At 37.8% G+C, this 51,370-nt stretch overlaps 3 protein-coding genes and 1 long non-coding RNA gene across 7 annotated transcripts; 1 reads left to right on the top strand and 3 right to left on the bottom strand.

Annotated features, from left to right (window-relative positions):
* Positions 1-272: 272 nt before the first annotated feature.
* sfpq (splicing factor proline/glutamine-rich) lies at positions 273-20,802 on the bottom strand. Of its 2 annotated transcripts, XR_003936712.1 has the most exons (12): positions 19,820-20,802; positions 19,057-19,239; positions 18,659-18,960; positions 18,359-18,454; positions 17,748-17,944; positions 17,536-17,620; positions 17,268-17,379; positions 17,100-17,148; positions 16,727-16,833; positions 810-857; positions 481-560; positions 273-385 (listed from the first exon to the last, which is right to left on the bottom strand). XR_003936712.1 is itself a non-coding variant. In XM_030148248.1 (10 exons), exons 1-10 carry the CDS (start codon positions 20,681-20,683, stop codon positions 12,820-12,822), a joined length of 2,106 nt encoding a protein of 701 aa, XP_030004108.1. In that variant the 5' UTR covers positions 20,684-20,801; the 3' UTR covers positions 11,447-12,819. The 2 variants fall into 2 exon arrangements, 1 of the variants encoding a protein (XP_030004108.1); XM_030148248.1 differs by lacking the exons at positions 273-385; positions 481-560; positions 810-857 and adding an exon at positions 11,447-12,930 and having other exon boundaries at positions 19,820-20,801.
* A 1,070-nt stretch (positions 20,803-21,872) lies between these two features.
* Positions 21,873-42,416, bottom strand: lypla2 (lysophospholipase 2). 3 transcript variants are annotated; one of them, XM_030148258.1, is made up of 12 exons: positions 42,407-42,416; positions 39,600-39,606; positions 34,003-34,014; positions 33,662-33,755; positions 30,954-30,985; positions 29,850-29,915; positions 29,512-29,559; positions 29,282-29,352; positions 26,871-26,944; positions 26,662-26,763; positions 24,193-24,363; positions 21,873-23,726 (listed from the first exon to the last, which is right to left on the bottom strand). In XM_030148258.1, exons 4-12 carry the CDS (start codon positions 33,737-33,739, stop codon positions 23,676-23,678), a joined length of 693 nt encoding a protein of 230 aa, XP_030004118.1. In that variant the 5' UTR covers positions 33,740-33,755; positions 34,003-34,014; positions 39,600-39,606; positions 42,407-42,416; the 3' UTR covers positions 21,873-23,675. The 3 variants fall into 3 exon arrangements, with proteins under 3 accessions (XP_030004118.1, XP_030004117.1, XP_030004119.1); XM_030148257.1 differs by lacking the exons at positions 34,003-34,014; positions 39,600-39,606; positions 42,407-42,416 and adding an exon at positions 40,163-40,250; XM_030148259.1 differs by lacking the exons at positions 34,003-34,014; positions 39,600-39,606; positions 42,407-42,416 and adding an exon at positions 40,034-40,057.
* Positions 26,069-40,788, top strand: LOC115428982 (uncharacterized). Its single transcript, XR_003936713.1, has 4 exons — positions 26,069-26,079; positions 28,415-28,425; positions 33,249-33,251; positions 40,686-40,788. It is a non-coding gene; the product is annotated as an uncharacterized LOC115428982 (long non-coding RNA).
* On the bottom strand, positions 42,297-50,675 carry pithd1 (PITH (C-terminal proteasome-interacting domain of thioredoxin-like) domain containing 1). Its single transcript, XM_030148260.1, has 6 exons — positions 50,362-50,675; positions 47,577-47,620; positions 47,152-47,229; positions 45,487-45,591; positions 43,834-43,942; positions 42,297-42,820 (listed from the first exon to the last, which is right to left on the bottom strand). Exons 1-6 carry the CDS (start codon positions 50,551-50,553, stop codon positions 42,719-42,721), a joined length of 630 nt encoding a protein of 209 aa, XP_030004120.1. The 5' UTR covers positions 50,554-50,675; the 3' UTR covers positions 42,297-42,718.
* Positions 50,676-51,370: the final 695 nt, after the last annotated feature.

Genomic DNA, 51,370 nt, shown 5'->3' with positions numbered 1-51,370 from the left:
TAGCCTTATTTATAACAGCACTGATCTCAAGGAGCTGCAGGGGCAGTGAGGCAGGTACTTTAGTGCACAGTTAAAGCATCACTATGGCCTTTAATGCCTTGAGGATTTTCCAATACACTTTTCATTTTGGTGCTTTATACCCCTTTGATCCTAAACTGGACATATGCCAAACTACATGAACTGCTCTACTGCAATTCTATTCATAATAAGCACATGAGGACGTGGCATTTAGATGTGATTAAAAAAAAAAAAAACAGACACAAACACAGAAGTCACGTCTAAATTCTTTATTTTTAAACCTGAAAGACAGAGACAGAAGGGTCGGTCCTCTGGACTGCTCGTCCTCTGCTGGATGTCTCCAGGTACTGCAACACCACCTGCAGCTCTGACAGACAGAACAACAATACTGCATCACAACATCGCTATATGAAAACAACTCCAAACAAACACATTTCAATAACAAACTGCGGTCCAACTCACATGTCCGTCATCCTGGCATCACCACAGTACATGCACGGTCTCCTGCAGCGCTGGCATTTTTAAATCAGACTTCATTTTACCTTAAAACAAAACAAAAAAAAAAAACAGTTATTTACCATTCGCACTGAGTCTTAATGGCAGGAACATCTGGCAGGTTGTGAAAGTGAAAAGGACACAAGATAGGTGATTTGCAAAGGACTCATGAGGACATTTTTAAACAGAAAACACAAATATACAAAGGCAAACAGCACTCCATTTGATTTACAAAGTTTAGAGCCCTAAGTGGGTGGGGGGCACCATAACAGGTTAAACAACCACTGAAATCTTACCGTAGCAAAATGCTGTGGACCTTATCCTCCTTCGATCACTCGAGGTTCCTGTGGCAAGAAACAGACAATGAGACTCCAGTAGTTGAATAGCTTAGTCTGCTTTGAATTACTTTTTCCTAAATATTCCATTCTGAAATTTGTGATGGCATCTTTAAAATGACAAAACACCTATGTATTTCAGTGTGTGTGAGCTTTGTGTTTACTGTGTTTGGATTGTGTTCTAGTGTTGTAAACAGATCTTCATGAGAATGTCAAGATGACTTATGTGGAAATGACTGCTTGGAGAAGTACAGCTATGTAGTGTGAGATGTAATACATGTTTTAGAGGCATCTCAACGCCCTGAAGTAGGTAGATTTGTTTGAAACTGCAGAGAGGACGAGACAAATGCAGGACAGGACATTCAAATCTGCAGTCCTCAGAGGGATACTGCTGTTACAAAGCCATGTGAACTTGACTTTGTACTGAAACAAACGGAGCTGAGAGCTGCACCATCGGTAACCTCGTACAGAAGTACACCTTCAGTCATTTGTAGAGTCAGTCTGGCAGACTTTGGGCAGCACCCTTTCAGCTGAGGCCATAAGAGGCCAAAAGGGTAATTCTGGCATCACACTCAGATTATAACATAGAAAGAGTTTCACCAATCAGGATTTAGGTTTTAGAAAATGGATCACAGTGCAGACAGATACATACTTGACAGCCCTGAAGGCTTGAATCACTGCATTGGCTGAACAAAGTGCAGTTTCCTCTTTAGGTCCAACAGAGTTTGTGACAAAAGGTAACGCTTCAGTCCTTTACAGCTACAGAACTCTGAAGTACAAACAACAAAAACAAACTGCCACAGTTGTGTTGTTCTGTACATTACAAAACATGTGGCTGGTCACTGGAATGACAAGGAGAAAGTAAAATGCAGAGTGACAAAAATACGACACCGAGTACTGAGAAGAGAGGACAGAAAGGTTACAGTTGGTTTTAGGTTATCACTACTACTGCTGCTGCAGCAACATGTTGATAGGAAAATACAAACCCCCCTCCCAACAACACACTCAGGATAGGATATAACAAACATGAGTTAATGCATTTTCCTCATGTATACATAATTTTACATTCTGTCAACAAATAAGACAATAACATCTGAAGTTACTAATGACGTTTAACTGACTGCATCACAACTACAGTTGTTTGTGTTCTGTAAATGATGTGCCCCTGAATGCATTAGGCGATTACAGTATTGTTTCAGTGAAAATATTCTTCAACTCAGAGGGGTGATGTGCAAATGGGGGGAAGAAGCTACCAAATATGAAACCACCGAGGAAAGTCCTGGCTATTGGTTTAGATGTTAAAATCATCTGAAACATTAAATAAAAAAAAAAAAAAAAAACACAAAGTCAATTCTATCATCAAACTGTACTTTAAAGTGGTATGGACTACTAAAAAATAGTCTGCCATCTAGCCCAGAGAAACCCAACAGTACAAATATGATGTGATTCACTGCAAGCACATCCCAACCCCAGCACTTAAGTTCACAGGTCAAACCCAGAGTCATTGAGAGTAGATAAGACAGATGGTGCAGGTTTACAATTCGTGAAAGTGCTAAGAACTGAAACATCTTAGAACATTTCATGTTCAGATGAGTAACTATGGTTTGTTCTGTAATCTAGGAGAAACTAAAATCAACTTGAATATAAAGTGTGCTTAGTTGTCTCTGAAAGAAAAAAAAAAGTATTTAAAATGTCAACAAGTGCAAGTAACCACAAAAGAATGACCATTTCAGCTTCTTGGAGATTCTGGTGATTTGACAGTTTACATGTGAACCCCGGAGAATCAGGAATACTATGTCCACCATAGGAGGTTTTCCTTAGACAGATTTTCAGAGAAGGCCATGCAGCGAACCAGGGCCAATACACAATCAAGTAGAGCCCGACTGATTAATCAACACCGGTCAATATGTAACCAATGTATTAACTTTTTTGCTGCGCAGAGATTCTGTCGCTCTGCTCTTGTGTGTCTGTGCTGCCTGGAGTGTTAGAGGAATAGTAAAGCGTGTTCAGTTTCACCCCCCCCCCCAACAATTTTTATGTCACTTATAAAATATACACTCACATCTTTTCCCAAAAGTCTGCTCTCCCCAGCATAACAACTACCAAATCTACAACCCGTGGTTCCCCATGGGTCACATACTAGTCAAATATAAGACTATGCAACTGTAAATTCACATGTCCACCATTTTCTAATAGGAGAGTATTCTATCAATTATTGATTTAGAGAACTGTATCCTGTGTGTATCAATGTTCTTTCATATATCATCCCATATATCAGTCATCAGCCAATATATCAGATATAGGCTATTTTTTTTTAGCCCCTAATATCAGTATCGGCCCCAAAAATCTCATATCGGCCGGGTCTACAAAAAAGCACCTATAAGCTCCAAAAACTTATGCTGGTTCTACTACATCATTTACTTGAATTTAGAGGAAAAAATATTGTAATGCAATACCAAATTAGATACTAACCTTTTAGATACCAGAGTTTATTTTATTTTTTTAAATATTCAGTTTTGATATCAAGATCTCAAACTGCTGTCTGCTTCAGTTACAAGTGAAGCTCGTCACAATATTGTGACTTCGGCACTTAAAGGTCAGAGAGTAGGAAAAAGGTGTTTCATTTTTTACAAACAGTTTCAACAACAAGATTATGTTGACAGTGGCTGAAGGCAAACTTCAAAAGGAATTAATGACTTTGAGGAATAACGGTCAAAAGAAAAATTGCTTCCATCTTGATTTAGAGCTAGTTTAATGTTCAGTGACTAAATTTTGACTTGTTTATTGAAACCGTTATCCAGTTTCTAATAAAGCAGCATGGTTCATTTCAGATATGCATTATCCGTTTTCAGTGTATACAGTTTTGGGGAGGAGTGATAAAGTTAAAATTAGTTACTGGGTTTTCAACGCTGCAAACTATAATGATTAATTCTGCCTTTAATCCATGACAGAAGATGTTGGCAATATGGCCGGCTCTTGGTCTTTTGATCAGACAGCACTGTTTGACGCACAAGAGGTGTAGCACATCTACCACACAACTTTCCATCATTGCATTTGGTCCAAAGCTTTCGGTCACTGCCATACTGAAGGCGAGATCTACAAAACACCTCTCAAATATGTCAAAGAACGTTTGTCATGAAAACCAACAGAGGGTGAATATGAACAAAGTTAGATTTTTTTCTTCACTGCAAACCATGAGTATCAATCTGAACTGTTGAACCAGTGACTCAGCTGTCCATAAACATTTCTTTACATACATACACGTATATAAGAGGCCAGGTAGTACAACCACACACACAATGCACGGCTGTAATGCTTTGCCACATCCACACACAAAAGGAGAGAACAGAGATCTGCACTGTGATGCCATTCTTCATAAGTGTGATGCCAGAAGCCCTGTAAACGCCACCTCTGAGCAATGACGTGTTAAATGAGGACAAAGAGGAAAGTTATTTGACAACTGTGCATCTTGTATTATAAACATGGGAGTGTACACTTACCTTATGTGTTCGGCTGATCTGTGTAAGCATACCTCTGGCTGCAGTGCAAACAAGTCCAGGCTTTACTGTCCACTGACTTCTGCAGAACTACTCATCGTCAATGTAACCCAATTGCAGAGAAGAGCCTCTACTGTAGACTGGGGCAGCCTGTCTTTGACAAGCTGGCTGACAGCAGCTAACGCACCTCTCATTTACTCAAAGACATGAAACACACACCAACACACCACAAGCACAGCACGCCACTCTCTCCACAGTAAAGTGCTGGGATTTTCTATCTCAATTGTGAATAGGAATCAATCAGATCTACTTCTGTGTTTTTGCCAACAACTAAAGGGGCCCTAAGGCTTTTCTTAAAAGATAAATAAAGAGGGAGGTTGGATCTAGGATTACAAAATGGCATAAGGCCACTTCTAAGCTTCACTTGAAACTTAACTGTCAGTGTCAATTTACTGTGATAAACTGGCATTTCCTGTTCAAAAAGCTCTGTAATAAAAAGCTCTGTAATAGACTTTTATGAAGGCTGCCTATAAACAAATTCTGACAACCAATTTATTACGTATGTATAAGAAACAAATTTATTTTACTTGACTAATTCAAAGCCAATGTGTTGCCAATAACAGATACATATTCTAAAAATCTGGAATAGTTAAAATAGTCTTATGACTAGTGATAGCCAAAAAGGCTTTTTTGTTATTTGCTTAGAAGGTTTTTAAAAAGAAATCATTTGTGAGTATACAAGTTCTAGCCACAATACATGCCAGCTGAATTCAACATAAGTTGTGGAAAGGTACCTCAGTACTTCCTCTCCTCTCCTTAAATCGTTTATGAAAGGAGAGGACATAATGCCATCCCACAAATCCTTGTGGCGGCAAGATCAAACATACAGCATTACTGACATTCCTGTAAATAAATATAACTGACAAGTCACGGTGAGTATGAGCAACCTTTGTAAACCATGTCATTATACTTTCGTGGCTGGGGCACTATAATTCTTTATTTCAATTCCAATCCTTTCAACGAAGTTAAATTTTTCACTTTTATATCTTGTGAAACAAAGTGAAAAAAAAAAGACGGTCTGAAATATCCAAGGCCAGCTTTTAACAGTCTGTCTTGAAACTACCACCATTGTATGATCATGTAATAATTTTTTTTAAAAATTTTTTTGGACTATTAAACCCCAGCCTTCAACTGCAAAATCCTTGGAAATCCGTGGTCCAAACTTGTATGGTTACTGGCTATTCCATTTAGCGTGGATGGCAGTCTGTTTAATCATGTGCACTTATGAGATAAAGGTAATGTCAAAGCTTCCATCTTTCAAATGTCACTGGGAAAGTGCAACAATAGCACCATTATGTATCATCACCAATAATGGATAATGTTCAAAATAGGTGCTACTGATCAACAACAGTGATGTCTTTTCACTTTCAACAGAACCACTCTGACAGATGCGGCGTACGGCCTTAGCTGGGATTAAATTCTGTGGTTACCACTGACTTTGAATATCTTGGTTTGGAAAGTTCCTTCCATCACGTTTAAAGATGGTCAAACCTGTTAAAGAAAAACAAATTGTACACAAAACCAACACAGACATAACATTACAGTTTTAAATTTATCCTTAGGTCCAATAATACGATCAAATCTGACTTTCTATGTGTAGAAGTTATTTGCATGATGTTCAAGTGTGTGAAGAGGGAAGTTATTTCAAGTAACATTTAACAATGCCCTAATTTTAGATTATATTTTTGGATTAAGGATTCAGATATTATCAATTCAGTATTAATGATCACATCCATTTTTAAAAGTTTGATTCAAGATGATTTTAAGTGTAAGAATGTTATCTGAAAACTTAAGGTCTAAAATGCTATGATGAATAACTATGTATGCAAGTATTAGAAGTTGTTTGTGCGTTTCCTCTTCCCCTCTTTTTAGCCGAGTAACATTTAATTCAGGGCCAACACTTCATTCAGTTGAAATCCAAATGTTGACCAGTCAGCCAGGAACTGAAATCTCTACAGTGGGTACAACACAGCAATTACAACGTGACTCTCGCTTGATAAAGTCAGAGAAAATACAGCCACATTTGAAGCATCTAAGCATTTATATCCTTAAATTCTAATTACCTTGCAGGTTATTTTATAAACAAAAAGGTGCATCCATAAAATAATTGTAAGAATTAGTAACCTTATGGTTCTACTTGGGCATAAATGAACTTAGTAAAGTTTTGTCCATTTTGCTGTGTGGCTTGAAAAACCAGTCCATCAACTCTGGTCTACTGCACAGAGGGTATAAACTGGATCCAGAAGTTATCTGGCCATTATCCGATTTCACAGCCGTAAAACAATCCACTGTTGTGGACTAGTTTGACTCTTATCACAAATACTTCTATTTCCATAAACCAAATCATCTAATTAGAGTATTCCTGCAAACATATCAAGTTAATGGTGGCATCAGCATATTTAATTGTGGTTGGTTATAATTTGCTGATTCCTTTTCTCCCCATTCATGCTACATGTAGGACTACATTTTTGTTAAAGTTCAAAGATTTTTAGTGCAGCATTTTAAGTAGTTGTAGTTTTAAATCTGAAGGGTCTTCAAGAATTCCACGAATATAATCAGTCGTGTTTCCATAAGTGTATTTTTTTTGCATATTTTTTAGAATATCATACTAGAAAATGTTTGTCAAAATTCAGAAAGAGCTTTATTTTGTAGATAAATTTTTAAACTGACTTGAAGCCATTTTTTGAGAAAAAAATAAATAAAACAGCACAACTTGGTAGTTTTTATGTCACCTGGGAAAGATCTTCAATAACCTTTGATTATATTGTAATTCAACTGGTCTGAGAGGAATCAAGACTTCTAGATCTACTTCTGCATTTTCAGGCTGTAGAAAACCTGCTATGTATGAGAAGTTTTGCTTGTCAAATATGGAACTGAGGGTTTAAATACATGACTGACAACTGTAATTACTGATCAGGTTCCATCAAGTACAATCTTGACAAGATGCAACTGCTCTTCTCCATGTGTCAACATGCCTAAACACAGCCTAAAATGATAATGGATTTATCTTTGTCTACAATCCATGTTTATATGTGGTCTTCAATTTGGACCAACAGGAGAGAACTGCAGAGGAAAGGTCTGAATTTTCGAATTTCCCCCAATTTCAATACGTGCAGATTTCATGCATTATAACATTCACATTAAGCATTTAATATTTACAGCATTTCCACAACATATTTGCAGGCATTTCCATATAGCCTTAAACATGGCTCATAGTTGCAACTGATAGTGTGGAGAGATAAGGGGATAAATCTTTAGCTCCTTTTCCTCCATGAAACATATTTCAGTCATTTTGGAATAGTATCAGTAACAAATTCACACCATCATTAAACAGGTTTTGTTTGATTACCAGCCTCTACAGTTTATTGCAGCCATATGTAATGTAGCTCATAGCGCCAACTTCTGATGACACTACATATCTTAAAGTACTTGTTCCAAATCTGTTTATAGAAATGCACATATTTTGCACCCTCTCCCTATTAAAAAAAAACAAACAAAAGTTTGGAAATTTGCTTTGAACTCACTTCACATTTTATGGAAACACGGCTACAGCTCATCTATCCATGAATACCAGCGAAAAGTCAAGGTTTTTTGTTTGTACCTACATGTGCCTGTAACATCTGTAACATCACTGTGCATTATTCTAATATGAAATATTTCATATGCACAGTATTTCACAGGACAGTGTTTAGAGTTTTTTCTCAAGCATTCCCGAGTCCGTACTAAACAGCCACAAAGCCCGTCATAATCCTTATCTTTAAAGCCGGTCATACCTGTTAAAGGAAAAATGTACAAAACACAAACACACGTAACATTTCATCTGTACACTCCATAACATCTAAGTGGGTTACCATATTCATCCAGTTCATCCATATTATTTCTTATTGTCATGTCAGAACTGCAGGGCTGTCAAAGCTATTTGACAAATTGGACAAAAATGCCACTAGCAGCATTGAAGTTAAATATTCAAATACTTTCCAGTCTAAGGTTGCACCGATCTGATATTAGAATCAGATATCACCCTGATATCAAAATGTTAGCTGGATTGGGGATCGGTAAAAGCAACCAATCCTAAAGACCAATCCTTCGCCTTAATAAGCAGGGGGGTTCATACGGGGTGGTGCGGAAGTGAAAGTGAAACTTAACAGTGTTACCAATTACTCTACATCTCCTGTTGTTGTGAAGCTCACCTTTTTCCTACCTCCTGAATCTTCGCAATCTTTCATTTGAGAAGGTAGAATGCTTGACCTGGCCTATTGTATACTATACAAATGTATAATAGGTCTAATGCGACTGTGATGATTTTTTTTTTCGTGTGGCGGCAAGGATTTTCCCGTGGCGCTGTGCCACTGCAAAACCTTACCAGCAGAAACGCATGGTATTATGATTGTTATTTTAAACGTCACAGTTAATTAACAGTCAAAGCTGCCAATAATCATCTCATCAAGTACAGTAGATTAAGAGCGGAACCAAAAACACACAAATATGAGCTTCCTGCACGGAATAAAAGCTACGTTACAGAAGCACTGCATTAAACACTCCACGAGTGAAAATGACAGAGAAGGAACAAGCTGTTCAGAAATTCAGACCATAAATATATTTTCGATGCAGGCTCACTTTCATTTCCATACAGCTTGCGTTCGCTACAGTCATCTACACAGCTTCAGGCTACCATTGCGCAACCCATTCACAACAATCTGGCTGCATAGCTTTCATACAGTAAGGCCGTTATTCTCCAGCAGCTCAAACTGTCATACAAACTTTGGGATGGTTAAGTTGTGAATTGATGTAGTAAACACGCTCTGTATGATCACAAGGCAAACTGCATAAAATAGTCTGATGCTTCACAACAGCGGGTGGTGGAGAGGAATTAGTAACACACATTTCATTTCACTTCCATGGGGGTGCGGTCCCCCCCGCAAAACAGTCGTAGTAATTGTGAAACCGAGATCATTTCTCTGACGATAATTGTAGCACCAAAATCTCTAATCGTTACATCCCTAATGTCATGCATGCCGAATGTAATTCTAAAAGTAACACGACGGACTTGTATGTGAAGGACATGGTGGGTTATATAATTCTGTAAATAAAGCTGTGAGAAAGTGAGCTCCCCTCACCTTATCAATGACTACCTCATGGGGGGTTTGTGCTGGGTGATTTATACTGTATAACCGTAGTTGCGAACGCACCTGCATGCACGCACAATGTCGTCACTTGCAACAGTTGAGAACCTTTGCTCTAAATCAACAATATTGGATCAGTATCAGGTATTGACCAATACGCAAGGCCCCAGCATCGGTATCGGAACTGAAAAAGTCGGATCGGTGCATCCTTATTCCAGACAGACACTCACCATTTACAGTGAGCAAGTGACTCCAAAGGTTATGTTAGAAAATCACTTTTAAATGTGTGAAAACCCCAAAAGGAACGTTATGATCAAGGTTTAAGCACTGACAAAATGCATCAGGAGCTTTACTGGTATATGGTCATTTGGTTGACAACAGAAGGTCATCAACAGAATATTAAAGTCATAATGGCCTAAACATGTTGAACACTGGACAACACTACTTAATGTCTCAGCATGGTTTCATTTTAAATACACCCATCATTCTAGTCATCCCTTCACATAGATAAGACTCAAAGAGCTTTAGAATATATTAAAGATCTTACTTACACTTACTGTTTGTTTCATCTTCACCTACCACCCAAGTCTTGCACATGCAAGTCAGTGTGAGTGAAGGTAGGAGTCCATGTGATGCCACAGTAATGTCACAGTACTTTCAAAAAAAGTACTGACATCATTGATAGGGGTGTGAGCAGAGTTTCAATGGGAAAAGTCATGGGGGTGTTAAATTTTTCATGGCATGTCTTCAAAGGGACACAATTATACAAAAATACAATGATTCTGTGGTGTGAAAAATGCTGTGGACAGGCTTTAAGGTGAATGTTTTCTCCCTCTCTCTTTTTTTTTTTTTTTTTTTTTTTTTAAATCTAGTGTTACTCGGTCCACAATCAGATAGAATTAATGCCACTCTGAATGTGCGACAAACACAGTGGGCAGTAGTCATTTCAACATTATAAATGGTGTAAGATCGGTGTGTCAGATGCAGAGAAAGCTCAACAGCAACACACTGTACTATCTGTTGAGTCCACATCAGTTCAATGCCTCCAACATGCTTTCCCTCAACTCCAAATTAAAAAATTATGTTAAAATAAAACCAGTGGAAAATGTAAAAAAAGAAAAAAAAAATTTTTTTTCTCCAAGTCATCATTTTGCAAAAATGATTTAGCCAACAGCTGATCAGATTTCTTGCTTCTGTGTGGCATGATGCAAAACAAAGTTCACAAAATGGGCAAAGTTCAGTTCCTCTGACAAAAGGAAGAAAAACAGCAGGCACAAAAAGTGCAGACGATCTCCATTTTTTTTCAAATTCAAAGACAGTGACAGTGAGATGGTGGGTATGGAGACTGCTATAATCAACTTTTTGTTGTATTCAGTACTAGCTGTTGTGAAGACGTACATATTGAATATATACGCACGTATACATGAATAAATAAAGTTGGAAGTATCTGCAAGTTTAAATTTAAAAATGCATAAATGTTTGATCTCGGGTTTAGCATATGTTTACGGAAGTCCCTGTGGGGCTCCGACAGTCATATTCAGGGTGCTTGCTCTTTATCCAAATAAAAATTCCAGACTTTTTCAAAAACGCTACCTGTTGTATGCAGTAGAAAAGTTCATTTTAATAAATGCATGTATGAATTAATACATAGGCCTAATTCACATTATATGAAACATGAAAATCACAAAAGTGCAAAGATATCACACAAACCAGTTTCACTAGAATCATTCCAGTACCGAGCGGTTAGCCAAATCATAAAAATTTTTTATGCTTTCCTCATGTATTTATTATCTTATGAGATTATGTCCCTTTAACCGTACTCTAAAATTCAACTGTGAGATAAACTTGTTTCCAAACTTTACTAAGACTTTCACACAAAATATATTTTTTTAAGTTTCAAAATTCTATATTTTTCAAGACTTTCAAGACCTGCGCAAGCACCCTGCATACTGCGGTGGACTTTTGTTAAAAAAATCCTGTAATTAATGTGAACAATACAAGAAATTATAGATTCCAAAAAAGTACTCCACTTCTACAGTGATCTTTTCATATCACTGTCTGAGATGAACTCTCTTCAAAACTTAAAATTGGTATAAAGGTCTGTTTAAAACTCACTGGACCCATTTTTTGACTTATTAGTAATGATACACAAAGTTTAAAAATAGCATTATGATGCCAGGGTTAACTGTGGCACTACAAACCTTTTCTCACCAGTTATTGACCAAAAAAAAAAAATGTGTGTACATTGTGGCAACGCTGATGCAGCTTTACTAGTTCAAAGCATCCCTTGTGGCAATGATGTCAATAAACACCTAATGTTGCTTTGACATGTTTATTGCTGCTGCTACTTCTACTACCACTGATACTACTACTACTGATACTAGTACTATTACTACTAGCTACAGGTGGATGGTAAGGTGTCTACAATATAATTTCCATTTGCCTGGAAATTCACAACCAATTGCTAAACATAGCAGCCCTGCACAATGCCGTTTGGCTTGGGTCTAGTTCAGTTGCCAACAATCATAATGATACCATAGGCGTCTTAAAGGCTCCATGTGTGGTATTTCTGTTCTCCTGGTGCATGACTATACAAGTGTTGCTCAACCATTACAGATAAAGCAACAGTTATTTTGAACTATTTTGTCCCAAAATTCAAATGATTTTTTTACAATAAAAGTGTTCTCCAAGAAAATTATGCAAGGAAAAAAAATGAAGAAAAATTAAGAGCTTTCATGCAGCTTACACATTATATGGGACCAAAGTTTGCTGTGATTTATAGAGAACACTGAAAAAAGGGGTCAGGAAAGTGGCAGAAATAACACATAGACCCTTTAAGATCTGATGTGGCTGTTTGCCTGGGTTCAGTTGTTTTATATCAAATGCTTCAAATGATAAGACTAAAAGTTTAAGGTTTGTCTCGATAGAATCAATGAACCTTTATTATGGTACATGCCTCGACTCCAAATGTATGGCACAAAACATAGCCATAGAAAGTTGAGAAAAATGTTACAATTATCACTTCACGACGACTCACAGAGCATAATACATCTAGAAAAAGAAATTATACATGAGTGATATAGAAGTACTTATCACATGAAAGTGACCTATCTTTCAATACTACTGACAATACAAAATAAAAAAAGAAAATATTGACTGTCATAAAATGAGTTAACTGTCAGGCTAAAATGGGAGCAACACTTTAAACTTAAATACAAGAAATTCGACTCAACATGTGTGTTTCGAAGATTCTATACAAAGGGTGCTGCTAGGTGCATCAAAAAGCAGCGTTTAAAAACGGGGTTTCTTAGAAGGACCATCAAATTCCTCACGGACCCTGCCGTACCCTTGATTACCAGGACCCATCCCCCTAGGACCACCCTGCGCAAAGCGTTCGCTACGCTGTGGGGGTCAATATGCACGGGAGGCAGACAGAGGCAGGGAATACAGGAAGGGGTCAGTGTGCAAGCACAGTTCATGTCCATTCAAAAGTTTAGAAAAATGTATGTCAATGATGGTGGTTATTATTGTGAGCAGATTTATAACAATCAGCAGGAGACACATCCGAAGAAACCGTTCGTTCCAATATGAAGATCCACAGGTGCCACAGGTTACATACGGAGAAGGAAGAGAGGGTAATGCTTTCGTTAGTCAGTGCCTACCTAGTATAGCATCTCCAATGCATGCCAAGACAAGCCAATACTGCTTGACAGGTCTAGCATTTTGTAAATGCTGACAATATATGCAGGTCTTAATAATAATTAAATACAACAGGTTTAAGGCCAAACCTCTTCAATACATAATTGTATTTTTTTTTTTTTTTTTAGAAATTTAGAAAAATCTATCAGATACAAAACACTAAACATTTTACCAGCATCCAACCTGATGAAGTTGAGATGCAGTGCTTTCAGTAAGTTCACTATCAAAAATGCTTGAAATGATGAAATGAAGTAAGTCAACTTATTTCCAAATGCCATTAATATAGAGAAGAACAGTCAAAGTATCACAGATATTTGAATTATACTGGTCCTTGAGCACAACAAATATAAACATTGTACAATAGGGGTGTAACAGTGCACTCGTTTGTACCGAACCGCTTCGGTTCGGGGCCTTCAATACAATACAGAGGTGTACTGAAGGATTACATGTAGCCTATGTGAAGAATGCAAACATTCACCTAAAGTTTCCACACGAACCTTGAAGCGGAACGCACACAGTATGAGCAGGGTGGCCACAAGCGGCACCCATGTGCAATATTTGATATCCTAGACCAGGGGTGGCCAACCCTGGTCCTGGAGAGCCACTATCCTGCATGTTTTAGATGTTTCCCTCTTCAAGAGCACTTGATGGTCATTATCAGGGTTCTGCAAAGCTTGATGATAGGCTTATCATTAGAATCAGGTGTTGGAAGAGGGATACATGTAAAACATGCAGGGTAGTGGCTCTCCAGGACCAGGGTTGGCCACCCCTGTCCTAGAGGGACGACTAAGCGGTACATGCACCATACACATGCTGAAGGTGAACCAGCAAAGCAGCTCAGAGCAGCATCACAGGTACAAAGCCAAAGTTGGAAGACCCTCCATCTTCTCTAAGTTCTCCAATTTGGGAGCATTTCAAATTCCCTGTCAGTTATGTCAATGGAGAGAGACAAATCAAGAGTGGTGTGCTGCCATTGTTTCATGAAGACTGGATATATTTATTTTGCACTTTTACTTCAATAAAGTTTTTTTTTTTTTTTTTTTAATGAGATTGGTCTCTTTCACTGTTCTGAAAATGTATCAAACCAAAGACCTCTGTACCAAAAACGTGCCGAACCAAAATTTTTCTGTACTATTATACCCCTATTGTACAAGTACAATATTAAGCACAAATCCTTTTCCACACCATGTGCATCAGAAAAAGAGAATGTGTCCAGAGCCCAACATCTCAAGGAAGGAGGAAAGCCTCCATTTAAGAACAAAGCACAGTACTGGAACAATATAAATTAGTGTGAGCCAACTAGATTAAAGTTTTCTGAGCCTCACCTTAAGGTGTAAATATAAAAGCAGTGTTGAGGTGCATTCTTTATTCAACTTCATGGACCATGAATTAAGCACACTGTTGGTATCATGCAAGAAGGTTTTCCTGGCAGCAAAAGCCTTCAAACTATTACCAAATGGTTTGGAAATCTTAATAAAATCACTTAACAGGAATAAACATGTTTGATTTGTCAACAGCTACAAATCTGTAGCACAAATTTTCAAATAAAAAGTATAGTTTGATAAAAATGAAATATATGCAGAAAACATATGTCATTCATTTGTAAGCATATACTTGCAAGATGCTTGATAGTTAACACATCGTACAAGCAAACATCTGTAAATTATAGGAAATTTACCTATATATTTTTTCCAAGATCTAACAAGGTTCAAAAACATTTAGCACCCCTGTTGTCCACAGTAACAAAACAAAGCCAATACTACTATGATCCTCTCACAGGATCTCACATTGCACCGGATATTAAAAATTAAAAACAAGTTTACTGTAGGCAAAAAAAAAAAAAAAAAAATTGCATTGGCCTACGTATCTGACAATCAAAACAAAGCTTTAAAAGGTGGGGCATTTTATATTTGAGGAGTCAGTTCGTAATTGTTTATATCTACGGTAGTGAGTGTCTTCAATGCATTTACAGTAGACCTGTAAGTGAACCCTCAAAATATTTCATTTTCTCAGTTCAACCTACAGTAGCCGTGAAGGAAAATAACTGGCAAGTATTACTGACCACCTAAACTAGAGACAACAGATTGCAGTTGAGAATGGCCCGTATCACTGATACTGACAAGCTTAGCTAGCAGCTGACGGCTAACACTGGGGCTGTGTGATATCACCAGTGTCTCGGATACCAATACTGATTATTTTACATCCAGATAATGGCACATATGATATAGTACATTCTGTGTGAATTCAATAAATGTTTACACAGATAACGACAGGGACTCAACAAATTATAGGTACTTTCAGATTATTTTCTCCTTTTAACAACCATTGCAGAATTTAAAGCATAAATGTCAAAATATAAAAAAGAAACATATTTTTCAACTGCGAATGCAATAAATGTAAATCTTAAATATAACACACAGTCGAATGTTTGACATGTCTTGTACATCTAGTTAACGGGGTTCATGTATGTGCTGTTCATGTCATGTGGAATAAACCATAACACGAATCATCCCTGTATCTTTTGCACTATATATCACACAGCCCAAGCGAACCATAGAAAATATTTTGATCATAAAAGCCTATTTGAACAGTATGTAACTTACAAATCACAATGGTGACATTGTGCTTTGTAATATTATCATTTCAAGTAATGTGAAATATAAAATATACCTTATGATTAAGAATGTCTTATAGTCAGGCTAATACAATGTTAAACAATACTGCCCCCATCAGTCACTCCTGCTGTGATCGATAATTTATGAATACTGTGTTCACAGTTTGATAGTGTGTTTCATCAACCTGCACTAAAATCCCTGTAAATGCTCTTTCACAAAAAAAAAAAAAAAAAAAAAACATTAAAAAAAAAAAAAAAAAAAAGATGTGTCAAACAGTAAATGTTGCTGGTCCAGGAAATGAAGCAGACCCCTACAGTATGTTTCTAGTGAAACACGAGAGGAGCTCATATACAACTTGATTCCCATGTATGACAGATGATGCGTAAAACTACTGGCACAGTATGAAAAGCTATTAAAAACTGCATAAGCACAATATCAACATTCAAAAAATATGCCATTCTGCCACCAGTCAAGAAAAAGTGCCTGTCCCGCTCACATCAGACAGGGCTTGCAATAGCAGCCTACAACACAATGTGTAATTACAAGAGTGAGCAGAGTCTACAGTTGTCAAAGAGAGTACTGCAGAGCAATTCTGTAGGCTTTAGTACAGGTTGATGTTTCTTATCTGATAAAAGACACTAAAATTCAGGAGAAGGTAACTGAGGGGGCTTTGCTGGCCAGTGCAAGAAACAAGATGGGGAAAAAAAAAATGCAAGACATCAGCAGACAGCTGGAACCACTATGGAACAAGGGTTCATGTTTACCCTTACTGCATGGCCAGCTGGCCTTGATATTTTCAATCAGCTGGGAGTCTTGAATAAAAGAAAAAAATCCAGACACTAGCTACATTGGCTACTGATATTCCCATAAAGGGGATACATTACCATTTCGTTGCCCATCATGCCTCCTGAAGATGATCCCATTCCCTGCTGCCCCTCAAATCCAAGTCCACTCATGGGAAACTTCTGGTTGGAGGAACCAAAGGACATGTCTACGGGAAACAAAACCAAAAGTCACACACAATATAAAATTAACCGTGATAGTACGAAAAAGGTAGGCCTGTTGAAGTGGAACCTTTTCATGAAGTAAAAGCTGCCTTTCAGATTGTCGTTTGTGAGCAATAGGGAACTTTACATTTAGAAGTGGTACATGCTAACCATTTATCATATGGCTGTAATGGACATAGGTCAACACTCCAACGCTCTGCTTTAATAACAGTTTATCATAATTGAAAAGACATGGGATGATACCACATACCTCCCATGCCCAGTGCTCCACCAGCACTCAGCCTCATTTCCCTGTCCCTCTGCAAGAAAAGAGCAAACAAGAAATAAACATTAAACCATGTAAATACTGTATTGTATGTAATACATGTGCTTACTACAATCCAGGACAGAGCTTTATGCAATCTCCAGATTAACTTACATCCAAAAAGTTGCCCATCCTGTAGTTCTCTTCACGCTGGCGACGCATCTGTTCTTCAATCTCTCTCTTGCGAAGCATTTCCTCTTCCCGCCTGCGACGCTCTTCCTCTTGTCTACAAACAATTTGAAAATGTGTCTTTTAGATACTCCCCATTACAAATGACAACTCACCAAATAAAAGATTGACTCTTCGGGGTGTTTGTTTAAGTCCTTATCTCCGATGTGTGGAAATTATTGCTAGTTTTACCATAAGATGCACAAACTCCTACCTCAGCTGCATCTCCTTTCTCTTTTGCATTTCCTGACTGTGGAGCTCCTCCATGCGTCGCAGCTCCTCCTGTCGCCTCAGCAGATCTGAAACAAGACCACTGCTGATTTAACTGCTATAAGAGACATTAAGTGCTTCACATCTAGAAAATACAATACTAATGAGTACTAAGTCAAGCATATGCAAAAAATGCAGTTAGTGTGTTTCATTTACCTTGTCTGAGCAGGTTGGCCTGGTGTTCATGGTAAGCATCCTCCATTTCACTCTCAAGCTTCTCACGGGCCTCACGCATGTTCTTCTCGACCTGCTGCCTCTGCTGCTTCTCCATTTCATCCAAGGATTTCCAACGTTTGGAGTACTCATACTCAAAAGTGCCTGGACGTGCAAAGCGAGGGGGTTCCTCACGCTCTCTAACAGTCAAAGGACAACCAGAATCAATATAACAAGTTTTATTTTCCATCCCTGAAACGATCAGAAGTATTCGTCCAAAATAAATCTATTCTTCAAAATGTTGTATTAATTGTCATATTGTAGTATAACCATTCTATGCCAATTCAACATGAGTACTGGTACTACACCAAGTGTAGTTTATGAATACAGTAGGGAACACTCTTCCTCCTCCTTCCTTGATTCTCAAGTTAAACATCTGCCACTACACAGAAAGCATTGATTTTTCAACAGCTGCACCCCCTACCAGCCCCCTGTTCACACTACGCCATCTGCTAATTGAATCATTTGTGCAACAAAGGGTAAAGGGGAATTACTCCTGTTAACTAGTGTAAAACCCTCTTCAAAACAGATGCCATGGTTGAATGAACACTTACGCTTGATATCTTGGGTTCTTCTGTGCCAGTTTCTCAGGAAGGCCATCTTCATCATCAACCTGTTCCATAGGCTCAACAATAACCGGTCGGGGTGACCTGTTAAGATGTTATATCCATATATGTGATCAATAGATGTTGACACAAAAATTCAACATTTAAACCTAAACTAAACCTTCTTTTTAAAACTGTCTTCAAAAGGTGAAGCTCATTGAGTTTGTGGTGATATCTGAGGTGTTTTCCGGCCTCAGTGTTTGCTCTAAACACAAAAAAAGTCTCCTAAAGGCTAATCAAAGCACTTACGTGGTAAGCAGGAAGACACCCTCATTGCATCGATCCAGGGCCTTTCTGGCTGCTGGTTTTGAGGCAAATTCAACAATGCCCCTGCCTGCTGACCGCCCACGGTCATCTACAATGACGATGGCCCTCTCAACCATTCCAAATTGGGAGAAAGCTTCTTCTAGGAGTTCATTTGAAACAAACGGTGACAAGTTCTTAACAGACAAGGCTGCAGAATGTGTGGCAAATCGCACACGCAGGGGTCTGCCTTTCATTGGTGTATCATCCAACTCTGCTTTTGCTATCTCTGCCAGAGCATGAGACTCCTACAACAAAAAGGAACAATATCATTAGCACACCTGTGCAGCTACAGCATTACATTGTATTAAGACAAATGTACAAATGTAAGGTGGTTATCTTACCAATCTGATGAAACCGAAGCCTTTGCTTTTATTGATAAAAACCTCGCTGGGCTCTCCATATTTTGCAAACATCTTCTTGAACTCTTCCTCTGTAATGTCATTGGGTAAGTTGCCAATGAACAGACGACACCGCTGAGTGTAAGACTTCTCACCAGGTTTAAGAAGCATGGACAACTTAAACTCCTAAAGACAAAGAGCAACATATTAGAATCAATCTTCAAGCGCGTGGTGTTATATTCGATGAGAATGAAGGATATCCGAGGACATTTGATGTTTATTGATCCTTTGTTTTGCCAACCCCCCTTTAAATACGTAGAACTACGGGAATAGACTTGACCTACATTTTATCGGCGCAAGTTAACATACAACTACTAGTCACAGTGAGTAAAAATACATGGATTCCACAGCACGCAAAGATTAATTTGTTTAATTTGAAAAGGTATGAGAGATGTTAAAGTGTAGTTTGAGAATTCGTACATTTTACGTTTTTCAGCGTTCTTAGCAAAATGGCGGATGGCTACAGCGACAAAAAATGGAGTTCGTTTGTTTTTATCCAGAGCACAGCCAAAAAACCGTGCGAGCGGTCTTCCCTGAAGCCGATGACTGTACTCAAGAGTGCACCGCCCGCTCGGGCCGCCAAGGTCGGCAAATTGCACATACTATTGTACTGCTATGAGCTAATGCTAGCTAATAAAGATTGTCGATGCCGTTCAAGACAAATGCGACACAAGTTTAAAAAAATAAAATAAAATTAAGCACCAACCTTTGGCGCGCTGGTGCCCTCTGTATCTGTGTTCTCTTGCGCCGATCCCCCATGCTTCCCGGTGTGCTTGGCCGCTGGTGGCTTCTGGCCTTGCTGGTGCCCTGTTTTCTGGCCTTGCTGGGGCCCTGTTCTCTGGCCTTGCTGATGCCCTGTTCTCTGGCCTTGCTGGGGCCCTGTTCTCTGGCCTTGCTGGGGCCCTGTTCTCTGGCCTTGCTGGGGACCTGGCTTCTGGCCTTGCTGGGGACCTGGCTTCTGGCCCTGCTGGGGCCCTGGCTTCTGGCCCTGCTGGAATCCTGGCTTCTGGCCATGCTGGAACCCTGGCTTTTGGCCTTGCTGAGGGCCTGTCCTCTGGCCTTGCGGTGGCTCAGTTTTCTGGTTTGGTTGCGGAGGTTGCTTCTGCTGTTGCCCATTAGCATTTGCAACCGGTGACTTCAGTGGCTGGTTCTTGTCTGCCTGGTTGGTTTGAGGAGAGGGCACGTTTGGTGTCGGTGTAGGTGACTGAATCTTCAGTGGAGTAGCTGCAGGCGGTTGCTTCTGTTGTTCCTCCTTTTCTTGGGCCGGTTTCTGCGGCTGTTGTTGCATCGGGCCTTTCATCGTAAGAGCCGGGCCAGGACTCGGTGGAGGAATAATTGGTGAAGACTGGTTCTGTTGTGGCTTCTGAGGGGTCTTCTGAGGGGGCTGGTTCGGCGGTCTGTTAAAGTTGTTTGCTCCCCTCCGATTTTGGTTCTGGTTTTGGAAAGGATGACTTCGGAAATGTGGGTTTCCAATCAATCCTCCTCGCATCGGTCCGCCAGGCCCAGCACCCCTGCGGGACATGAAATTATTCATGCCCATGCCGCCGCGGTTATGATTAAATCGAGACATTGACCTTTTTAATGGCGAATGTATAATTTGAATAGCAAAAATTTGGACAAATTTTCTGTGTCGCAATTTCTGCTGCCGGTCTTCTCAAAATGGCGGCCGACGGTTGAGCGTAAGGGGGTCTTTCTTTCTCCAATGTAGAGAGAAACGCCCACCTCCGTTCATTGGTCATCAGATCAGAAGGGGGAGTAACAAGGGGCGTTCAAGAATAAACAGGAAGTTAGTACTTTTGGGTGTTATTCATAAAGTACTATTGATTAATGTCTTCTGTGATGTGATTCTACAGTTGTCTACAACAGTTGCAGTTCCACTATTTTTTTTTTGTAATCTTTTGGCTAATTTGAAACAACTATTTCATAGGTTTATTTTGAGTATAAAAGCACACATACAAGCGTAATATTAATATATTCATTCATCTTCCTGCGGAAAGGCAAATGTCCCTTTATTAATCCATCGTATTTAATTTTTTTTTATAAGTATGGAGGGAGTGACCTACACTTCCTTCTACTATGGCTAGATGGACTGACTAATAGTACATTTAATTTCATACTTTTCTTCTAAAGCTAACTCACTAGAAAGCTAACTTTTAAAACATTATCCTGATTAAGTCTTATCCAGTTGATCATTGATAATGTCTTTTATTTGTCTAAAGGGTTACAAATAATTAAAGAGCAAAACACTAAGATTTTGCAATGGAATGACTGTTCAACCCACAGACACAACAGAAGCTCAACTCAGATTTTTTTTTTTCTTTTTTTTGTAATTTATTCCTTATACAGGTGTCTTGGAAACAATATAATTGAAGAGGCCACCAGTCTCACCTCAACATGTTTTCTTAATGCTCATCATTATAAACAGACACAAAAAAGAATGAGATGACAACAATGACAAAACACAACAAGACATTAAATCCATTAAAGAAAAACACATATGTAAAAAGCTTCACCAATGACAACATACAACCCAAGAGAAAACACACGGGACAGTGCGATGTCACACCGGGAGAAAACAACAATCAAAATAATCAAAAAAGAGGTAAAGAAACTCAAAGAAATCTTTGAACTGAAAGAGAAAAAAGAAAGGAGGAATCAGGGATTAAGAGAGGAAGATATAAAAAAAAAGACTCCTGGAGATAAGAGACATTCATTGATTTGTGAACAACAATCAAAACAGATGTCTTTCCTCCTGTCAGTTTTTTTTTTTTTTTTAAATCAGTTTCAAGAACGGCAATAAAGAACAGGCAATCATGAGGAAAGAAAACTTAACATTCACAAAGGAAAATGCATAACACCTGATATATGTTTTTAAGCACACACACAACTCCTCAGAGTTACTCTTATGTCCAAGGATTACAGGTTGTTCAAGATTAACTTTTTAGTTTGTAAAATTACCCTTCAGGCACATTGGAACAGCTTCTCACCAAAGCTCTCCCAGTGTATAGCCATTTTTTTTTTAGAGGTGATTAATACTAGTGTTGGGTTTAACTTTAAATCTGACCTTTCATGTTATATTTGGAGGTTACAGTAAGTTGCCAAAAAAGGGAGCTAAAGGGAAGTGGATGTTTTCTTTTGGTGTCACTAAAAGGTCATTAGACTGTTTGACTGTTTTGGAAGATATGGAAAGATGCAAGGTTTTTTTCCAGAGTTGAAGTCAATAGGGAGAAGATATAAGTTGGAAGGTTAAAAGAGGGAAAGTTCGTGGGAGGAACAGTGACAAGACTCAAGTGCAGTCTGCAACTATCTGAAGTGATACTTCATGCAGTTCTGTCTACTACATGATCTGTCGTTCATTCATCCAAAATTATTCAAATGAAATCAACTGAGGTACCCCTAACATGATGTCTAGCGACAGTAATCCAGGCAGAAAGACAATCAGTGTTGGGCAAGTTACTTAATGATGAGTTTCTGAAGCAAGAAAGTAATCAATATGCATAAAAATGAAAACATAAAAAACATTATCTCAATTTGTACCAAGAGATGTAGAAATCAAAGTGTTAAAATGTGTTTTACAATGATTCCCAACCTATAAGAAAATTAACTCATCATTGGCAGCTCAACTTTAAATAGCCACTACACAGTCATCAAACTGGAGCTGCACAAATCTGAACGAACTACTGATTCCTGCATGAATCAGTGGAGAACATTAACAGAGGTATACATTATAATTCATACAAATATTTACTGAAAAAGTAATCTTAATAAGTAACATCTGCCCAACACTTCAATTAACATGCGGGTGTGGTAGGTAGTTTGAAAAGAACAGCACAAGGTGGCAAAAGCATGGATTAATTAGATGTCCTTTATTTCAATTGGAATTTCCTTATATAATGCAATAAGGTTTATCACATGGTTAAAAAAGGGAAATGTGAGGGGCTCCAATCGATGTAAATTCATAAAAGGGGCCACCTTAACAAGGCTGAAGTGTATTGTCACAGCGTGGAATGTTGGCTGATGGGAAATTAGGGCTCACTCAGGCTCGAGCACAACAGAGTTAGTTTGGTCAGAGACAGTCTGAACTCAGTTGTGATTCAACAGACTGACTCGTATTGTTGGTCTTACAAATTGCAATGCATAGGAAAGAAGAAGAGATGCAGTGGAGGATGTGACAACTAAAGGGAAAGGTGAAGTAAATGAGGAAAAACTGAGGCTTGGAGGCGGTGACAGACACAGCATTTAAATAAAATCTAAGGGAATGTAGGGCGTCGGTCAGTGTTTCTCCCTCTGAAGGCTAAGACTTGTATGTGTGAGTACTTGGTCATGTTTTTATCAAATCACTTTAGTTTGACAAATTTCTTCTGTTGTTGGTTTGAAGTGTATGATGACTGTTTAGCAGCGTGGATCCAATTATTATCGTCGTTGTGGGTGTTCATACGTGGTTGTTATGTCATAAATGTGTGTGAAAAGGGGGTGCTCATGGCTGTTTCCTGTGGGAGAATGGCAGATCAGGGATGAGAGGTCAGTGTCTCGGGGGGGGTCACAGTGGGGATGAGGTGAGGTCAGATCCGGGGCAAATACTTCTCAATAAATTCCTTTACAGCCGCCATCTCCTGTAAGAGAGCAGAGCATGGGCATTGATACAGAGGGACAATCTGACTGGTAGGCAAAATAAAAAAACACACTGTAATACAAATAATGTCAGTTACCAACTTAAGTGTAGTTAGTACAGAGGAATTATGATGTTCAATGTACAACTTGTATTTGACTACTGTAGCTACTCATCTGTAAGTAATAAACATATTTGTATGTTTGTGTATTGCACTCTCTCAAATTAATCTCCCTAAGGGGGTAAATAAAGTGTATCTTATCCTATCTTGTCTTACTGTCTCTATCATTAAGCATTCACTCCCTTTGACCTTTTGTTTTTTTTTACATTGATCTTCAAAACAAACATCAAAATGTAAATTTGTATACACTTTAATCTCTTTATCATGAAGCACAAAGCAGCACAAACACACAAAGTGTGCTTAGACTTAGCATGCTCAGACTTTGCAGTTCTGTAAAGTGTTAAGTTACCTCAGGGGAGGAGCTGTGAGGGAGCTTTGGGAAGGTTTTGAAGGTGATCATCTGAGGATTGACTATGTGTCTAAGTTTTACAGCCGTCAGACCACCAAATTCCAAAGGGATCATGGCGTCTGCTTCGCCGTGGCACTGCAGGATCGGCAAGTTCTTGTGGCCAGTAGATGCCTGTAGGACAGAGACGAACAATGACTGAGCAAAAAATGAAAAATATGCCTGGTTTTCTGTTCAAAAGATTCTTTCACTTTCTGAACATGTCAGAAATCTTGCTCATCGGGAACATTCACACACACATTCACAACCACATTCTCACAGTTTCTTACCATTTCTGACTGTTCATATGAAATCTATGAAATAGTTGTAAATCAGTGACTGAATTTCTGACGAACTTCAGTTTTGAGCTCAGAGATAAAAAAACAACCTTAAAACATGTATGCAGTGCCATGTCATCTTTCTAAACAGAGCTTTCAGTTTGAGCATGGTCAAATGTGGATGAAAGCAAATCTTTATTTATATAGAAGATTTCATTCACCATTCTAATCAGGAGGTAGAGCAGGTTGTCTAATAACCGAAGGGTTGGCGGTTCGAATCCTGCTCTGTCCTAGTTATGTGCCATTGTGTCCTTGGGCAAGACACTTCATCCACCTTGCCTCCAGTGCTGCTGGTGCATGAATGTGTATGAATGTTTGGTGGTGGTCGGAGGGGCTGTTAGTGCAGCCACGCTTTCGTCAGCCTACCCCAGGGCAGCTGTGGCAACATATGTACTTTACCACCACCACAGTGTGAATGTGTGAGTGAATGAATTGTACTTGCCTTGAGTATACATTAATAGAAAAGTGATATATAAATCTAATCCATTATTATTATTATTATTATTATTATTATTATTATTATTATTAATAATAATAATAATAATAATAATAATAATAATAATAATAATAAACATTAAGGAAATAAACTGCGACCAACTAGGAAAAAAAAAGGGTATCCCTTAACCCACAATGACTGTTATAATGCCCCCCCCCCTTGGCCCCTTTTGACAGTGAGGGCTACCCTGCAACTACACTTCTGTTACTCCCTGCTCCCCTCTCAGTATGACTATCCTGACCATCATGACCATGCACTGACCTGAAAGACCTGAAAAATGTGGATTGACATGAGCCCCTTTTCCACCACAGGAACTTTTATCATTTACCCAGGATTTTGAAAAACCACAGTACTTTGCCCTTCCCTCAAAAAAAACAGAACAGAAAACTTTCCCTCAACCTTTCTGATAATTTAACCTTGTAGGGGGGTAGGTCTCCCCAGAAAATTTTTGAGGGGAGGAGCTGTGTGTTAACAACACTGATTAGTGCAACACACTTGCTGAATTCCACACTTATGTTCACTCAGTGTTTAAGCCAGTGCATTGGTGTCTTTTCTGTGCTGATCACATGGTTTTATTTGCAAGGTAGTAAAACACAGGGGACATTAGAGTTTAAGGGAGAGGGAGATCAGTGCCATCTAGTGGAAATACCAGGTTTTTTTCTCCATATACTAAATATGGTCAAAATTACTATCTGGTGGAGAGTAGCAAAAATTATCGATTCCAAGACAAAAGACCAGATTGACAGATATAATAAAACATGTATTATTTAAGGGAAGTGAGATCAAAAACTGCAGTTTGAATGAGTTTCAATGACACTGTTTTTGCACTGAACAGTTTGTACATTGTAAATTTTAGATTTACTGCAGGAGCTGATCAGGTTATAACAAGATTAAATGAAAATATGCAATCTTGCCAAAAATTCATGCCACATGTATGAACACAGCCAAAATGATCAAAAATGCACAACAGTCCCTAAGCATTAAAAGAAACACATGAACACCATGATTCCTTTAAGTGTACAGGGTGGGGAAGCAAAATGTACAATGAACATTTAGTTGTTTTGTCTCAGCAGGCACTGCGTCAATTGTTTTGAAACCAAACATATATTGATGTCATAATCATACCTAACACTATTATCCATACCTTTTCAGAAACTTTTGCCCATATGAGTAATCAGGAAAGCAAACGTCAAAGAGTGTGTGATTTGCTGAATGCACTCGTCACACCAAAGGAGATTTCAAAAATAGTTGGAGTGTCCATAAAGACTGTTTATAATGGAAAGAAGAGAATGACTATGAGCAAAACTATTACGAGAAAGTCTGGAAGATACTATTAAAGAAAAATGGGAGAAGTTGTCACCCGAATATTTGAGGAACACTTGCGCAAGTTTCAGGAAGCGTGTGAAGGCAGTTATTGAGAAAGAAGGAGGACACATAGAATAAAAACATTTTCTATGATGTAAATTTTCTTGTGGCAAATAAATTCTCATGACTTTCAATAAACTAATTGGTCATACACTGTCTTTCAATCCCTGCCTCAAAATATTGTAAATTTTGCTTCCCCACCCTGTATGTGTCTATCCGTACTCCTAAACATACCTCAGGGAAACTCCTGTGAAGTGGTAACCAGCAACTGAGGGCCACAACACCAGCCAACTGGTGCTGGCAGGTCAAGGCGGTATACAAGGACAAGGCCCCACCCTGAGGAACAAAGAACAGAGAACAGACTCAGAGCTTTTTCATTAGCTAGCATTTGCACTGTACTGTAAAAATGGCTCAAGTTATATGAAAACACATTAATGTTGTACCTGAGAGAAGCCACCGAGTATGATACGGTGTGGGGGAATCCCGTTTTTGATCTCATGTTCAATTATGGTCTTGACTGGGAAAAAAAAAAAATGTTATGAGTAGGAAGGATATCTTTCAAAATATATACAATAGATTTTTGGTGAAAAAACAAAAAACTACAAAACAGATTTTCTCCTTTACAACCAACAAAAATGATGTAGTCTAGAATAGTCTAGAAAAATTTATATCCCAAGGATAGAACAACTAAAGTTCAGATCAAGGAATTGTTATATTAAATTTTCACAGAAAATCACAGGTGTCTGATAATTATTTCCACAGCTTTCTGTAATTATGGTCATGCAAGTGTTACATTTTTGAGTTTGAAAATCTACATTTTTTTCATCAGCAATATGTGGATGAAATTTTATTTTGATAATCTGTGTCTTGTACTTTTTTACCCTCGGCCCTCACCGCAGGGTAATGTCATCAGTTCATCATCCGTCCGTATGTGCTTTGGCGTGAACTTTGGTGTGGACTGAAGGCTGACGGTTTTCAAGTGCGAGCACATTATGTTTAGGTGTTAGTGTTACTGGTTTATGGGATAAGTGAAGGAAGAACCTGTGAATAAAGTTACTTCAAAGGTGTGAGTGGATGAATGTTCTGTGCCATTTCTGCTTTCAACATTTGTACTCTATGTTGGTTTATTTAGTATCACTATTATCATTATTTCCCTTCATTTTCTTTTTGAATGTTTATGTGTCTTTCATGACCTGTTATTACTGACTATTGTTTGTTATTTTCTGTCTTTCCCTTTTTTCTGGTTTGTTGTTTACTTGGTTATTTCACTACAGTGTCTCACACTGAGAAAAAAAAGATACAAACAAATAAATAAATAAATGAAATCAGCTTACTGCAGAAATCCATCTGCTACTCCTCCAGTAAAGTGCATGTTAAGTCTCAGGTGCCATTTGTGAGCTGTGATTGTCCTCTAGTCTAATGGTTAGAGTTCTGCAACATAACTGGGTTAAATTTGAGCCAAAGGACCGGATGCAAGTCTGTTTCTTGTCACATCTCTAATGAAAGACAAAAGATCTCCATGCAAGTCATGTATTAAAAAGAAAAACAGCTTCTTTCCTTTGGATATTTAACAAATATCTAACGTTACAGCTTGGTAAGTTTGGAATTTTTTTATAGGTATGTATAAAATTTTGAAATTTGCTGGCTTTGTTAGAAGAAATCTTTAAAACTAAAAAGGGCAGGACAGTAAACCGAGACTTAAAAAGTTCAAAACCACTGTGGCTCCAATCATGTAGAAACCGGACGACAGCAAATTGAGTACAAGCGCTAAAGGTCCCTCAGTAGTCATAGCACCTATTATCAGCAAAGGGCACAAAACAGTCAAGAACTATGCGTAATTACATCAAGTTTAGATCCAGACAGATGAAGAGCCCACTGTGTTTTAATATCTGTCATAACAGTCAAGACTTTTCCTGCATAATGTTAAGGTGGCCATCTGCAGTTCTTACAAAACGAAAATGAGCAAAATAATACATATAAGGCTTAGTTAATGGTGTGGTCAGGTGTACAAGGGGATGTCATTAAATATCTTAAGTATCTGACTTTTGTGGCATTTATGATATATATTTCTGAAATATAATTTTGATAAAAAAAATAATTAGATCTTTACCAAATACAAATATTACTTTACTGGTGTAGAATTTTTTTTTTTACTTTACTGTTGGCTGTTGTGCTGTCTGTGTAAACTGTAAATAGAGGTAAGACAATCAGTAAATCTGCAATGACAGTAGCTTTCTCATTAATTTCTAATTTACTAGATGAAGTTAAAGGTTAAAGGTGAACTAATTTTATTGTCCCCATTGGGAAATTCAGTCTCTATATTTTACCTATAATACACACACAGTACCTAGAACTTATCACTGGGTTAGAGTTTGTTTGTTTGCTGAAGTAACACTGTTCATTGATTGTCATTTTTCTTCTATTGCTCCTAAAATATGTCAGTTCTAAAGGGTATTTGATTAAGCCAACTGAAAGTGACACTATTACCTCATTTTGATCCAGGAAAAACCCTCATAGTGACAGTTGAAGAGCTGATGTGGTACGTAGTATAAAACCTTTAAGAACCACTATTCAAGTGGTTCATGTTTAGCAGAAATAATGGGAGAAAAAAAGTAAAGAATATGTTCTGAATCAAAATTTCATCTTTCACAATTATTTATGTCTGCCTGCCCAGGGACTGCAGGTGGAAACTAGCGGCTAAATCTGGTATAATGCATCTTTTCTCTTATGAGACTGATATTTTTTGTGCGTGATCCCTGTTAAATAAACCAAAATTTCATCTGCTGATGTTCTGCAAATTCAATAAAATAAAGATACATTCTAAATAGAATAAGCATCTCTTTATTGAACTCACTGTCCTCTGCTGCCTTCTTGATTCCAGATTCGTCCTCTGTGGCCTCGGGGTTGAGACCCATGAGGTCAAACCTGCACACACACACACACACAGAGGCAAGCATTTAAGGAAATCAATAGATACAATCAGACTATTGTCAATGGCATCATGGGAGCCTATTGTGGTTTCCAGGGAAACAATGGCATGCAGTGTTGAGCTAAAACGCCGTCTCTCTCATCACGCCAACTCACCATGCAGGCATCATCATCTTCATGTTGAGAGTGACAGGGATATGAGACCTACAGGAGGGAAAGAAGTACATGACAGTCACTGTTGGACACCAGCAGCTAAATGTCGCACTGATTTAATCACTGTAGCCAACACGGCGGCTGATACATTTGCAGTTACAAGCTGCTTCTGCATTTTGACAGTCAACTTGTTTCCAGAGAAAAGAGGTGATTTGTTAAAGGGCCGATACTCTGATGTGTTTCAATGGTAGTGTGCACAGAAAAAGATGTTAGTCTTCCACGCAGATAACGACTGACAGGCTCAGAGACATTAAATGTGCCAGATCAGACAAAAGACTTACGCGTGGGGGCAGATGTACTTGACGTAAGGCAGCCGGATACTCGTCATAGAGTCTGCCCACCCATGCCTGACAGAAAGACAGAGAAAGCAGTTCTTTGTTACTAATGCAATTTCAGAAAAATGACTGAAATGCAGAACATCACATCCAAATGTTCAGTGTCGCAGCTCTGTACAGTGCAGATGATCACATGACATGACAAGCTGCAACTGGCCTACTTTCAGAAAAAACACTAAAATGATTAATCTGGTATTCAGACTTACTGATTAAATTTTTTTGATTGACTTGTTTATTAATAGACTACAGCTGTGTTCACCACTAGCATCTGTCTCCTGAGGTCTAGGTGAGAAATTCAGTCTCATTCAGAGACAAGAACATATACAGACATGAAGAATTCTTTGAAACAGGGCTTTACAGCTCTTCGAGAGTTATCACAGTAATCTTTAATCTTTATTGCAACACGTGCAACATAGCAGAAACAGTTATCTTACAACGCAATCATCATACATATAGGAAGGTCTGGGCAATCGGACAAGAACATCATATTAGACATACCACATGAGAGGCAAACATTTTCAAAAGAGCTAAACCAGTCCGGTTGAACCGAGAAGAACTACCAAGAAGAATGACGACCTGGGCAAATGAGAACCTACACAAACATTTTGGACTGACATTTTTACAATATTTTCACAATATCTAGATGAACTAAACATTACTCTTAATTTCTGCAGCAGTATTTATTAATGATTACCAAAATCGTGGGAGCCTATTTTTTCTTGCCAGTGTTTTATGATAAATCCAAAACATTTAAATACTAGCACAATCCCTAATACTTGTTTCAATCAGATTCACTATGCATCTGAGTTCAGAGGCTGAAGCATCACCTGCAACTGATGGATTTATGGTAGTTCATCATTACTATTTCCTCAGCGGTGCCAAACAACAGATTGCATAAACTGTGCCACTTCATGCAGATTAAATCCAAACACTTTAGTGTTGACAGACACTAAGTGTATCACTATAAACAGATCAATAAACTTATTATCCCCTAGCGACCTGTGTTACTGACAATACAACAATGATATTGTGAATGAAGGAAGAACTCACCCTGTATCTCCCAATCCATGAAGGAAGATTACCTGCAACAGAGATCAAAGCAGAAGTTAAGATTTGTTCTTTCATCAGTGTACGGCTACAGAAAAAGGAGATGTTTCTGTACACACATAATCCATCCATCTGTCCCTTTATATAAATATATAGTACAATTCATATGACAAAAGCTAATTGTTTTATTTAATTTCATACAGGCTTAAAATAAAAATATTACCTAGGCACAAAAAAAGAGTAAGTCAAAAGCTACACTACAAAGCAGAGTTTGTAAAATGTTTTAATAGTGTACTGGTGTTTTGTGCCTAATGTCTGCTGTTATGCAGTTTCACAGCTTTGAAGCATAAATAGAAAAAGCTTTATCTGCAGTATTTTCATAAATACTGTGATAACAGCAACTGGAGGCTTCTTAATGTTTGCCTCTAAATCCAGAGACATCAAGATGTAGGCTATTTATCAGTGACTGGTCACACCGGACATATTAAGAAGGGAACAACATGTGACCTCCCTGTGATGTAAATTCACTTAATTTGCATCTTGAACTTTACAAGGGGGAAAAAAAGCACCACTTTCAACTGAAGAGCCAATTTGTCACGTTTTATGTCTCATGGACACAATGTACTGTGTATTTACTCCAAAACAGACCAAAATACTGTGCCAATTTCCTGTTCTAGCCAAAAAAAAAAAAATCCCATTGCTCCTTTCCACAAATGCTACTTGTGCAGAGAAACCATTAAAGGAAATAACAAGATTTTAAAAAGCTGGCAATACTCCTGTGGTTGGCCTTAAATCAAAGATTCAGCTGTCTTCCCAGTGATCAAAAACTCCTCCATGTAGGGTTTGATATGAGGCTCAGAGCTAGAGCTGCTTTGATCATGGTGTTTAACAAATCTCTGCACTGTACCCGACAACAGCTCGATAAAAGACCCGCATAATTTTTACAACTGGCCCCAGCGATGTGTCGGCTCACTGTTGAACACTTGGCTACAGGTGTGTGTCTGTATTAGGAACAAGGAATGGGTAATTAGGCCTCAGGAATCGTCCCCATACAGAGAATGATTTCTTTATCTACTGGTCATATAACACAAGTTCAGATCTGCCACCAATAAATGGTCCTTTGATTCAATAAATTAGAAATAGATTTGAACCTCTAATAAAGTCTGACTTATTCTTTTGAAAATCCAATATACTGTACCTTTAATTGTAACCATATGTAAGGTAATTATTGATTAGATTTAGCTTTAGATTTGTGCTGGAGCAATGGCATGTACTGTTAGTTGTTTTGTTTTGTCTTCTTATTAGGTGTTATCAGTTTTTTGTTAATTTGGTTTAGTTGCATTTCTGTGCAGGACAAATCTCCCTACAGAATAATAAAGTTAAATATATACATTATGATGAATGACTGTACAGTTGCAACCAATGATTTAAAAAAGAAATCTTGGATACCATCAAGGAGTACAGGGTGGGGAAGCAAAATTTACAATATTTTGAGGCAGGGATTGAAAGACAGTGTATGACCAATTAGTTTATTGAAAGTCATGAGAATTTATTTGCCACAAGAAAATTTACATCATAGAAAATGTTTTTATTCTATGTGTCCTCCTTCTTTCTCAATAACTGCCTTCACACGCTTCCTGAAACTTGCGCAAGTGTTCCTCAAATATTCGGGTGACAACTTCTCCCATTCTTCTTTAATAGTATCTTCCAGACTTTCTCGTAATAGTTTTGCTCATAGTCATTCTCTTCTTTCCATTATAAACAGTCTTTATGGACACTCCAACTATTTTTGAAATCTCCTTTGGTGTGACGAGTGCATTCAGCAAATCACACACTCTTTGACGTTTGCTTTCCTGATTACTCATATGGGCAAAAGTTTCTGAAAAGGTATGGATAATAGTGTTAGGTATGATTATGACATCAGTATATGTTTGGTTTCAAAACAATTGACGTAGTGCCTGCTGAGAAAAAACAACTAAATGTTCATTGTAAATTTTGCTTCCCCACCCTGTATATGTTGTGTTACTGCAATAGCTTTAAAGTACAGTGTCAGAAAAGAAAGTTTCCTTAACAATTTTTACGGATTTTCCAACGTTATTCTGTTTACTGTCACAGAGAACAAAAGAAATCAGAAAATATTCACATTTAAGAAGCTGTAATCAGAGAGTTTGATTAATTTGGCAGTCAAAAATGTAAGTTTTGCCAAATAATTTCTCGATTCCAACAAGATTTTGCTCTTAACTGTAACATTATAACGTACAATTTTTCATGTAAACGAGAAACTCTCAGCTCACAGAGAAGGTTTACCACTCTGAGCAGATATTAAATACAGTTTTAGAATTTAACATAAAAAAGTACTGTGGAATTTTCTGTGCAACAGGGCGAAATAAACCTTTAAATGATCATTAAATGTTCCATATAACTGTCAACTAAATGATCAAATTGGATGAGTAGAACTACATAATCAGCACAGGTTTTCTTTAACATGAGATGCTAATATTGAAGCCAAAGGGATGTTACACTGAAAATACACAGTCCCAGTCCAGGAAAGGCACTGGCTCTATCTTTGGAATTCTCTGCATCCAAAATAAATTGCTGTAGAGGCATATTGGTAGTAGTTAGTGGTTGGCAGATTTATTGGTTGGCCAATTAATCAGGCATTAAAAAGCCTCATTAACAGTAGAAGTGTGAGGTTTGGTAGATCAACTCACCGCCGCAGTCTCCTTCTCCGTCCCGGACACCGTCACAGCTTCGTCGAGCAACGGCACAGACATGTTGTTTCCACACATACAATGTTAAGAGGTGCTGAAGACAAAACCGAAAAGCAATAGTCAGACAAATACAGCTCAGATTGAAGGCTTATAAAATCCACTGTCAAGTTCTTTAAAGCCAAATAAATTTATCTCATGATGCTGACTTTGCCCAATTGTCTCATTTCTTCTCTCTGAGGTTCTATTGGCGGATATGATCCTTGAGGCTACTCAGATGGAGCAACTTTTTTGATATGTTAATCATGTCGAACATGTGCAGATTTTTATTACTAAAAACAGACCGTAATCTGCCACTTCACTTGCCTGGAAACAGAGGAGCCCCAAGTTGTAGAGTCTTGATCATGTTACATTTAACAGAAAGAGACTTGATTTATTCTCTGGATTCTACATCAACGAGGAAAATCCATCCCAATGACCATCTGTCCTTACTAAAATCTTGTCAGATGGTGCGTTATCTGTTCTAACATTTTGGGTCTCCTCTTAACTCACATCATTTGGCTTTTTCCTGACATATCATATCTGAGGCATGTTGTTTGTAATAACCTCTACCACATTCAATCCAATGGTGGAAAGGAACATTTGCAGTGTTCCCCTTAGGTACAAATTAGGGCACGATATTGCCAAAACTTTTGATATCGGTGAACAGCATTGCGATAACGATAATATTGCAATATTTCTCATTCACCTAAACAAAGTACCCATTTCATCTACTAAGAAAAATGTTCCTTAATGTTGAAATGAGCCAACTGTTTGCATGACGACTCACTTATTTATAATTTAAGACAAAATACTACTACAATGAATTACACAATTCTGTCCAAGAACCTGGTGATGCTGCTACCAGAGACCTTCACACTAGGGCTGCACGATATTGGAAAAAAACTGACATTGTGATTTTTTATAACTCTGCGATATATATTGCAATATGAAAAAAATACTCAGGAGGATATAATAGGTGTGTGGTGCTGATGTAAATGGTCAAACAAATTCGTTGTGTTATGTCTCGTTGTGTCGACAGGTGGAAGGCACTGTCACCACAGAACACGTTTCAGTATCATCCTACTGGTAGCTAAAATAATTCCAGATAACTGGCATTGCTTTTATTTTTGGCACAAAGTCTTTGTTTTCAGTGATTTTCTCTTGTTCGTTCCTCATTTTTCAATGTTGTTACCAGCGACTCACTCCATGTGCAGGGGCGGGGACTACTTCGGCAAACTGATTAAGAAAGATTGTGACTGGTGGATCACTGCGCCCAGTGTGTGTCAGGTACCCAAGTTGAAATTAGATGCGAACACACTGAGTTCATTTGCCTCCTACATCGCAGGACCCGTGATGTGACTATTGCGCTACAGCTCTACTTCAGACTCAAACATAGTCAAATATTTTGGCATTTTATTCACATATAACAATGCGTAAATGACATGGATTTATTTCATAATAACAAAAGTGCCAGAGTACCGCCATGTAAGAGCTTTAACAAACACTATTCCATTGCTTGCCTGGTTTGGTAAATACTGTATATACAAAATAAAATCTTTAAATATAAGTGTTCAGGCCTTGCCCAAAGTTGTGCTCTGAAAATATTCTCATTTTTCAACATTAACAATATGTAAACTTGATTTCAACCAGCAGCAGTAGCATTTCTTCAGTTTTTTGCCAGAAAAAAATAGTATGTTAGAGTGACAGAGAAAAGCACTCTGGTACCCTGTGGTGTGTAAAACAGAAAGTTAATGAAAAAAAAAAAAAAAAAAAAAAAAAAAAATTATTGCCACCCAATCCACAATGCACCCGGCCCCTATGGTTGCCTCAGCAGGTGGTGCCGTCTTTGTGATATGAATTATACACACTCTGTTGTTGCAATAATGATAATTTTTTGAGATATTGTGCAGCCTTAGTACAAATAACTTCATTTATTTTGCTAAATACTTCCGCTTTTCATGAAAATATTGTAATTTCACTGCACAGAGTTCTGACAGTCCTAGTTACAGGCCTAGTAACTTTTACAGCCACAGCAATTAAATGGTCTGTCGATTAGTTAATGGAAGAAAAGTCCATACCAAACAACTTTTCCATTGAACATATAGTTTTATAACTGTTGAACATGACTGAAAATCCATGCCAGTGTAGAAATTACAATTGGTACATCCTTACTGACAGTTACTAGAGATGAGTATTACTGGTGAATGAAAAACAATTGCTGTCGTCTTACAAATATTTCAAGATGGGAAAATATCAGGTTCTCATAGACAACAAAAACATATAACAACGGTAATAAAAAATAGTATTTTTGAGCATTCTTACTTTTGACACTTTGCACAGAAAATACTTTCGAGACACCCACCTGGCTTTAATATAACAGAGTAAAGTGTAGTATTACTACAGTAAATAACTCCACTGCTGAACCTAAAAACAGGTATATGTTGTTTGTGATTATAGGTCTCTGCAGTCAGTAAGTGGCGAGAGTCATTAACTAAATGAAACACTCTCCCACTCTGCTTTGGCTGCTTTCTGTAAACCCACCGCAGATGTCCGTCAAGCTGCGGACTGAGTCAGCTGCCGATAAGGGATCAGGTTGTGATTTTACAGTAAAGACCTGCAGTAAAAGCATTCACTCATTAATGCCCTTTAACTTGTAGGACAGGACGAGGAGTGACGGGACGGGCGGATCGGATGCCACGCCGCCTGATTGGTAAATATGGCGATGAGGAGACGGGGAAATGTCTGGAAGGTTAATGTGTAAACTCTGAGGGATTTTACACTGCGGGTGTTAAAATACCACCTCTGTTACAGCCAAGCTGCTCATGGCCTGTTTGTTTATCTTCAGCCAGCGACAAATCATCAGCTGAAGGTCATGTTCAAAGCTTAAATACAAGGAAGGGGAAGGTGAATAGACCTGCATCCTGACCTTTGATAAATGACTAATGGCCAAGTAATCCTGGGCAATAAGTACAAGGAAACTCTTGTAGAAGTCTGCAAATATTTGATAGTTTAAGTACCAGATTATATTGGCCACGTGAAAAAAAAAAGGTATATGTAGCTATTTCGCAGGTGATTTTTGTCACTTTCCAAGCAGAAATACCCAGATTTTGCAGGTTGAAATACAAAGATTTAATATTTTTCATTGTCATATCTTTTAAATTGAGTAGCTTTGGGTTTTGAATCAATGGTTAAATAAAGAAACATTTTCCATGAACATGTGAAATGTAACATTGTTTGAATTCCCTACTTTAATTAATTTCATCCTCAAAATAATAGATACAATCAATAATGAAAACCTACTTTGCAGCCCTAAAACTCAGATTCTTTTTACTCCTACATATTTCATTTCAACTTGAAAACCCAAAAGACTCAGTGCAGCTCTAAAGATATTTTCAGCAGCCCCCAAGACTCTCCAATCAATTTGAATGAAAAAAATATTCTGTTGAACTAAAATAAAGTTTTTAATCTGTTTCATGAATTGCTCCTGTTTCCAATTGGAGAAGAAATATTTTTTATTCTAAGAGGATCTTTGAGGAATGGGAACCTTTTTTTTTTTAACCCTCTGTGTGTTTTACACATCAGTGGGAAAGTTATATCTTACAAAAACTAATGATTATCCTTACTCAATACTCAAATCTATGCTAAAACCTGCACAAACTGGAGCTTTATTTGTGCATTTAGGCAAATGGTGCAATTAAAATGTGAAACAGAAATCAGTTAAAATGTACATTTACTGTCATCAAATTCTGATCTTGTCAGAGCTGAAATCCTCAGGCAAAGTGATTTTAAATTAACCGTAAAAGGTAACAAAGAGACGACTGATGCCTTTAACTAAAAGCAGACAGTGTGAGAGGAGGAGTGAAAAGAAAAAACAATAAGCCAAGACAGAAGGAACATTGGACAATCTGTTTAAGTAAGTAGGACAGGCTCTAAAAGTGGTAGCAAAAGTAAATGTGTGATTTATCTCTTAAACCCTTTTCTTTCACCTGTTATTGTTCAGTCGATCCATAACCTGGAGTACCAGCACAAAGCACCATGTGGGTTTTCAGTGCTTTCTCTAAGAAACAATGGCTCACTCTGCTTTTGGAGGAGGCCAATGGTTATAAATAGTGTCACACTGTGTACAAGCGTCTAGCTCAATTCAGGTTGGGCTAAAAAACACAACTGAAAACGTGGATTGTTCCCGTTTGCATTTCAAGCTCGCCTGTGCTGCAGCTTCAATTTGCACATGTACCTGCTGAATGGATGCAGCAAAAACGCATTTGCATTTTCAAGGTTTCCAGTGGCCCTTTGCCAGTAGTTGCAACCTGACAGTAGGAGAAAATACACATACATACACACCGGCGGCAACTAACGATTATGGTCATCACTGATCAACCTGCTAGTTATATCGACTGAGCAACTGTTCATTTAAAGATTACAATGCCAGAATTGAAGTGCTTCTTTTGATGAGTAATTTGTTTAAAAAAAAGGGTCATAAGAGGTTAAAACTGGTAAAATATAAATCATTTTAACAATCACTTCATAAGAATTTGAGATTAATTATATCTTCCTGCTCAAAATTAATCTCCAAAGCTTCAAAATTGAACCAGTTCATCATTTCAGTAATTCATCACACAAAAACCCTGACTGGGCGGAACAGATGGTCACCCACCTTGAGTCTGGGGCTGTCTGAGGTTTCTTCCCATCAAAGGGAAATTTTTCCTCCCTTGTGTTACCAAATGCTTGTGCAAAGGATGTTAGACTTCTCTCTACACTGTTACAGATTTGGTATCACATAAATAAAACTGAATTGGGAAAGAAGGGTATTTATTCGTCTCTATTTGTAAGATGTTTTGTATGACTAGATTGTTACAAAGGAGTAAATTAATGGATTGGAAACTAGAGATAATGTCAGTAAGACATCACTTTCAAAGTGGGCTGTCTTATTTTTGAAGATAGATAACGGCTCAAAAAATAATAAAATATATACAGATCTTTACTGATAAAATAGTGTGAGACTGATCTTCAGTGATCCAGATTTCTCTGTTTATTTATTTAGGGGTAGGAGAACATTTGTCTATTAATGATCTATCAGTTTTTCCAGCCCTAATCTGTCATTATCATTTCACCCATTAAAATCTAATGTTGGTCAGCATCTAGTTGAAACAGTAATCTTAGTGAAAAATAAAGTTAAAAAAATAAAATAAAATGCTAGCCTCAGCCACTGAACAGAGGAAGAAAATGACAACATCATCATCACTATTAAAACATCAGGGGACCAAAAGATCAATACTTCATGCTGTAAAACAATACATTAAAAAAGCACCCCTACAATAGCAAAACGGGAGTATGAAACAATGCACTGTGGTATTGGTTTCCACAGAATTTGATAACAAATCAAGTAAATCTAATTAACAGGGAGAATGTTTTGATAAAAATGTCAATTATACAAGTATAATATATTCATTTACTGACACGAGGCCCCACCCTTGAAACACACTATTACAGAACACTCTATAAATGAACTAATAACATGTAAAAGGTTAATTTAATGATTTTTAATAATATCATTTGGTGTCAATAAACAAATTATTTTAACTTGATCTTGAGGACAAAACAAATCCTGGGGATCAAACTTTTAGGTGACCAAAATCAACAGACAGACACAAAAAGGCAAATATAGCAGCCAAGTTAAGTTACATCACGAGTGTCCGTCCTGCGTGACTCCACTCAGATCTAACACTAAACCAAAGGCGTGATGCAGGCTGAAGCAGATATACCAGCTCAATGGCCACGGATGGCTGGCAAACAACTGGATAATATGCGGCACTGAGTGACAGGCATCCTCCTCCCTCCTCTTCCTCCTGCCGTACACCCGCAGCTAACCTCGCTCCCCCTCCTGCTGACAGAGGTGAACAGCTCGGCTTGCTAACTGCTGTACAAACCAACAGCTGCTTAAAGAGCCAGCTGAGAACAGAGGGTTGATATCAGCCGATTAAATGACATATCGGCGGGTAAAGCAAAGCAAGAGGGCGGAGGTGGTGTCGAAGATGAGGAAGACAATGAATGGTTTGAGCTTAGCAAGCACCACCATCATCCTCCTCATCAGGGCTAGTGATGGTATTCAGCAGCGCGGATCCTCTACTGCTTCTTAATAGATTCCCACCGCACTAACACCCGGTTTAATCCCGGTTTAGCGCAGAAATCTACACAATAACCGTGCTAGATAAGCACCGCTGCTGCTGCTGTTGCTAGCTAACGTCGCATACACAGATTAACGGTCATTGTTTCTGCCGGTGTCTCCCTGTCTCTGTCCGCTTTAGGCTAACGCTAGCAGGCAAATACACGCACCAAACCCGAGGTGTTTCGTTAGCTGACTCCCTTAACACTTAAAGCCTACCATGCACTTCCTTTGAACCGGTGTAAAATGGTAAAAATCCCACCTGCGGCCCACTAACTAACACAAATTCATACACTCACCGTTAGCTGCCCCAGTTCACGACGGAACGGAACTTCCGCTATACCGTCCGTACAAATGCAGGGGGTGTGGCCTAGTGACTATGACGCCACAACATAACCACGCCCCGTTATGATATGGATAATTTCTTCTTAATTGCTATTCTCAGTTCAACTGGACTGGTGTAGCTCTTTTGAAAAGGGCTAATAGAGCTTTTAAAAAGAGCTAAACCAGTCGATTTGAGCTGAGAATAACAACCAACAAGAACGATGACCTGAGCAAATGGTAACCTACACAAACATATGGATATTTTGCCATTTTTATATATTAAAAAAATAGATATAACTGAGAAAATCAAGAGCGGCAGTGAAAGTACTAATAAAATATTCCAACACAAGTACAAGTATTGTATTCTAAAAACCTCACTAAAGTTAAAATATCTATTAAATATCATTAGTCCAATAGTATTGTACTTAGTTTGTAATGTAAAAATAGTCATTGTGATATTAAAAGCAAACAATTGGGAAAACAGCAGCAATGCTGGAGAGGATGTGGTCACATGAATGCCAGCCACTCGCATATCTTTTGGACGTGTAAAAATGCAAATGTTTTGGAACCATGTTGTTCAGACAATGGAGAACATTTTAAATTATAAAATTCCAATGGACTCCCAGACTATCTACCTTGGTCTAATACCTGATGACATAATTAAAAGAGACACTTATTTAAAATTTTAATTCTTGCCTACAAAAAGGTAGTCACATGGAACTGGTTAAAAAGTGACCCTCTTCGACCACAACAATGGCTGGACATTATAGAGGAAATATATACCATGGAAAAATTAACATTTCAACTGAGGATTAAGATGGGAACTTTTAAGCGAAGATGGGAGAAATGGATCATATTCAAGGACACTAAGTATTGATATCAGATCAAGTACGGAAAAGCAGTCAAATGTATAAGGAACAACATCCCCCTTTGTTGTATTGTGTTGCCCTTTTTTTGTTGTTGTTACTGCACTGTAAAAGTGATTTAAAACACTAAAATAAAGAGTAAAAAAAAAAAAAGTCATTGTGTAGTAAACGGTGCCTGTAAGTGTATTACTATTATTTATGATATTTTTATAGTACTGCTGCATGAATGTATCTGTTGCATTTTACTACTGTTGAAGATTTAACTTTTACAGTTAGTAATTTGATAGATCTGCACCAATGCATCATATGTTTGCAGCGTCACTGTCCTATGAGATATATGTACCAAAGACCTGTTTTCATTCAAGGAGGCTAAAATTGTGTATTTAACATAAGGGTGAGAACTCAATTCATGAAGAAAACCTTCATCCTTAGCTTATTACATTTGAAGATTCATGGTTTTCACTGCACAGGAAAGGGACGGAATATTATAAGAAGTAATGGAAACTATCACATTTTAGTGTGGAAAGTACAATATTTGCCCCTGAGATGTACGGGAAAAGAAATGCAAAGTTATACAAAATACTCAGTTAAAGCATAAGTGCCTTAAATTTGTACTTCATCATAGTACATGAATCAAACCTCATCATAACACTTACCTGCCTCAGATATATTTGTAAAAAAAAAACAAAAAAACATGTAGCTTGTTTTTTTTTTCTTTTGTTGATAAAATGCTGGTTGGCAATATTGAAAATAATTATTCAGCTGCATGCTATATTATTATATTCATATGCATATTGCTTACATTTATTTCTATATTAATCCATGTTCTTTAAGGATTATGTTTCTGCAAAAAATCATTTTAATTCAAAATTTAATTGTTGGCAGTATTTAGGGGCTTAAAAAACTGTTTTTAAATACTAGTCTTATAATTTTTCACTCCTTTTAATACAATACTGTAATGTTTTCCTTTTTGCACATTAATGACGGAAAATACTTTATTTTTCACAGAATACATCCATCCCTTAACAAGCACAAAGAAGTGGTAGGTTTTAAGAAAACGTGTGAGATATTGGATTTGATTTCATTTTTCTGTTTATATGCTCTTTTGTTCCATTGTCCACGTGTGATTACAGAACAGCTATGTGTATGGAAATACATAAAAATGTAATTTCACTATTTCACTTACTCACAAATAAAATCTGATTATGAATCCAAAGAGAAACATGATAACTGGATGCTTAAATTCACTCAGTGAGTCATTTTCAACTCGGTGTTTTATTACAGAGTAGGTGCCACTTTACTGAAGTAGTGGATATGTTTGGACATGAATCAGATTATACACATTAATCTGACAACAGCACACTTTATCCGAGCGCCCGGTGTTTCATGCATTTATTAAGCGTTTTGCCAGCATCTTCCAAGCCTTCAGGGTTTATTGCCAAAGAAACAAGGCGACAGCGTTGCATGTCCACACAGATCTGAAGCCCTCTGCTCTTCAGATTTCAGTGCTCAGTTCCAGTGGAGCTCGACCAACCTGCCCATACGCAGCGTTGAACACATCCTTGACTCTTTGACCCGTGTCAGTGGCAGTCAGGGGATGCCACAAAAGCCTCTCCTCATCCTACTCCTCTTCCTCCTCCTTCTTCTTCAGTCTCTGTGGAGCTTTCAGGAAATGAAGTTGGTTTGTGGGATGATGCTCTCCACCTTGTGATCTGCAGGGTTCGCTGCTGCCTCATAGTTACAGATCGTCACTTCATGTCTGTGAGCCTTAAAAGACATAAAGAAAAGGCAGGTTGGATGGGAAAAAGTCTATACCCATGACTTAGAGTAAAAGTCTTAGACTAATATTAGGTTTGCTGGATTAGTAAAGCTCTAATGACCTCATGCATTTCTTAGTCTCTGAATTAAGATCCAATCTGGATATATGTGAAGCATGTACAGCAGTAAAAACAAAAGTTTCAGGGTAAAAACAGCTTCTATAAACCAAAGTGGTTGTATTTAGAAAAATCTGTATAAATATTCTCAATACAGTACAACCGATTAAGCCCTGGACTTTTTGTTTCTAGGCGGAATAATTTCAATTTAACACAAAACAATGGATTAGTTGATAGCAGAAGATTCACTAATATAAAACCAAGTTATAAAACAGCAAAGTTAGAACAAAATTCATAATCATCACTTCATGATGTGACCTTTATTTTTGCTCTTCTTTGTCTCATTCAGCGAGTTTTAGCAGTACACAAATAATGCTTGCACTGTTGGATCTGTTTAGGGTTAGCTTAGCACTGCAAAGTTTGTTGCATTGGTTTGTTTTGTTGAATAATTCATGACATGCTGGTCTCAGACTGCTGGCTTGGTTTAGATATTTGCCCATTTAAGTGCGTGTCTGGATAGTGTTCTGTTTTCTGAAAACTGGTTTTGTTGAGCTTTTAGCTGATGTTCTTGTGATTACGTGGATGAATAGCATGTGTATAGTGGTACAAGCGTCACACAGCATTACCATGGCAACAGACACAAAAGCCGGGTGTAAGAGGCTACCCAGACATTGATTTTTAGGCAGGATTTTGCGAGGTGGTAAAACCAGTACAAAAACTCAAACTGACCCTTACGGAGCCTCATATGTCTTGTGATTCTCCTTCAGACAGATGTCCCTGAACTAATCCTGTCTCACATCCACATCTGGACATTCAGACATAGCTCATTTCACTCACAGCCTTGATGGTAAAGCTAACTCTGGGTGATCTTACGTCACTGGGAGACTAGTTTTAATTCAGACTCACCTCTGAATATTCCCCTCTCAGACCAATGTAGTAAACACGAGTGCTTTCTGCTCCGAAGTTCTTTGAGATGTGAATGGAGAGGTGCTCAACATTTGAGAAACGGGCGATCCTGGAGGTTAAGACATGAGACATGGTTCAGTTCAGTTTTAATCACATGCCACAGAAAACGTCTGCACATTGTACTGCATTTTATTCACCTTGACCTGAAAGCTGCAGCCACATAAACTTAAACCTGGCTTCTTCTAGTTCAGGGGCCACATACAGCCCAATATGGTCTCAAGTGGGCCGGACCAGTATAATAATAATAATAATAATAATAATAATAATAATAATAATAATAATAATAATAATAATAATAATAATAATTATAATAATAATAATAATAATAAAGTCAACTCCAAACTTTTCTCTATGTATTAGAGAGAAAAAAGTCAAAGTTTACATGAAATGTAATGTTATAAACTATCCTTTAAAAAAGTTGAATAACATGAACCTGATTTTTTAAAAGATAAATGAGTGCAATTTAACAATATTATGCCTCATCATAGCATTTAAACATGTGGATTACTCACAGATCACAACGGATCTACAAAGGCACAAAACATTTAGTAACAGGCAGAATATTGTTAAAATTGCACTTATTTATCTTAAGACATTTTAGATTGTTCATAATTCATGGTGCTTGCTCTTTATCCAAATAAAAATTCAAGACTTTTTCAAAACTGCTATTTTTTCCCCCCTCAAGAACTTGACTTTATGTACTTTAATACTTCTGTGCCTATTTTTTTGGTTAAGATTGTACCTGCTGCGTGTGGTAGAAAAGTTCATTTTAATAAATGTATGAATGAATGCATAATTTGCAGTAAATTATGTTTTATTGACAAATGTTTTCAAAACATTAAAAAAAAAAAAATCACAAAAGTGCATGAATATCACACAAACAAATTTCACTAGAATCATTCCAGTACTGACCGGTCAGTGAAATCATATCTAGTTTTTTTATATGTTTTCCTCATGTATTTTTTATCTTACAAGATTCTGTGCCTTTGAGCATACTCTAAAATTCAACTATGAAAGAAACTTTTTCCATACTTTCTTAAGACTTGCACACAAAATTCCAGACCTTTCAAGGTCTGGAAAACAGCATTTCAAAATTCCATATTTTTTAAGACTTTCAAGACCTGCACAAGCACCCTGACAACTGTTCAGGTTATTCACATTTTTTGCAAAAGGATAGTTTGTAAATATAAAAATTTTCATGTAATTTCACTTTTTTACCCTAAAACAAAGAGAATAATATGGAGTTGTCATTACTTACAGGGTATTATAATAGCATTGTACCGGTCTGACCACCTGGAGATTGAATTGGTCTGTATTTGGCCCTTGAACTGAATGACTTTGACACCCCTGACTGTTAATATCTCAGTGTTTGACACCCCTGCTCCGGTTTATAGATGATGAGGACAAAGAAACTAATGAAGTCACGTTGATATGAAGTCGAGAGCAGCAACAAAGGATCACTTGTATTGATTATGTAATGCACTTTGTGAGTGCGATGAGGGACACAGGGATGTTCTATGTATTGTATTCCTGTGGGTGTGGTCTGCAGCTTTCAGCAGCGGCAGCAGAAATGCAGCCACTGTATCCTCTTACTTTGTCGGATACTCCAGTTCAGCTCTGGGGTCTCGGTTCAGTCTGAAGGCTTGATCGGGTTCTCTGCCTGTGTCGTCGAAGGACATGTGGGGAATGTTTTTGTACCTGGAATGAAAACATGATACTGATATCAGCACTAATGACAGAGGGCACGAGGGCAGTTTAGAAGCACTAACAATCACAAAACACTGAGGGATAAAAGACTGTGCCGGTTCACTGCATGTCATTCCTGTATAATTAATGTTCTTTTCACTATTATCTGTTTGTTATATGTGACCTGGAGCCTTTCAGTTGAATCAAAGACCATTATCAAATTAAAAGTAAAGAATCTGGTTTTATTTTTATTTTATTTTCGTGAACATTTCTTCCAATAAGCAAAATCAGGAACTACAGGGGCTTATTTCAATGTTACTGTGATCACAGAATGCGTTTTATTGATGTTTTGACAGTTCTGATTCTAGATTTGTGAAATGTTCAGCTGTTGGTGTTGATCAATTTGCAAAGAGTGTAAATCTACAAGTACCCGAGACTTGGATCATGCTTGTTGTCATTAAGAATAAGCGCTAAATTACAGGTTCAGGGACCACAGGTGTGTTTTTGTCTTGATATGACTTGGTTTATCCTCATGTTGTCTTTGGCTCATATTGTATTCTGCATCTTTGTGAGCCTTCTCTGTCATTACAGTCTTTTTACTTTTTTTCTTTTTAAGTAATTTGTGTCTTGTAGCAGCTTTTATTCTGGTTTAATCTTGTGACAGTTTTTTTTTTATTTTTTCTGTCCTCTTGCATGTCTTATTGCATTTTTGTTTTGTTACTTTCTTTTTTAAGCCATTTCTATTTCGTTGCATCTTTTCTTGCATTTTCATTTTGTTGCACTTTTTGTAGTTTCTGTATTTTTGTATCTTTATTTACATTTTTGCCTTGTTACTTTGACATTTCTGTCTTGTTGCATTTTTTTTGCTTTTGTCTTTTACATTTTTCTGTTTTGTTTCCATCTTGTTGCATCTTTTCTTTCCCTTTCACTTTGTTCATTTTTTAAAATCATCTCTATCTCATTCTTTTACAGCATTTCTGTTTTTTTGCATCTTTTGACAGCAGTTTAAAACCACAAACAACTTTTACTCAGGACCAACAGTTTGCCTTTAATCTGTGATGAAACATTGATGAAAGACAATGTTTCTCATCTATATTATAAAAGCCAAGTGGCCTCTGTGCATGTATGTGTGTCTGGGGATTCACACAAAATCCGGAAAAAGCCAACTGCTGCAGTTTTTCATACTTATGCATTTTTGGTCTAGGAACAGACTAATGAAAACAGCAAACAGCGCGTTGATAGGACCAATATTTTGGGAGATATTAGTAATTTTGGAATACAATAACCTTACAATCACGTTGCTATACCCAGAACACTTTGGCAGTGACTGACGGACAAGTGCGGTACAGCATGCATGAATACACAAAAGGCATAAAAACTACGACATTTAGAACCTGTCAATCCACACGGGTCAACACTCTAGAGAGAAAATATTAGGCCATATTACCCATTTCTCTGATGAAAAGCTCCCATTACAATTTGCTTTAAATCGGTCTCTACTGCAGTTAAAAGCAATGTTTTACAACAGGTGTTTGTAAACCTTGTAAAAAAAAAAAAACCCTAGACACTCACAGTCGTATCTCAGCTGGATGAGACTCGTCATCCTCTCCAGATATGATGATTCCTTTTAGCTTCACATTGCCTGTAAAACTGAAAGAAAACAAGGAAACACAACTCCCTCGTTACAATATTTAACAAAACAGGTTGAAACACAATGAAAAAACACAGCAGCGGTGAAACACAAGATGGATGTTGCGTTAGTGATGAATAGTGAGCTGTGAAAAAGCAAAAATGAAAGAAAAGCCAGAACAGCTTTGTTTTGTTTGTAAAATGAGAATGTGAGTCAGGTGACGTTCATGTTACTCTCCAAAACCTTTAGATCAGACCTCTAAACCTGTTGGTTATGATTTACATAAGCATTTCCCCAAAGTATTCAGTGTGTCTGCAGGAGAAAAATTAAACCTAATGATAATGATGATGATAATTTTCCGACTTACGGCACATTGAACAGCAGCTCTTCATCAGCGTCGCTCTCCACAAACTACAAAAACAAAGACAGAACAAGAAAACACCAACCTGATTAAAACAATTTCAACATTCTTGGTTTGTGCACAGTTCAGAAACTTTAAACCTGAGCAAGGAGAATGGGTTATCGCATAATATTATCCTTTATCATCTTTTAATTCTTATTTATATTAGTGCAATTACAAACCAATAAAAACATTTGCACAAGCTTCTCCAAAAACTCCAAAACAGATGAAAGTAGCATTGGCAGGACATTTTACATTTCAACACTCTGACAATCAGGCTGATCTGAGGTCCCACATGATGAGAGACCAGAAAGCATTTAGATTCTTACATTGTTATGGGTTGTTGTTAATTTGTTGCTTTAGTGGTTATGTTTTAATAATTTAATCCTTTATTTCTTCATTTTGTTAATTCACTGCCTATGTTTAGTTAATTTTTGTTGTTTTAGTGCTCATATTATGGTCATTTGGGTGATTAAGGGTTAGGGTTAGGGTTAGGGTTAGAGTTAGGGACTAGGACAATTTCCCAGGAGTTTTAATGCATCATGATTAGAATGACAGATGGACACATTTTAGCTGAATTTCTATCTGATTTCTTTGTTATACTGCATCAAATTTTAAGACTTCTTCTCAGCATTGCAGTATTTTTTTCCTGATTAAATAAAGGTTAATAAATAAAATAAATAAGTTTGACCCCCTTAACTGTTAATATCTTTAGTGTAATTTTTGCATTTCCCAAATTCATCCAACAGGACGGATTAGACTGTTAAAAAAAGGGAATAAAATGAACAACCGCAAACAAACCTGAAATGTCCTAAGAAAAATATGTGCAGGTTTAAAGAATATTATGCCTCAGCTTATTATTTACACATGTACATTACAACTTACAGATCATAGCGGCTCTACAAACACACAAAACATTTAGCAACAGGCAGAATATTGTTAAAATTGCACTTATTTTTCTAAATATATTCATATCTGTTCAGGCTATTTTGGTTTCATTTTTGTGAAAGGGTAGTTTGAAAATGTAAACATCTTCTTATAATTTTACTTTTTTTTTTTTAAACATGAAAACAGAAAATTAGGAGTTGTCATTATTTATAGGTTATTATGATAATATTTTACTGGTCCGATCCACTTGAGATGGAAATGGTCTGTATGTGAACCCTGAAATAAAATATTTTTGACACTCATGACTGTTAATATCTCAGTGTAACTTTTGCATTTCACAAATTCATCCCACGGCCAGTTTTGGCCCGTGGGCCATATGTTTGACACACTCTGTTTTAGGGTATGCAGCTTTTAAATGTTGGGGAACAAAGTGATATTTTTTCATGGGGCCTCAAATTTGTGGCCCCCCTGTATGCCCCCCTGGCATATGTCAAATATCACTAATTGATGCCTTTGTGATGATTTAGACCTGTTTTAAGTAAATTAAAAAATTGGACCATTGGACCAAAGTCTGATTTTTTCCAGATCACCCTTATGTACGCCCATGGGGGGGGGGGGGGGGGGGGTAATGTGGTGACCCCCCCCCCCCCCCTTGAAAACGGTTTTAAACAGTCCTAAACACTTCACATATTACTAATTGATGCCTTTGGGATGATTTTGAACTGTTTTTAGGTAAACAAAAAAAATTTGACAAAAATCTTTTTGTGGGGGGGACCAAACGCGGATGACCCCCCCTCGCAACAGTTTTAGCAGTCCTAAATACCTCATATGAACCTAATTGATGCCTTGGGATGATTTAGACCTGTTTTACGTAAATGTAAAAAAGTGGACCAAAGTCTTATTTTTTCCGGACCCCCCATGTACGCCCATTGTATGCATGTGTGTGGGAGTGTCCCTCAAAAACGGTTTTAATCAGTTGTAAATACCTCACATACCACAAATTGATGCCTTTGGAATGATTTAGAACTGGTTTTAGGTAAATAAAAAAAAACTGACCAAAATGTGTTATTTTGGGAGGGGACCACACCTTATGTTTGACCATGGAAGGGTCGCTGATGACCCCCCTCAAAACAGTTTTAAGCAGTCCTAAATACCTCACATAAACGTAAGTGATGCCTTGGGATGATTTAGACCTGTTTTAAGAAAATTAAAAGATTGGACCAAAGTCTAATTTTTTCCGGACCACATACCCCCCCCCCCCCCAGTGTACGCCCATTGGGGGGGGGGGGGGGTCCCCTCAAAAACGGTTTTAAACAGTCCTAAATACCTCACATAAACCTAACTGATGCTTTTAGAATGATTTAGAACTGTTTTTGAGTAAATTTAAAAAAAACTAGACCAAAATGTGTTTTTTTCCGGACCACATACCCCCCCCCCCACACACACACACACACACACACACACATGTCTGACCATGGGGGGGCTCCGCTGATGACCCCTTTCAAAAACTGTGTAAAACAGCCCTGTATACCTCACAGATCACTAACTGATGCTTTTGGAACGATTTAGAACTGTTTTAAAGTAAACAGAAAAATTGGACCAAAATCTCTCTTTTTTTGGACCCCCCCCCCCCCCCCCCCCCTATGTTTGACCAGGGTAGGGTCGCTGATGACCCCCCTCAAAGCCGCTTTTAACAGTCCTAAATGTTCCTCTTTGTTGCAGACCCCCTCAGAGTGGACACTGGTTCTTGGGGGTCTCTACTTTCTAACACCAGTGACCCAGCTCCACGGTGAGGCTCCCAGTCCCCACGCAGCCTGAAGCCCCCACGGACCTAGCTTCCTCCCCCTCCCCGGACCCCCGTTACCTTTTCCCGGTCGGTCCTCTGGTCCCAGGGCTTGAAGACCAGCCTCCCGTCCCCGTCCCGGCTCTCGTTCAGACACTGGAGCTTGTCCAGGTCGATCCGCCGGTACAGTCCGTACTCCAGGCCCCTCTCTGCGGGCTCGTGTTCCCCCTCGCACCCGCAGCCGTGTCCATGGCCGTGGCCGTGTCCGGACATCGTGGGGTTATAAATGCAGCTTTCCTCCTCAGACCGCAGGTACAGATGCAGGTGGAGGACGGCAGTGGTCTGGGTTGTGTTTATGAAGTGAAATGAGATCAGCAAGTTTCACTTCACACAGAACATACAGAAACTACGAATGCACTTCCGGTTCGAGATTTTCACAATAAAACCAGCTCACGTTTTCACTCGGGTGTCGCACTCATTTTAGTTCAGGGGCCACATACAGCACAATCTGATCCCAAACAGGTCGGATCAGTAAAATAATAACACTATTACCTATAAATAATGTCAAATTCAAGTTTCAGAGTGAAAAAAGGAAAATTACAAAATGAAAATCTACAAACTATCCTTAAAAATGTGAATAACATGAAAAACCTGACAAAATTAGTACAGTTTGAATATTATGTCTCAGTTTATCATTAATACATGTTCATTACAACTTCCACATCACAGTGGATCTACAAAGATATGAAATATTTGGTAACAGGCAGAATATTGTAAAATTTACACTTACTTCTCTGAAGGCATTTCAACTTATTCATAATTTTTTATGTTATTCAATTTTTTTAAAAGGTTAGTGTGTAGATATAAACATTTTCAAAATCTAATTTTAGATTTTTTACACTAAGACAAAGTCAATTGTCATTATTTATAGGTTATTATGATAGTACTTTGGTGGTCTGACCCACTTGAGATCAAATTGGTCTGTGTGTGGCCCCTGAACTGAAATGAGTTTGACACCCTGAACTGTTAATGTTTTCAGTGTAATTTTTACATTTCACAAATGCAACCCACAGGACAGATTGGACCCTTT

This window comes from Sphaeramia orbicularis, chromosome 11 (assembly GCF_902148855.1).
Source record: "Sphaeramia orbicularis chromosome 11, fSphaOr1.1, whole genome shotgun sequence".
In the NCBI taxonomy this organism is placed as follows: Eukaryota; Metazoa; Chordata; class Actinopteri; order Kurtiformes; family Apogonidae; genus Sphaeramia; species Sphaeramia orbicularis.
Note: the sequence above shows the minus strand (reverse complement) of the source record. Positions and strands in the feature narration are given on the sequence as shown.

Bases quoted from the DNA above. Each gene is read 5' to 3' on its own strand.
- lypla2 (XM_030148258.1), bottom strand. From the start codon at position 33,739: ATGTGTGGAAACAACATGTCTGTGCCGTTGCTCGACGAAGCTGTGACG. The intron at 29,916-30,953 runs GTGAGTTCTTCC...TCTTTCTGTCAG, and splicing joins CATGGATTGGGAGATACAGG to GCATGGGTGGGCAGACTCTA. The intron at 24,364-26,661 runs GTATGTTTAGGA...TCTGTCCTACAG, and splicing joins TTCACAGGAGTTTCCCTGAG to GCATCTACTGGCCACAAGAA.
- pithd1 (XM_030148260.1), bottom strand. From the start codon at position 50,553: ATGTCCGGACACGGCCACGGCCATGGACACGGCTGCGGGTGCGAGGGG. The intron at 43,943-45,486 runs GTAAGAGGATAC...CTTAACCTCCAG, and splicing joins GAACTGGAGTATCCGACAAA to GATCGCCCGTTTCTCAAATG. The intron at 42,821-43,833 runs GTGAGTCTGAAT...ATGTCTTTTAAG, and splicing joins TGAGAGGGGAATATTCAGAG to GCTCACAGACATGAAGTGAC.
- sfpq (XM_030148248.1), bottom strand. From the start codon at position 20,683: ATGTCTCGATTTAATCATAACCGCGGCGGCATGGGCATGAATAATTTC. The intron at 19,240-19,819 runs GTTGGTGCTTAA...CTTTGTCTTTAG, and splicing joins AGGGCACCAGCGCGCCAAAG to GAGTTTAAGTTGTCCATGCT. The intron at 18,961-19,056 runs GTAAGATAACCA...TTTTTGTTGTAG, and splicing joins GCTTCGGTTTCATCAGATTG to GAGTCTCATGCTCTGGCAGA.